The sequence below is a fragment of the Hirundo rustica genome, chromosome 3 (genome assembly GCF_015227805.2).
Source record: "Hirundo rustica isolate bHirRus1 chromosome 3, bHirRus1.pri.v3, whole genome shotgun sequence".
Taxonomy (NCBI): Eukaryota; Metazoa; Chordata; class Aves; order Passeriformes; family Hirundinidae; genus Hirundo; species Hirundo rustica.
In genome coordinates this window covers 83,153,336-83,225,424 of record NC_053452.1, presented here as the reverse complement: position 1 = coordinate 83,225,424, position 72,089 = coordinate 83,153,336, and the positions used below count along the sequence as shown (strand labels likewise).

The following is a 72,089-nucleotide window of genomic DNA, read 5'->3' as shown; positions in this document are numbered from 1 at the left end:
TCTGGGAATTAATTTTTCTGTAGTATGTACAATGTCCCTCACGAATCTGGCGTCTCTAAACACTAAGGTACCTGCATTGTCATGAAGAAAATACCTATGCATAAGCAGCCAGGCTATGACAGATTTTTGAAGAGGCTACTGGAGGTTTCAAATATTTCTTTATAACAAATTTTTGGGATTTAAGTAGAAATCTAGTACTTTATTTAAATTCATTAATTTTAATTCTATTGCCAACCTCCAAATTTGTCATTAAAGCGGTACATCATAGTGGCACATCTGTCCAAACATTTCAGCTGTGGTATTGTTACCCATTTTATCACTGCCCAGCATGTACAGCAAATTTTAGAAGCTTAAAAATTAACATTCTTAAGGATAGATAATACTAGTTCTTGTCATAAGACCCAATCCACTGGTTTGAAATAGTGCCATTCCTTGACACTAATTCCAGATTGCTCCTGGATGAGCTCCTTTCTGCAGCCTGCAGTGAAGATGTGGAGGTGTTCAAAAGAAATGAACAGGCAAAATGCAGCACCAGAGTATTAAAAAAAAGATCTCCCAGTCTCCCTCCCTTAGCTTTGAAGCTGATGTGAGCTTGCTGTTACTGTGGACGAGCAGGTGGTGTAAGTGAGCAGGTGTGTATGCTCCCACACCACTCTTGTGGGAAACTGGGAGCATTTTCCAGCAACTCCCAGATCCAGGGGCTCTTGTCTGTCAGCCCATCTTATCATTGGCTCTGTGGGATGAAGACTACAGGGTCCCAGCCGGGACCCATGGTACTTCCACTTCATTACTGGAGGGTGTCCTGGTTTTGGTGAGAAGAAAATGTCCCAAATCTGCTCCTTTCCATAAGCACATCCCAAAGTGCCTCTTTCAAGTTCCTCTAAATTGAGCTGGAAATTACAGCTGAGAAAACCTCCAACATGAACTCCTGTGGGCTGTAACCAAAGTCCAGGATCGCTCAGGCAACATGAGGGAGGATGAAGTGGTGAGGGCCAGCCCGAATCTTACAGCGAGTGGGAAAATCACAGCAGTGCTTCTGCATCTGGGGCCATACAGTGAGCCACACTGAGGAATCGATCTGCCTAAGAGAATCCACTAAAGAAGGTTCACTTAAGGCCAATATCAGCATCATTTTGTGGTCCCACAAAAGCTGTGGAGGCAACACTGAGGAGGTAACATGGGGCTGGGTTCGCTGAGAGACAAGGCAGATCAGGAGCCATCATAGGGAACTTTTGTCAAATCATAACCTGGCATGCAACATAGCTGATGCCATTAGAAAATGAATCAGCTGATAAATTGTGATAATCACCGACCTCAAATGTGCTTTCAGTAACCCTACACATCTATTTAGTATGTGCTGAAGGGATTTGACTGCAGCCCCACATCAGCATCTGTCTGGTGCAACCAACCCTGCCAGGGTGCATTGTACTGGGAAAGGATTTGGGATTACAGGTGTCCTAGGGTGACTTTACCAAGGTAAGAGGCAACACATGAAAGGGAAGATAACATTTATTCAGAGCCAACTTTAATTTGACAAAAAAAGGACAGGTTTTAAGATTTTAATGCTCCTGAGTGTTTAATTTATTTAATACATTTTAAATGTTTAATGGTGAATTAAACATTCAAAGATTTTCCCTTTCTCATAGTGATGAGGGTCTGAGAGGGGATTAAGAGTTGGATTTGAGGCCATTATGTAATTATACTTGTTTGGTCTTTCCTTAGCCAGTGCAATTTCTCCCTTGCACCTGCCCATGCAGCATGATTTATAACTCAGCACAGAATACACAGGTTTTCTTGTCTCCACATAATTGCTCAAATTTTTATTTGTCAAGGCTTGTAGATCACAAGCATTTTCAGTTCTGCACAGGCAGGCAAATGCTGCTTAAAATAAACCTCATCCTGCAATTCTTCCCTCAGGAGTTTATCCATGAACATTTTCAGTGTACCAGTTAATGAGACCAAGCTTCCCCCTCACACTCATCTGATTAAAATATTTAAAGGAATACTCAACCAATTCTAATTGTCTGGTAAGTACTGGGCATGCTCTGCTCTGTATTAGCTAACTCCTGTTCATCTTGATAAAAGATGTTGATGAAATCTCAATAAATTAGGAGTCTGCTACTGTCTGAATCAGGAATGCTCTTCTTCAGTGAAGGGGACAAGCTTTACCAGGTAACAGATAGGTGCCAGGTCAGGCCAAATATTATGAAACAAACAATGAAATGGGCAGCAAAGCTATTATATAGTGCAAGCCAAAGAAGTATCAGTTGCAACAGGATTACAAAAAAAAAAAAAAAAAAAAATCATAATTGTGTCTGTCAAAATGGTCTAAAGGTCTGTAATTCAAATGGAGAATGAGAAGACCCAGTAAGAGAATTCCAGGGTTTGCTATGAAACCCTGTTAACCCCACCTTGTTCTGTGTGATAAGCGTGGCAGACACTTGGTAATGGGATGTCACAGCAGGCATCAGGAGCTCCCCATTTCAGCTGGTCATACGTGTATCACACAGATTCTTCTTGACAAAGTCAATGGCCTCCCTTCACCTGCTCATCATTTTTGATACCAGCTGCACTCTTAAACCCAGGACTAATCTATTTATTCCTAGGAGTGTTATAAAATTCATGAGGGTGCAGAGTGAGCTGCATCCAAATGGGCCACTCAGGCTAATAGCTAATAAAGAAAAACTCTTCCTCTACAACCGTGATTTAGGAACCCTAATATATATATATATATATATATATATATATATATATATACACGAGTTTGACGTCAGTAGGCAGATATGTCTGCTATGCTCAGGACGTTTAAGCAGGGAAGGGATGAATACAGTGACTTCTGTTGAAACTACAGCGCCCACAAATACATATCAATATACTAACTTTAAAATAAATGGATGTGCCCCTTCATCCTCTACAACCCTTATCCTCTTGAAACTCTGAGTCACTATCCCTTTGTGAAGCTGTGAAATGCTGTCAGTGATCTTTTGGAAATGGGTAAGAGGAAGGCTGGTTTCTGAGTTTACAGAAGGAAGCTGGAGCTGAAACGCAACTGCTGATCCTGCCAGCAGCACCCATGTCATGCCCCAGGTTACAGAACCAATCAGGAGCTTCCTGAAGCCAGAAGCACCTCCTTGGCAGAAAGCAAACTGCTTAGCAAGTGTTCCTCTGCTGCATTTGCAAGCAGATTGTACAGCTTTGCCCTAGTCCTTGAAACCTTTCTGCAAGGATGGGCTGAGTCTGAGGGTGGGTTCCAGCTGCTTTGCACCAGGCAAGCCAAAAGAAGCGAGAGTGGAGAAGCAAGTGGTACAAAGAGCAAGAAGTAGACTTTCTTATTGGAAAGTGCTTCCTTTATTTTTAATATGTATGTATATATTCAGCACCTCTTTCTAGTAAGAAAAAGTACCATGAGGTCTAAGAAGAGCTTTCAATACCACAACTTCCCCCTGATTTTCCTGCTAAGAGAGAAAAGCTGCATATGAGAAGAAATGCTGATGAGAGGTGTTTCTGATGGAGTCAGTGGTGATTGGAAGTAGGATGCAGTTGCTCAATCACAATGTAAGTGCTTAATCTCTCTATCAAGAGAAAACACTGGTACAAGACAATACTGGCCTAGGAGGGAAAGTTTAGAGCTCTACTGATGAATGCTGAGTGGGAGTGAGAAAAGCTGCTTGGAGATCCCTATGGAAGGGGCCACATGAGATGACAGTGACATCCAGGTCTTACTACACACCTCTGTGGGCTTCTTATCTCCCTGTAGAGATGTCCTCTCTGCAGTGGGTCCTGGCATCTGTGGGGCAGGAGGAGGTGGCAGGAGGACCATTGAAAATGTGGGGTTTGATCACAGCTATTTGAATATGAAAGTGAAGGTATGAATGGTCCTACCAGGTTTGGGAGCTTGAGGTGTGAACCTCTACCTTGTTACGGTGGCTAATGGGACACTGAGCCTTTGCCACCTGCTGGCTGGCTGAGCTCCCCTGCAGCACATCAGGCTGCCCTGCGTGGGCATGTGGGCTTTCCACACTGCCCTTCCAATTGAATTGGGTGGGAGGAAGAGAAGTGAAAGGAGAAGGAAAATGAGAAGGCCAGGAGAGATTCCTGGGGGAGGAAGTGCAGGGCAGGCAGTGGAGCAATACAGTCACAAATGAGCAGGCAACTGAGCCACAAAGTGCCCGGAATGGGTCCTGTCCTTCCAGGTCAGGAGAGGCTGCTCTGAGTAATGATTTCACCGGCATGTGGAAGACATGCTAAATAAGTTTCTCTTTAATCCACAAACAAGGCACAAATAGTTTCTGATGGAAAACAATATTAAAATTGTTGATTTTTACAGAAAAACAAAATAGCATCCATTGATCAAACAAATGGCACTCTCAGGAAGGGAACAGTGTGGGGCTGCAGATTAATTTGCAGGAGTTGTCTGTTCTCCCTATATCTTTTAACATTTCAAAATGAACATAATACCCAGTTTTATTATTTACCAGCCCTTTAGGTTGGACTTGAAATGCAATTAAAATAGCACTTGAGAGAGCTATACATTTTAATTATTTGGCCTGTACTGCTGAGAAGTTGGAAAACAAAGAGAGCATTGCCCACTAGGAATGAGTAAATCAAGACAGATGCATTCCTGGGTGTTCATACATCAATATGATTACATAATCTAGTAGAGCAAGAAACCCATCTCTGCTGTAATATTACTCATTTTGCTTCAAAAATGTAGTGCAATGGGTGCATATGATGAGTGCCAGTTTAACAGCCTCAGGTTTTAAAATCAGGACAAAATATATCGAAGGGAATGCTGTTCTGCTGCTGGGTTCCAAAACCAAGAGGAGTCCCCATGAGATTCAGCCTGCCCAACTCCCCTCCTCACTGTGCTGCTTCTCCTTTTTGTTTCCAGATCCTGGAGCTCTGGCCCTGAACTGCCAAATTGGTGGCTAATCCCAGGTGTGGGTGACACTTAAGAGTGGTGTGAAAAAGGTGTGAGCACCATGGTATAAAGTCTGGGGTTTGCTCCAGCTCAGCACACTTGTTCTCTCCCCAGAACAAAGACATTGCCAGGAAATATCCTGGCTAATCTCTACTGCTCCCAATGGAATTGCTCCTGTGGACAGCTTGGATGCAGTGGTTCTCTTTCTGTATATATACAGTGTGTATGTGTAAATGTGTATGGGTATATTTATGCCAAAGGCTGGTGCCAGAGATGTTTTAAGCATAGATCTGGACTTTCTTAAGTATTTTACATGATGATCATCTTGTACATAACATTTACTGAGAAACATATTGAAACACTGAAAAACAAGCAATATTATTAAATTTTGTTAAATAAAGAGTAAAATGGGAAGTGGTTCACATGACATAAATTACAGAGACTGTCAAGAGTTTGTATATCCAACCACACATCACATACCAGTCATGATTTTGGCTAAGAATCAGGGGCTAGGTAGAAGACATTTCTTCAGCTTTTTACAGGGGGAAAACGAAAACTGAAGCAAACAAAAAAATGGTGACACACATATTAGTAAAAGCAGAAATGGAAATAAGAGACAGGAAAAATGCAAACCCGTTGACCATTTTAAAACACATTTAGAGACCTCAAAAGTACAGAGTGCAGAGTTAAAAATTGGAAGAAATCAGCATTTTTTTTTAGGTAAATCTGTCTTTCCTGAACCAGGAAAACTCCAGGAAAAACTAGCAAAAGAAAGGCATTTATGAAACAAGATGGTCTTGACACCAGCTCACGTCTGCATGCCCACTTCTCTGTCCCCAGTCTTGGGGTCCAGGTCTGCTTGCATCTGGACTCAGTAGGGTTTCATGTGCTTTGCCACCCATTTTGGTCCTCCTCCTGTGGAGACACAAGCATGACCCTTGCCCCAAGTTATTAATTTGAATGGTCCTTCAATCTGTCCCGTTTCTGGGTTCCTGATCAAAACCAAAGGATTCTCCTTTAGTTTCGCTTTTGTGCTGTTTGAAAAGTGTCTGACAATTGGCAGAGTGGGCTCTGCAAAAGAGCCATGTAGAAAATTCAACACATACAAGGCTTTGTTCAAATGCATGTGAGGTGTTGCGTCCGCCTTTCTGTTTATCCAAAAGGGATTTTAATGAATGATGTGGCCTTTCAATGTTTGCTTGACCTGTTGGAGAGTGTGCAATACCAAAAGAATGATGGACAACTTACCGCTTTAAAAATTTGTCAAGCATTTTTCCCATGTAAGTTGGACCGTTACATGTTTTGACTTCCTGTGGCACACCCAGTGATGCAAACATTTGCAAAAAATGCTGACAAGCGTGTTGTGCTGTCTCACCTGTGTGCAATGATGCAAAAATCACACCTGAAAATGTGTCAACTGAAACATGACCATTTTTGAGTTTCCCAAAAGATGGTTATTTTGTGACGTCAGTCTGCCATAATTGCAGACTGTGCAATCCTCTTGGGTTGACTGCTCCCGTGGATGCAGGAGGCTGAACAAGCTGACAATCTGGGCAAGCACTAATGATTTCCTTCGCTTGACTTTTGGAAATGTGAAAAGCTTCCATTAGTGCTTTAGCATTCTGACGAAAGAATGCATGACTCAATTTTGCTTGCTCAAAAATGTTTGGTAAAGTCTTTGAAATTGGCATGGTCAATTTGCATGCGCATTGCCTTCCGCTAAAAGTCCTAGAAGAGATGAATGTGTCCTGATATGGGAAATAAAATATTTATGTTTTCTGTCTTGCAACAACGTTCTCATGCAAAGCAAGTATGAATAAAAATTTCATTGTCAACCTCCCTCAAAAGTGATCCTTCAAGCCTCCTGACCACATTTGCTACATAAGCTCAATCTGTGATCAGAATGAAAGGTTGTTGAAACAGTTCAAAAGCTCTGACCACTGCTGCTATCTCCACTATTTGTGGTGAACCTTGCAACTGTTATTATGTCTGATTCCCACTCTCCTGTGGGAGAATTCTGCCATTCGCTTACTGATTTGTGAGTTTTCCCTGAGCCGTCGGTAAATACCGTTATTGCATCCAACGGCACCTCACTTATTTTTGGTTTCTCACTAAAACTTATTTTTGCTTTCAGTAATCTGTGGCTTGGAAAGTGAATCGTGCAAACACCAGAATAATCTAACAACGCAATTTGCAAATCCTCTGATTTCTGCAATGCCCAATCAAAATATTCTTTTTTCAAAGGCAGGTAAATTGTTGTAAAATCTTTGCCTGCCATTGTCAGCAGCCCGGTCCTAGCTTTGACGATGATCTGAGCTGTCATCTCCAAACTTGTGAGGATCGTCCTTGGAGATCTGTAAGATAAAAAAATCCACTCTAAAATCAACAATAGGACCTTTTGTGATGGGTCCCACTGAAAAATCAGACCATATAACTGTATTTTTTCTCCCAACACCGCAAGAAAGAATGGCAGTGATACCACAAAGCGATGTGCCCATCTCTCTTGGAGAGCTTCAGCAATTCTCCTGAGGGCTTCCTGAGCTTCTGGTGTGAGAGTTCTGGGAGATTTATGTTGCAGTCCCCTCTCAAAAGATTGAACAACGATGCAAGTTCATAGTTCGAGACCCAAGATTGGTCTCACCCTGTTGATTTCTCCCAAAAGCTGTTGCAAGTCTTGAAAATTGCTGATTTCCGCCCTAAATTGAATTTTTTGTAGTCTTACTGTTTTGTTCTCCATCCCAGATATTTCCATGGTGCAACCTCCTGAATTTTTGAAGTGGAAATTTCCAATCCTGCACGTTGCACTTCTGCAACCATGCAGTCACGAGGTCTCTGCAATTCTTCTTGTGTTGGCGCTGTGATGAGCAGATCATCCATGTAATGAACGATCCTTGCTTCTGGGTATTTTTTCCATGCTGGAGACAAAGCTCGTGCCACAAACCATTGGCAGATTGTTGGAGAGTTCTTGAGACCTTGTGGAAGAACAACCCGATGGTATCTGCAGAGGTTCTTGTCTGTTGATGCTTGGGACAGAGAATCCAAATTGATGAGCATCATCTGGATGAAGCAGAATGTTGAAAAAACAGTCCTTGAGATCAATGATCACAAGTGGCCAATCTCTCGGAACCACTGAGAGAGATAGAAGTCCCAACTGAAGTGGTCCATTTCTTTGATGACCTCGTTGATCTTTCTGAGATCATGAAGTAATCTCCATGAACCAAAGACCTTCTTGCGGATGACAAATACTGGAGAATTCCAGGGACTGTTTGTTGATTTAATGTGTCCCTTTTCCAACTGTTCTTTGACCAGATTTTTGAGTGCACTCAATTTCTTCTGCTCAAGGGGCCACTGATCCACCCAGACAGGATTATCTGTTTTCCAGCTCAGTTTCAAAGTGGTGAGTGCTACAGTGATCCCCATTAAAAATCCACTTCCAGTCTCACGCCCCATTGTGCCAAAATGTCTCTTCCCCATACTGTGATGGGTCTCTGCACAACGAAGGGATGGATGATTGCCATTTTTCCTCCAGGTCCTGAGACAACAATTGCATTTTCACTTTGCAGACATAAGGAATTTCCCCCTATGCCTGAAAGAGAACTCAAGGGTGCAATCAAGTTCCACTCTCTGGGCCAAAAAAGTACAAAATCACCGTGACATCTGTCCCCGTGTCAAGCATCCCCATAATTGTGATCATCTTCTTGCCACAGGTCAATTCACAGGCAAAGATGAGTCGATCTCGGTCAGTGTGTTTCATCCATGAGGCATGAACTTCCACATGCTCACTCGAAGGAAAATCTTGTTGATGGAGCACTGGCATGGCCTGTTCCACAGCATGACATGACAATGCAATGGCTTTGGCAATTGAGGTGTTCTCAGGAATGATCAACGGTGGTCGAAGAGATTTTGCTAACACTGTCAACTCTTCATTGCAATCTGCTAAAATTATTGAAGGATAAATGATGAATCCTAGGATGGTGCTCCTGTCCTTGCCGATGAGCAAAAAGACTTGTCTTTTCCAAGAAGTTCCAGTGAACCCTGTGGGTATCACAGTGTGATTCTTGTCCATAAAGCATGTCATTTTGAAAGCTGCCAGGTCGCATTGTGCCCCTGGTGGCAACAACTCTAGATCACTGGGGATCCTGCAGATTGTCCTACTGAGGGTGTCAGATTGCTGTTTCCCGACAACTGTCCCATTTGTGGAGTCTGGTCCAGAGTAATCGCCATCACTTGTGTCACCACACATCAATGATTCACGCTCTTTTTGGAGTTTCCCAGAAGAGGTAGAGCTCTTCCGTCCACATCAGTTTTGGCATGGCAGTGGCTTGCCTGATGCTTTCCCCTTCTGCACCTTGGACAAACATGCGGTGAGCTTGCAATGTCTGCAAGTTCTGGACAATTTTTCTTGAAGTGCCCTTGTTTGCCGCACTTGTAGCATTGTCCTCCCACAAGTCTCACTGCCATTGCTGTTGTGGAGTTATTCTGTTGAAGAGTTGCAAGAGCCTCTTTGAAGTTCTCATTCTGGGCTTTGATGATTTTTTCTATTTGTTCTCCCCAAATGCTTGCCTGAATTGATGCGATGTGCTGTGGTGTTCCCACCTTGCTGCATGCTTCCACTATTTCCACCATAGAGGGCTGACCAGGCATTGCACTGATGATACGTTTACATTCTGTTGGTGTTTGCAAATGCAAGATTTCAAAGCAAATGTGTCTTCAACCCCCCATCACTGACGTGTCTGTCTATCACTTGTGTAAGATGATGAATGAAGGAGGTGAAAGATTCTGAAGGGCCTTGTTTTATCTCTGTATAAATGCTCCCTGGAATTCCTGCTAGTGGAATCTGCACGATTGCTTTTTGCGCTGCATCCTTGATGTCTGTTAATACATCTCGTGCTAAAAGTCTGGCTTGATGAGCTGGATCGCCATCTGGTGGATCGCCCGCCATTTGCACTACAGTGAAGGCTGCATTTGGTCCTCCTTGATATTTGTTGAGCTTCCCAAGAGCTCTTCTCCATTTCGCATCCCAGATGAGGATCTGCAAATCTGTGAAAATCATTCAAGTAATGGATCTGAGGTCAAATGATGTTGTGTATGCTAAATGTTCCCTTCAAAAGCTGTTTGAAGTACGGAGACACCAATCTGTTATCACGAATGGCTTTCATCAGATCTTTGATAACATCATGATCCAATCACTCCCATCTTGGGTTTCCATCTTGTGTATTAAAAGTCGCCACCATTGCTATGCTTCTTGTGCCTGTCAAATTAAAGTTTCTTTCTTTCAATACTTTCTTTTTTATTTCAGTCCAATCTGTTGCACTGGATATCTGTGCACCAGATACCTGTGACTCGTTAGACATTGGAGTCAATTGCTGTGCTTGCAGCTCTGATGCTGCCTCTCCCATTTCAGGATCTGCCTGTATTTGTGGCTTCTCCACACCTTGCCAAGATGTGATCCCTTCATTCCCAAAAGCCACTTTCTTTCTTGGTGTTTCTCCCCCTCCTGGATGAGGAATGGGGACCTGGGACTCTGGTGCAGCACGTAATTCCTGTGCAGCACATTCAAAGGAAAAAGAAGATCCAGCAGGTAGCCGTAAAACAAATGAAGAACGAGTATGTGCAGTGGGTTCAAAGGAACCTTTCGCTATCTTTCACTGAAAGAAGTTGAGGGAAATGGGCTGACAAGTCTTGGCAGAATTCCAAAGCTGTTTCTTTAAATTGTAGAAGAAACTGTCTCATAAAATCCTTGGACAACAAAAGTGATTGTCCATGACTCCGGGGACTAGTTGCTGTTGTCCAAACAGGAATGCCTCGTGAAGTAGTGGTATGAATCACGCTGTCATCAGTAATTCATGCTTCTTGTTGTGCTTGTTGTTGTGCTTGAGCTGCTACATGGTCCTCCAAAGTCGACAAAGGCTCCTTTTTTTTTTTTTTTTTTTTTTTCTGGAATTGCTGTTCTGAAGGATGTCTGCCTTTGGCATGAAACTGGAAAAAAGCGGTGCAATGTAAGGATTCCGTCACTGAGTGGCGCTGTCGCTTCACTTGCTGTGTGGAGCACTCACTGTGACTGCTGTAATTTTGCAGTCCCGCCACTAGGTGGCGCAGACACCCTGGCAAGTGGCCGTTGCTGGACCTCTTTACTGTGTGGGTCTGGTACTTGTTCCAGCACCTCTAACAACATACGCTGGGCTTACAAAAGGTTTTCAGTTCCTGGGTACAATTTGCAGAACTGTGTGAGATTTCGGACGTGCTCCCAAGCGTAAAAGTGCAGCAGCCGATTCCGATTCGCTGCGAGCAGGCTGTGCCGTCACCAGAACGCCGCTAGTGGCCGGGGTCGGGCTCAGTGACGTTTGCCGTGTGGGGGTGGCACCTTGGAGAAGCTCTCGGCCACGCCCCGTCGCCCCGTCCCTGCCTGTCCCGCCTCTGCCTGCCCCGGCCCGGCGACACGCGAGGTGTCCCCTCCCCGCTCACGCCCAGGGGCCGCCCTATCTCGCTCGCTGTCGGGGTTTGCCCCGCCCAAGGCGAGGCCACGGTTTGGGCTCCGTCCCGCCCGTTCCGCGCCTGCGTCGGCACCCGCCGCGAGTGTTTCTGGGGTTTGCAGTGCCCTGCTTGGCGCCGCCCATCCCGGCCCCTCGCCGGCGCTCTGCGATGCAGATATAGTTTGGTCTGTATCGTTTCCCGTAACCTGCATCATCGCCGCGCGCCGAGCTGCCGGTACGGGCCCCGCTTCCCCCAGCGCCTCGGTCCCGCGGCCCGCGAACTGTTCTCCCCTGCGATCCGCCCCCTCCCTCACGGTGCGCCTCCCGCCCGCTCGGCCGCGTTCCGCGCCCCGGCGGGGTCGGTCAGGATCGTCCCCGCGCACGCGCGCCGCAGTCCCGCCCTCCACTGCCGGCACGGTGGGGAACGGCGCTCCCGGCGCCCCCCCAGCTCCCTCCTCTCTCTTCCCGCCCGATCCGTGACTGCGGAAGGGGGAAGGAGCGGCGGAAAACTGTCGCGCGGTGATTGTGGGGGTGTGAAGGGGCTCCGGGGTGGACTCTGTGTCAGACCTGCTTCCCACCACTCCTGGGGCAGATGTACTGTGTCCGCGGGACGTGCTTCGAAATAAAGCATGTCCATCTCCTCTTGGTCACTGGGGTGGATTAGAAGTTTCAACTTTCCTGGGACTGGCGTTTGTTTGGCTTCTGGGGCTTGTGGCAAACCCGCTTGTGGCGAACCCGGGGAGAGCTGGTGGCTCTCCCCTTCTCCTTCACCAGGAAGAAGCATCAAACCTCGGGAAAGCTGCTGTCTCTCCCCTCCCGCTGTCTGATAAATAAAATGCTGCTTTCCCATCCCCACTACTCCACGACCGCACGGAGTGGGGATTTCCCTTGCCATTTCTCGAAATGGCTTCTAATGTGGTTCTGGCTGCAGGCAAGAGCTTTAAAGCTGTCTTGTCCCTCTTTGTAGCTCTATGATACAACTCTCTATTTGCTTCCTGCTAAAATCCTGGCTCAAATAGGACATGGGTCTCACCATAAGGATAATTACAATGGACCCAGAATAACAACGCTTGGATCTCTTTTTCAGAGAGGGTTGCAGGGTGTGCAGAAGTCACTCCCCATAGGATAGACAGGATATTAAGTTGTTCCTGGGAAATGGTTCCCCCCATGTTCTAGATCCAACTGTTCTTACCAAAGCTCAGAGGCTTGGGTGCAGTTGTTGTCGAATTTGCTTCAGAGGTGTTCTGATTGCTGACCTGCAGGTTTCGGGGTGACGGATCCCAGGGCCCCTTGGAGATCTGTCGGTCCGAGACACATTTGAGATCAGCTCCTTTGGCCAGAAGTGTTCCTTTTATCTTCTCAAAAGCTGACCGTCTGGGTTCTTGCCTTCAGAGGGCTTGCTGTGCCCCTTTTGGTGCCCCTTTTCTGGTGCCCACCCAGGGACGCCAGTTCTCAAGTGTTTCTCTCGAGATTTGGGTGGTTTTAAAGTCCTTCACCTTCTGAAAAGCCCTGAGCCAGATGCAAGAATGAAGTGGAGTCTTCAAGTTCTGATTTCTCAAGGTTTCATGCTTTGTGTATTATTTCTTATCTTACAATTCTTTCTGTGCCCAGCCAAGGTCTGTGCAGCTGCTCGGGCACCAGGTGACTCCCCCTGCACTGGGAGGTGGCTGTCTTTTATGCTAATTATTATGTGTTCTTTATTTACAGTTACTTGCCAATACCCACTACCTATACTAAACAGGCCATCTCTACTCTGACCCAATCTTAAATTACTTTGTGCAACCATCACTGCAGAAAATTGAGTGAATGAAGAAGAAAGAAGCAGCATGGGACAATGCTCAAAGTCCTCCATCTTGCTCCCATCCACTTCCATACAAAAGAACCCAAAACTATGATTTTTCACCCTGTGATAAGCTAAACTACTATCTTTCACACTCTTGTGGCCTGTAATTAATCTTTCAGTGTTGGAAGACTTTCCCATGGACTGGGATCAAAGCCAGTGTCTTCCTGGGCTCTGTGCCAGGGTCTCAGACGCTCCTGTCCAGGTCTCAGACTTCTCTGCCAGGGTCCCTGGCCCTCCAGGGCAACCAAAGGGATGCCCTGGACTCCAACACAAGAGTGTTGTCCAATGCTTCTTGGGCTCTGTCAGGCTTGGTGCTGTGACCACTTCCCTGGAGATCCTTTTCCAGTGCCCAACCACCCTCTGTGGGAAGAACCTTATGCAACCTAAACCTCCCCTGACACAATTTTGGAACATTCCCTTGGGTCCTGTCACTGGTCACCACAGAGAAGAGATCAGTGTCTGCCCTTATGTTATATCCATTGTTTGAGAGGTAAGGGTTTTATGGTGGGCAAATATTGACTATCTGTTTCTCTCCTTAACCATGAAGCTAAAAAATCAGGTTTTTGTGTTTTGTTTGTTGTCTTCATTTATTCCCCTCTTGGAAGTACCCAGACAGCAAGTTGCCAGTGTTGGCTGATGGGACAATTGACTCTTCCTGTACCCATTGCATCTCCAGTTTTCTCACACATTACTGAGCAATCTAGCGCTGTCAGCCCATATAAAACAAATGTCTACAATGAAGTGCCAGTGAATCATGGTTTTAAAGAGTGAAGATTTTAGCTAAGGGTTAAAAGCAATTTATATTGATCAAGATCTAAGTTAGATTAGTAAATGGTACGTTAATGATTATTAGATGCCAAGGCTAGAGCTAATTGTTATATTTTGAGAACGTTCATAGAAGAAAGTAGAGAAAGCGAACCATTATAAGAACAGATTGAAACCAGTAAGAACAATGGCCAGCACCTGGACCAATCAGTCAATCATACCAATCAATCACGAAGCAGGGGACCTTGGATCGTACCAGAGGGTCACCTGACTTCATCCTTTGAGGCCACTGACCCAATTCGAGACCACCGACCCAATTCAAGAGAAGGACTGCACACACATGAAGGACTGATAGCCTCATTTTAATAGAGAGCGGGGATGGGAGGCGCTGGGGTTATGCATATGTACTGTATGTAAGGTCTTGGAAAATAAATAGAGAGCAAAGAGCCTTGTTCGGGGCGGCCAGATGACCCCTGTGCTGCCTGCCAGTGAATAAACGTACCACTTTCTAAATTTAAAGAGTTAGAGGGTCTTTGTCTGTGCTTATATTGGCTTTTAATGACTAACCAGAGGGGCTGTGGGCAAGCATAAACATCCCTCTGCCTGATCTACAGGTTTCAACTAATCAGGAGATAGAGACCTGTCCCAAGGAAGTTGTTGGCACATATATTTGTAGGAGAGGAGTTACGTGTGCATTTTCTGGGGGCACTGGGGACAAAGTAAAAAGAGATTTTTGTAGCCCACCTTCCATTCCCTCTGCTTTTTCATTAAACATGGCTGGAAAACATTCTCAAGTGGAAAATACTTGTTTGTATATTTTTTTTTCCCCTCAGCATTTAATAGCTCTTTAAAATTTCAACACTAAGGCTTTTTAGCAACTGGCAATAAGATGCATCCACTTCATGAGCTATGATTTATGCCTGAGATCAGAAAAGGGTGGGTGTCAATCTGCACCTGTGTATTCACCGGGGAAGCAGCAAAGATTAAGTACTTTATCTTCTGAGAAGTCGTCTTGATTGTGCAGATTTCCTCCTGCCAGAATCTTAGCAGAAACCAAAATATTGTATTGTCACTCGGCCTTGTGCAACAAAGCCAAACAGGCCCCTTACCAGCCCCGTTTAATTTTCTGAGGCATCAAAAAGCTGGGAGGGGGGAGATACACATGAAAGGCAACTAATGCTGAAGCAAAGGCATGTAATTAGAGTGAAGGCAGGGAATCTGCATGAAACAAAAAGACACTGTGTAATTACTAAAATAACTAACATGTTGCTTTATAAAGCATGATGAGCCACTCATTTATGGTTATTCTGTATTCTGAACTTTGACTGACTCACATAGTTGTGTCTATTGCCAATTTCTATAGCAAGACAAAGAAAATTCAGTCAATCTGAGCCTCCACATGTATGTACAATCATTGATGCCAAGGAGAGAATCCTCTTCTCTATTGATCAAAGACTGAAGGTGAACTTGAATTTCCAAGAACTTGAGACAGAGTCTGAATGAGAATTTCCAATGAAAATGGCATAAGCCTTTCGATCAAGTATCCAAGGTGACATAGAGAAAATAAGGATACTTCCTTATTACAGAGCTTCTTTTGTTATCTGTCCATATTACTGTGGGCATCAGACCTGAAGGTGTCCCACCTTAGAGCACCAACCCACTGACTACCTTCTGGATGTTCACTGGTTTTGCCCTGCCTGTTCATCAGGTGAAAATCATCCCGAGGCATAACTGGTAAAGAAATAGCAAGTACACACAGCCACTTGTACTAGAGAAATTTGGGGAATTGCATTATCCTGAACTAAACGTAGATAAAATCTGTTCACCCACAGTTACCCTTGACCATAACTTTGCTTTATCCTTGAGCTTGGAATCTGATCTGAGGGTGTATTTCAATTGAGTATTTGCACTGGGACATAATGGGACAGAAGCTAAATACTGGGCAGGAAAGGATTTCCTGTTTGCTTATTGCTAAGAAGGATTTCAGGGGTGCAGGCATGCCTCCCACATCCCACCAGGACCTTTGGGCTTAATCCCCTTGACCCATGGCAGTGAATCAGCGCTTCTTTAGCATTCTGCAGGCTAATGATAAAGCAGCCAAGGCTTGAGCTATGCCCAGGAAATTTTGACTTTGGGGAAAAGATGAAAAAAAGGAAGCCAGGATGATTTAAGCAATGCCTGGAGAACTGACCCGTTGCTAGGGCAGAGGAACCCTTGGCAGGAGCATGAACTGTGTCAGTAAGACCTGAGGTTTTCCTGTGGGGAGTTCAGGGCCTGAACAGGTTAACTCAGAAAAAACATACTTGATCTTTCGAAATAGCATTAGTGGGCAGCTCTGCTCTGTGCAACAGAAAGAATACCCAGCACATGGCTGGATAATCCTGCGATATTTTGGAGAAATTGTGCCCCCGGCTGATTATAATTAGATTTTTGTCTCAGCTCTAAATGTGGTGAGAACATTCAAACACACTGATTAGCGTTCAAAGTCAGTAACTCAGGTGTCCTGCTGGATTGTAAAAATCTTTTCTTTCAACACTGAAATAAGATGCTTATTATTGATTTGTTAGAAGTAGAAGGTAAAAAATGAATGGCATATCCTTGCAGGGCCAGCATTCTGAGGCCATGCCTAGCATTTTACATGTCCTTTGTAGCATTTAATGGGGAAATAAACACCTGGAATGAGACAAGCATAAATTTGTGACCATGGGATTTGGTCGGTTTATAAAGGCTCTATTTGTGTCTTACTTGCATAGTAAAATTATCTCATTTTCTAGCAAAAAAGAACAGTCATTGGCTACACAGTTAAACTGATCATGACTGATTAACAAAAATATAGATCACTGTGGAATAATAATCACTGCTGTTTTATGAGATGGGTGGTTATACCACAGTATCCTACATCAACTCTCTCAATGGCCAGGAGCAGGAAAAAATGCTTTTTTTTTTTTTTTTTTTTCCTTTTTTTTTTTTCCCCCAGGAAACCTCATCTATACCAACTATACCAAACCTACTTGCACAGATGTCACCCCAAATGCAGGTCAGACAGCAAAAGAAGGAAAGAAAGGAAGAAATCCCAGCAATGTGCTGTCACGGGTACGTGAATTGGGCTGCGGCCAGCCCCACATCCAGCACAGTGGGGCTGGATACGGGCTCCCACTTCCCAGGAAAGGCAACAAACCCCCATTTCCCATTGCCACATTTCCATCTGGCAGATTGGTGCCACTGGGGCTGAGGTACAGATAGGGTCCTGAATGGATTTAAGCTCGTCCCACATTTCTTTCCTCTAAAATCCTACTTAGTGTGCTCTGCGGTGCTGCCCTACGCTCTGCTGTTGTTAATGCAGCCATCAGGGACATTATCTTTTGGATTCCCTCTCCCAGTCGCTAGACCGCAAAGCTGTCTCCGCTAGGAGGTCATTGAGTACCCTCTAGTGGGTATTTTGGAAAACATAGCTCAGCTCTTTATTGGCCCCTGGGGCCTTGGCAGCAGCTCTCTGGAAAGTCTATAGTTAAGGTGCACTGGGGATGGATTACAGTAAGCACAGCACATGCAAACAGTTGCAAACCCTTACAAGAGCTCCTTCTCTTCAGCTAAATCAAACATGAAGGGCAAACAAGATTAAAAATCAATACTTTGAGACAAACTGCTTGGGTGGTGGTTTTTTTTTTTTTTTTTTTTTTTTTTAAATCTAGTAGATTTGTACAAGGCCAAAAATACCTGCAAAGAAAATCAATCTGCCAATAGCATTCAGCTTCCGTTTGTGGAATAGCCTGAGATGGCAATGGGCCCCTGGCCTATGGCATCCAAGGACAGGCTCCTGGGAGAAGCGAGAATATATCCCTACGATTGGCCTCCTTACCCATTACTCATTAGCTTTAATAATCATCTGGATTTTTTTTTTTTCTAAATTAGTTAATGCATTTTCTTTTTGCTTCCCATGATCTGTATGTGATGGGCTCACCTTCCCAAAGAGCCTAAATTCCCCCTGGCTCCTCACTCACTCACTCACTCACTCACTCACTCACTCACTCACTCACTCACTCACTCCCCCATCCTCAGAAATATGTGGGAAAGGTCTTGTGTCACAGGAAGGACAGGGAGCTTGGTAACTTGCCAGTTAGCATCACAGGCTAGAGTAGGCTTCGAGACTAGACTCAATGGAGTTGGGAGGAAATATTTCAAGTTGTTGCAAATTAAAATAGATTCAGGTAGTGAGAAACAAAGACAAATATTAAAATAATATCTTCCTTCTTGCATTTCTCACAAGCTCAGCTTCATCCCCAACTCTTTTACTTCCCTTTACTCCCAGGTTGCATGGGGAGATGTGGGAATGGAAGTTGAGGTCAGTCCGTAACTGCTGCTCTTTCCTTCTCATGCTCCAGCATGAGGTCCTCCCTGGGCTGCAGTTCCTCAGGATAAACATTCTCTAGTGTGGATCCTCACAGTGCAGTGGATATGTGCTTCAGCTCCTGGAGTACCTCCTCTCCCACCCCCTTCCTTCTCCTCCTCTGCCCCTGGTGTCTCCTCTGCTGTTTCTCACTTTTCCCTCCTGCCTGTCTATCCAGAGTTATCTGCTTTCTGATAACTTTCTAATAACATTTTCACTGAAGAGTTGAGCAGCATTAGTTTCTGTTCCCATCATGTGTCAGTCCACTCTTGTCAGTCAGCAGTCTTGTCAGTTTGTCTTGAGTTGATGTCAGACTAAATGTTGTGCCATTAGCATGCTCACCTTCATGCCTTTTATCAGTGGCTTAATGGTAAAGCTCTGTAAGACTTCAGGAATTTCCCTGGTACACCAGGATGTTCTGAAAATGAAGATGAGTAGGTCAATTATATCATTGGCAGATTTTCAAGGCTTTCTGAGAATGTAGCAAGACATAAACCTGTTTATGTCTAATACAGGTTCTTAATGTCCTCACTTAGAACTTAGCAGCTAAAAAAATATCACTTCATTATGCTTGAAAATACCATCCTGCTTCTTTCTAAATGTGTAAGAGAAATTTCTGTTTATCTGTCTACCTTTTCTTACCCTTCTCCTTAGTAGGATGTCATTGCTGCTTTTCAGGTTTTCCACAGGCTTTCCCCTTTGTATGTCCTATTTCCCTTCTGGAGCACAAGTTCTGTGCTGGTCTGTGGGTATTTCATAAAAAATAGAGATCTCAGTATGCACACCTTAAAAGGCCTCAGGGCCTCTCCTGGTGGTATGTTGTAAGTTCACTTCCTTTTTTACCATTTTTTCTTGTGGAGCTTTTGGCCATGGCTCCTGGGGTTGGGCCTCCTATGCCCTGTTCTTATGCCAAATTCTGAATATTCAGTTTCTGAGCCATTCTGGTGGGTGAGTTTTTGTGCTTTTTTTGCTGGGAATCACATTATTTCCAGAAAGTAGCTGGCTCTCAGTTTGTCATGTTTTAAAAGAAAACCAGACAGTCTCTATGTGCAAGTAGGTAACAGATGGGCCAGCTGAGCCTCAAACCATTTCCCTAACCTCATATTTCAGATCCTCCATGGGTCACCCTCTCCACTAACAGCTGAGACACCTCCAACCCCCTTCTGCTTAATCCCTGGATTAGTCAAGGTGTCCAAAGAGTGAATGTTTGGAAAGGCACATTTTCAGTAATGGGAAGGGGTTATCTAAAGGGGCTTCTTGGTCATTAGAAATTGGTCCTGATCTGAGCTGGAAATTGGGTCAGAAGGTTGCCAGAGAGACCTCATAGGCTAAATTGTTCTATAATTCTATGCAAAAATATGGTATATCACTTAGTAAACTGTCTGAAAGTATCAAAGAGGCAAAGATAGGGTACAGGATGAGATACATGACATAATTACATTGTTGAAAAACTTTATTATTTTACATTTTATTTCCTGTAGTAAAAAGTCTACAAGAAGTGTGTAACCATTCCTTAAAAATTTAATATTCCCTAATTCAATGATATTTTTAATTGCTTTGAAGGCTTTCAATTGATGACAGTCTGCAGTGCTAGTGCCCAGGGATGCACCCAGCACATGATGATGTGCATTTCTTTGTGGGCTCCTCTGTTTCACAGAACCTGTCCTCTCTGTAAGGGAGACAGTGATAACACTGCTGTTTTGAAAACAGTGAGTCACTTCCATTTGCTAATAATATATTCAAAATCTGTGCCATTTCTGGCTATGTTTTAGCTGGGCTCTGAGACACCTACCAGACAATGTGGGGCCGCAGGAGGAAGTTATCAAGCACCAGCAATTGATAAAGGTGGTTTTCTAAGGAACTGGCCCCAAGGTGCACATAGCCTTGGCTTACCAGAGAGCTCTGCAAGTTCACAGCTACCACACAGGAGGCTTGTGCTGCCTCTGCAGAGTTAGTGAGTCCACGTGTTTGACTTTGAGAGTGTAGTGGTAAATAAGGGGGGATTTTTTTTCCCCCTTTCACTTACTCCACTTTCCCATGGCATTGGAAAGCAGGGTGTGTCATGTTTGCACAGCAAGGTTTATGTAGCAGGAGTCTACAGCAGTGGCTCTGTGAGAAGTTGCTAGAAACTTTCCCTGTGCCCAACAGAGCCAATGGCAGCCAGTACCAAGATGGACCTGCTGCTGGCCAAACCGAGACCCTCAGTGATGGCGGTAGCTGTGCTAACACATTTAAGGACGTGGAAAATTTACTGCCCAGGAGCAGATTTTGGCCAGAGAGGAGTGAGAATATGAGAGAGGAACAATTCTGCAGACACCAAGGTCAGCGAAGAAGGGGAGGAGGAGGTACTCCAGATGCCAGAGCACAGATTCCCCTGCAGCCTATAGTGCAGATTGTGGTGAGGTGGCTGTGCCCATGCTGCTCATGGAAGTCCGTGGCTGGAGCAAAGATCTACCTGCGGCCCCTGGAAGATCCCACACTGGAGCAGGGGAAGAGTGTAAGGAGCCCCCTTTTGAGGAAGAGGGAGAAGCAAAAACCATGTGATAAATTGACAGCAGCCCTCATTCCCTGTGCCTCTGTGCCACTGAAGGAAGGAGGTAGAGAAATCAGGGGTGAAGTTTAGCCTGGGAGGAAAGGAGGGGTGGGGAGAGGTATTTTCAAATTTGTTTTTATTTTGCATTACTGTACTCTGGTGTTAATTGGCAATAAACTAAACTAATTTCCCCAAGTTGAGTCTGTTTTGCCCATGACAGCAATTAATGAATGATCTCTCCCTGCCCGTATCTTGACCCATGAACTGTTTGTTGTGTTTTCTCTCCCCTGCCCCAGCAAAGGTGGGGAGTGATGGAGTGACTTTGGTGGGCACGGTGCCTCCAGCCAGGGTGAACCCACCAGCCAGGGTTGTGCAGCTCAAGCACTAAGCAGACAGGCTATTTTACTGAGCAAGCAGAAGTGGGTTTTTTCCTGTGTGATTTCAAGCATGAGCAACAAATATGTATAGCAAAAAATAAATTGGCTTAGCCAGCACTTCAAAGGGTGTGAGCTGCCACCCATGGTAATTTTAGTGTGATACCTGCCGACTTCCCCTTTCAAAAGGTCTCTTGAGTGATTCATGCTCTCATCTACTGATGTTCCTGGTTTCTTAAACTGCACCACTGACCCCTTGCCTTGGACCCAAAATTTCCAATTTGTTTTTAAAGGGTGCTTTTAAAGGTGTATATGTGTGTGTGTGTGAGCCTTCTTTTGGAAGACAGGCAATCCCAGCCTGTGCCCCAAGACACAGATCTGGCAGTGGAAAGTCACCATACTCCCTCACCTTACTCATCTTCCTCATGCTTGCTTTTCCCCTTGAAGTGATGGAGTGTGTCCTCCCTACCCACAGGCGCCAGCTGAGACACAGAGCTGCCAGGAACTCTCCATCTCTTCCTGGGAGGAGATGCCTTGCCCTTTCCTGATGAGACTGCATATTTATGATGCTGACCCAAACAGGAAAGCAGGATGAGTGGGCATTTCCTCCTCCTGCTTCACTAGTGGGCAGAGGGAAGCACCGTGTTTCCAAACTCTCCTTCTTCTGGATCCCCCCATACTAGCTCAGATGCTCCCCATTGAAAGCGAAATCTTTTCTAAAATGCATCACCATTTTTTGTTTTAATTAGCGCTGCTGGCAATGACTTTTGAAAAGGCACAAGGTGCTCCCCATCCCTGCAGGCCTGCAAGTGAAGCTGCAAGGCACTGGCATGGTAGGTGGCAGTGCTTCCCGTGGCAGCAGCCCTGTGATGCCATGCTTTCCCAATTCCTCCAGTGACTGATCCACTTAGGGAAGCAGCTCTTCTCGTTATGTGTAGCTCTTTAATCCTTTCCTCTCCCTTTCTAGAAGTGACAACTTTTCTGTTTGCACCTCCATTGCATCACCACTCCCCTCTACAGCTGCCCTGCTTTTTTTTTTTTTTTTTTTTTTTTTTTTTTTTTTTTTTTTTTTGCCTAACAGCATGTAATTAATCAGCTCAGGTTTGTAATAAAATATGACGCCCATTTAATAGACTGAGTCACTGGTAGAGCCAAGCAGAATGAGCTGATGGGAAGGATGGCAGGGGAGATAATGCAGGGCTGTCAGCAGGCGAGGGGCAGGCCTGCCTTGCACAGCCAGTGCTCTTCAGAGGCAGCCTGGGCAACACCAAGACCAAACCTGCTCGCGTTTCCCTGTTGCTTGGTGAGGTTTTGGCATGTTTTCCTGCCTGAGCCAGCGCTGCTGCAGCAGGACCCAGACTGGTTGGTCCTTTCTGTAAGCAATGGGCATGAGCTGAGGGTTAGGTTGGGAATGAGGAAACACAGAGAATGGGTGAAGTGGAGAGGTGACTGCCAGCCCTGTGGGGACACTCATCCCCTGGACAAGATGAAGAGGTTGCACCACACATGCTGATGAGCCTTTTGGGGGAAGCCACCAGTCTCATCCCTGAGCTGTTGCTGGCTTTTCAAACACTTCCCTATGTAGTATATTTTGTTGCTGTCTGTGGTACTGTCACATCATTAATCTTCATTAGAGGGTGGTAAAATACTTATATAAAAACACCTCAAAACCAGCTGATCATTGGCACTGTACGACTCTGGAGTTTCAGGACAGAGGAGTTCTGTGACATTAAAAAAAAAATCTCCCTCCTGTGACTCAGAGACAAAGCTAAGTCAAAGAGCTGTTGTGCAGCTGACAAAGGCTTTAGGGCTTGCACACAGGCAGGTAACTGGTGTATCTGGGAATGCTCATGAATAACCCCAGAAAGGTGCTGGGCATTTTACCATTTACTTTGCAAGAGCTGCAGAAAAAGTTAAAAGTGCAGCACCGTGATTGGGAAGATGGGTGTCCATGTGGGTATATCTAGACATACGTAGCAAAAACAAACACTTTTTGATTTTCTGGCTAACACAACTGCTGTTATGCTAGAACCTTTTTAAGCAAAATGGTTTTACTTTTATATCAAGCAATTATGAATATTTCCATGTCACTGCTTTTCATCTGTTTGTTAGAAAATGCTTATCTAGAGTTTTTTATGATGTAAGATAATTACACCCCAAATTAAAAAAGACCTTATTAATGAATAAGATACTGGGATTTGGCATTTGATTTCAGCATTCAGCACAATTCCTGTTTAATGCTGTGCAAACTAATTCAGCCTCTTCTCCCAGACCAGAAACTACAAAAGCCGTGACAGTACAAATCACGCGCTGCGGCACATTCACTGCACGAGAAGATTCAGGGTGCTCTGGGGATGGGCAGGAGAGCAAAAGCTCTGCCAGTTCTCGGTGCTTCTCCACACCACCATGTCCCAGGAGGCAGCAGAGGCTGCAGGAACTCATTTACAGCCCCACAGAGAGACAGGTCCTGCACTGAGCTTGCAGACGCAGCACCAGCCCTGTATTAGCCTGCCATGCTGCAGAAGGAACAGGATCAAAGGAGAGAGTCATCCTTACCCATGTCCTTGCAAGTCTTGTTTCTGGTTGTTTATGTGGTATTCCAACCAGGAATTTTTTTTCCCAAAGGGGAAAAAAAAAATATTAACAAAGACCTAGGACTAACACAAATTACCTACTCTGCTTTCTACTATTAAATTAAAATCTCCTTACTTTATAGCCCTGCCAGGATGGATAACACTATTGTTAAGGCATGACACCACATTGCAGAAAGGGTGTCTGCTCAAAACTTGTTTAGTCTTCTTGTCCTTGACTGTAAACCACTGGAAAACATACAAACCTCTCACAGTTCGCACGGTAGCCATTCAAAGTAAACTGTAAGTCTTCTTTTGGTCTCCTTCCCTTGTTAAGGTAAGGAATACCCCAGAGCTAAACAACTGAGAGTGGTCTTTTACCAATGTTGAGGAGCTCTGGAAAGAGCAGCTTTTGCTTTTGTGGTAGGTACATGCCAGAAAAGCCATTTTAAGATTGCCCATCAGTTAAAGCTCTAAAGCTGTGGAGGTGGAGCTGCAGAAACGCCCTTCCTGTTGATGCCAGAACACTATTTAGCTCTTCCTTAAAAAACATCAGCAGTTAGGAAGGGCTCCAAGTTTTCCCAAGGAAACACTGTAATGAAATGCATCATCCAGCTGTCTGTGCCTTTACCACCACTCACCTGTATCCATCCCTTCATCCTGCAATCTGGTGACAGCTCACAGGTTGTGCAAACCTGCTATATTCAAGTGCCACCCAAAAAATGTTTTGCAAGTGGAAGCAGTTTCTGACTGTGGGAATTTTCACTTTCCCCACTAAATCTCTTGGAACAGATATTCTACATCTGTTATTTTTATTTATTTACATATTTAAAATTGCTGCTCAGTCAATCCCATAAGTCCTCAGAGGTAAACCAGTCCCAAGAAATAGGACTGACCAGTGATGAGAATGCTGTAATTTTAGAAGTGTGTCAGGGCCAAATATTGCTATGCTTTCTTATTCTTTCAACTTTCATCGGGCAGCAGGGCCATCCCACTGGGCGTGGATGAATTCCTGCTTGTTAACATAAAATGCTCCCTTGGCTCTGGAAATTACAGTTTCAAGACCTGAAATTATGGCATAAACATTCAGATTGCATTATAATAGCCGAAAAAATTAAGAAATATAGTTAATTAGCCCACCCCCCACCTCTGATTGAGTGTATCATCAACCTCTTCTCTAAAGCATTCTTCTCAACTGTAATGGCAATTTTATCTAAGCATCAAAGAGAAACAGGCACCAGAGGGGAATTTAAAGCCTGATACTGATTTTCTAAAAGTAAATAGCATTAATAAGCAAAAATGAGGGCATTTCTTGATTTGGTTGCTTTAGCTACTGGAACAGATGAGGGCACAAAAAGAACAGTAAGTAATAACCTCAATGAGCACAGTTCAGGGATTTTTCTTTTCTTTACCTTATTCCTCCATGCTGAAAGTTGTATGGTATGCAATGACTTTTAAAACTTATTTAAATCAAGGAAATAAAATGCAAACAATCTGTTGAGTTTTTAAATTTCTTTTTCCGAATCCCTAGTTCCTAAACATTGCTTTTGCAGCTAATAATCTTCATATCCTGGCCTAGTCACAGTGCTAAAAAAAAAAAAAAGCTGTTGACTATATTGATTTTGTGGCAGATTATGGAATTCTTTAAAATTTGTAATTTAGATCCAGAATACTCTGCTCACCAGGGCACAATGATGTTGAGAACTAATCTTGGTGTCTGGTGTATGCTTATAATGGGAAATTTGCTCAGTGAAGGAAGCACTGCACTGCATTCTGCTGCTGTTTTAACAAAGCATTACATAGCCTCAAGATGTCATGCTGCCAGAATTGTTGCACCAAAAATTAAATTGAGAACAGAGTCTCAAATCCTTTGTCTCGCTAAAACACCATGTTACTTTCAGCATCTTTGAATGCAAAAGCAAGCAAACCACTTATGCTTTGTGCATCTCTCTGTTCCTACAGCACATGTTCCTACTCCCCATGAAAACATGCATCAAGATAATGTGAAGAAAATGTCAAGAATATTTTGGTCAGATTAAAATATCCACTTATTCCCCAGTTAGTTAAAATTCCTAACAAAACACAACACTAAGTAAATGGATCCTTTCTACTCAGTACATCTCCTAGTGAGCTGAGCAGCCATCTTCTAATTCTTGCCATGAATAGCAGAGAGCCCAGTGCAGCTCCCTGGTAGCCAGTGGCTGGACCAGAGGCTGGCAAAGTCAGACTCAAGCTGTTGAAAGAATGAAAAATTGTCTCACTGCCAAAAATATGCTGAAATGTATTTTGAAAGGCACCCTGTGAGTCTGAGTACGAAAAGAAAAAAATCACAGGCTTGATTAATTCGGAATTGAAATTGTTGTTTTAATGGTTAAGCTCAAGGATTTTAGTAAATCAATCCCTCTGTAGCTTCCAACAGGCTTCAGACAACACTTTCAGTACCCAAGAGGTTTTACAGACCAGTGAGACAGGCAACTTATGCCAACTGCTTATCAAGACAGTACTACAGGTGTATTCCATAGTGCTAGCACAACTAGAGGCATTAAGGAGAGCTTGAGTTACAAGCATTGCACATAAACGTCTCATATCTCATCCCTTGTCAAAAGCGGATTTAATAAAGTGCCATAAAGCAAGAAAAAAAAATCACCCATGCACTGGTCTGCAGCTCAAAGAATTCTGCCACAGCCAACACTGTGCAAGCTCAAAGTACATTGCCATTTCTAGAATTTTACTAAAGTAATTATCCCTTAATTGTCAAGTCTTCAAATCAAACAAACAAACAACCAAAACAAACAAACCCCAAAACAAACAAACCAACCCCACAAACCACAAACACACAAAAAAACCCCAACCAAATGACCACAAATACGAAAAACCAGAAAAACCCCAAACCAAATGACCACAAATACCAAAGTGGGAAAAAAAAAAATTAAAAGTTTTGGTCATTTTTTTTCTATTACACTCCAAATTTCCTCGTGTGCAATGTGAGGTCTACACGGTAAATAATTTTTTATAAATTCTGTTAGCATCATGGACTGTCCTTAGTGAAAATTCTCACTGAAATAAGTGAAACTTCACCTAGAGAATACCAAAAAGCATGAAAAGTCACAATGAGGGATTTTACCTGTGCAAGAAAACTTACCTGACTTTAAAATAAAAATACCCCAAAGTCAAATTTATACAAATATCTGGTATTTATTAAATTGTCATCACAGAAGAGCTCAGTATAAAATCTCTAACAAGGCGATTTTGTAGCACAGTCAACTCTCTGTTTCTCACAGCCAAATGCTCTCGTTATGAATGTAGAGTGTGCCTTCATATCATAGAATACAAAACTGGACTTTGTCCTTGTAGCCCCATATTTGTTAAGCAGGAAGACAAAATTTAATAAAAGCTATTCCTTCTATTAGTTTACAGTATCCAGAATACCTGGTTTTGAGATCATTAAATGAAAAATATCGTTACTACTCAACCTGCTCAGATTGTGTGGCCATTATTTGGCATTTCAGACTGCAAGAAAAGTCACTTCACATGCCCCAGTGACAAATCACAGCGGTAAACTATTCCCTGAACACACACCACAGTCTTCATCCAAGCAGCCACTCTAGCAGAGCAGAAAGCCATGCACAATACTTGAAAAGAGCAAAGAGAAAAGGGAATTTTTCAGTAAAGAACTAGCCATTAGCTAAAATCTTATTTTCTGAGTAAATCCTAACAATGTGGTGGGTTTTTTCCTACTTAATTGGAGCATTTCCAGCATATTTGGTTTATGTCAAGTAACTAAAAACTGAAAAGCATGCTATGCTCTCTACAAGTACTGAATCCAGGGACACATTTTCTTCAAACGCCATACCTCATGCTGTCAGCAGAAAACATTCCAACACCCCCTGCCAAGTTTGATGTTTTGAGAATAGGTAGAACTACAAAAAAACCCCATTCCTCTTTGGCCCAGGGACGACTTCTGTGCCACCTGCCAAATGTGCTGAAACGAGGTCAGACACCGATTTCCAGGTGAGAATCTGTTGTTCAGTAAGAAAAATTCCTATCAGGCTGGACCCAGACTGCTGTACCCTGTGCCCAAGAGTGGCCCTTGAGGTGAAGCCAGAGTACCAAATGATGCCATGGACTTGAAACCCTTGACTGTAAAACATCCCAAAGTTTATTGTAACATTTTACTCACTTGCAGCTACTACAAGATCTTTCTGTGACATACATCCCGCTCTGGAATTATTTAGCAAGCAAGCACCTGACCTGAAGATACATGTACAAAAAAGAAACAAAGCAGTAAGAAATGCTTTGCAAAGATAGGTTTTTAGCAGTTATACAGCAATTTTCAGCTTTGGAAGGCTTGGTGCTTCTGCAAGAAGCTACTCAGAAGCTCTGAAGATTATTAATGAGAAAATACAGAGTGAGTCCTGCCAATGCAGGAGCATGATGTTTGTCGTTACTTTCATTCCAAGCATTTGTAGTTTGATAAATCACTCTCTTGATTGTCATTTAAGACAAAGCAAACTTTTATGTACTTCAGAATGTACTTACACACTATTTGTATACCGTTACAGCATCTGTAATGAATACAAAGCTGCAACAGTTATAGAGAAGTCATTTAACTCCTGCAATATCTAGGGGGAACAGCAAAAAATCTAGAGGAGCAATCACCTCATGTTTTCTAGCTTTTGGCCCAAGTTGTTTCTTGTATTTCCCTAGTTTTCTCATTAATACACTCCAAAAAATACTACCATAATAGTGGTTTCCTCGTCAAACAAATTAAGGTTATACCACTGCAAGAACAATAGCTCTCTAGCTAAAGACAGGGACAGAAAACACTTTGTATTATTTCAAAAATCCAATATTTCTTTTTGTTTAGCAGACTAAAACCTACCTGATATTGATTTGACAGATAGCAGTGATGCCATATGAGCTTGTATCAATTCCCACCTACTGAATCAAAATGCAAATAGCTTTTTCACCTCAAAGCAGCACTGACTGTGTGGAGCTCCGGCAGGAGCTGCCAGCACTGTTTTATAGTGTGCACTAATCAGGGCCTGGATAATCAAGAGACATAAGCTTAGCCATCAATAAGTATCTGTGTCACGAAGCCAAATGCGATGTCACTGACATGTCAGGCAGTCAAAGCAAAGTGTGCCTGCATTCATGAGGTGACCTAGAAGTCCCAAGCATAAAAAGACGCTGAAAGCCATCAGTCCATAAAAGGCACTGCCTTCAAAGCTGTCTTCGAGTACATTCTTGACGTGTGTGTCTGAGAGTAGCCCATAATCACCCAGTGCTTTGAGCTGAGCAAAACAGGTAATAAAACCCTTCCCCCACTGCACCCCAATCTCCCAGATGTTAAGAAGCAAGTGATACAAAAAAGAAAATTGAACATCAGAGGATCCAGTCTATTCTATCCAATCAACCAATGAATCTGATTCGATCACATTCTTATTTTCAGTTACTGGTGGGGAATAGGCACGAGAAAGATGCCTGCAGAGAGAGCCCACCCCAGCACATGTTAATCATCTAAGGGACAAATCTTGTTCTGAACACTTGCTGTATTTTCTGATTCCAGGGAGGATGTAAGCAGTGGATTGAAGCAATAGCTGAGAATTGTGCAAGACATAATTGACCACACCATATTTTGCTATGATGGCAGACTTGATTCTCTACTACTTGACATCTGGAGTAGCTATGTGCACTGAGGTTCTAGGAATGCAACATGGGTGGAACTAGATATTATAAGGTTGATTACAGAGATCATACTTGCCAGACAATGGAGGAACTTACTGTACCCAGCACGTTGTAACCATGAATTGCACCTAATGCCAAAAGTGCCCCAGATTCTCTGGGATGAGATCTTATTAACATCACAGTGTCCAGCAAAAGCTAAACTTCATGGCTAATTGTATTCCTAATTGCTAACATTTCCAAGACCAAATAAGGAAACTTAGGGGATTTTTTTTGTTTAAGTGGGCATCCTATTTTCAGTCAGTTCCTCAAGGGCAATTTCAAAGCCACTCCACTATTATCCTGGGATAATCTTCAAAATTAGGAAGTTCCTGTTACCTTAAAATGGGAGGATGTGTCACAAAAATGCTTTTTTCAAACTTTGGGCAACAAAACAGACTACATCACACGATCTGCACAACACTAAAATTAGCAGGCATCTTGGGGCAAGATGGGACACAGAAGAGCATGCTATGGAATGTATAAAACCAAACTCAAACAGCATGAAAAAAGTAATGTTTATTTTTAATGTTTACAAAAGCATGAACACCTTATGCAAAAGCAGCACCCTGAACCATACATTTCCCTCAGTCCTCCTGGGATATTGGCAGAAAGCAAGTATTTTCTCTGCTCTTTAGTGCTCAGCATTCTCTGCTGAGGTAAATGGGAACCAACCCAGTCATTTCCATGGAGTTCCCTCTGCTTACATTAGCAAAGGGGCTGGTGCATCAAACTGCAGTGCAAGGAGATGTCATATGGGTGTCTTGCTTTAGGTATCAAATTCAGTAAGTCTGTGTTTCTAACCAAGATAAATACACTATCCAGATAGTTAGTTAGCTCTCCATTCTTTTCAACTTTAACTGAAATAGATCTCATTTTAAATATGACTCTCAGCCCATACTAGCTTCATGCAAGGTTTAACTTTATGCACCATGAACAGTTTTATTCAAGTTTTTCAGAGACAGCTAGTGCTTGTAAGCTATTTTAGGACTGAGAGCTTGCATCACAAAAGCTGTTAGTCCTTTCTCATCTCCCTTCCCAGCACATGCAGTTCAAGTGTTTACTCTGAAGAAATGTGCCCTTAGGTTAACCTGAAAAAAATGTGCAGTATTTTCATTTTGCCTTCACCTTTTTCTCTTGACCTGGAGCTGGAAGTAATTGATGGTCCTGTAATCAAATAGGCCATGCTTTTGAACTTACAGAGAAACATTTGTTCAATGGTTGGACTCAGTCATCTTAATGGTCTTCTCCAGCCTAAATGGTTTTATGACTCTATGATTTATTTTTAGAAGTTTTCTGTTAAACAGAGAATATGATTGCAATGACTTCAAAGACTCACCTGGAGCAAGTTACTCAGACTAAAATGATCCCTACTATAATACAGCATAATTCTCCAGCTACCCTGAGCTGAGATCCCTACCCTCAGAATCTACAACTGGTGGCTCAAAGTATTTATTACACTGGTAGAAATGGCTCTGTCTTTTTTGCCATCCTATGTCTAAAATGACTGACAAATACTATTTATGTTTGCAAGACTGATATTGGATCTGTGGAACGAAAACTGCTTCATTTTACTGCTGGAGATGCAGGAATCATTATATTAGCTCCTATCAAATTCACATTCAAGAAATATAATTTACTTCACATGTATTGAAAGAATCTGCTAAGAATCCATACATATATACACACACATACACTATGTATGTGTACACATATATACACACATGTATATATACTTTGTATTTAATTTTACACTGAAAAAGTGCTAAAATAATCCAACAACTGTTAGTGCTAGAGATGAGGCTAAATGAAATCATATTACTTATATGGCATCAAATATTTAGAGAGTCTGGTCCAAGAGCTTCATAACTCTTAGCAAAAATATTACAATTTGTTGGCAAAAAAAGAAAATATTCAAATGGTTTGAATTTAATTTTTCAATAAATTGAAAGGATTTAGAAGAACAAAACCCCAATAACCCTGTAAAGAATAATATTACTGCAAAAGATTGTGTAATTTGAATTTCAGTACTGTGTATAGAAAACACACATATTTATACATACTTTCATGGCAAATTTTTAAGGTTCCTTAGACTCAAAGATGATTCTAATGAATCTGTCAGTATTTCACATGTGCATTATTGCCTCATATTTTGAAAAATGAAAAGCTGTACAAGTTCAGCCCTGTATTCTGTGAGTCTGGCTGCATAGTCAGAAACAGAAATATTGCACTCAAGACCATGCCTACAAAAAAATGCACATTTAATAAGGCCATTATATTCAAGATTGTAGTGGGACTTGAGTTACATGAACCATCAAATATATCATAAATAGACCTAGGAAAGTCATGCTGCAAAAGATGTACTCAAAACAGCAGTGTTCCAGTAATTTAATAACTGTCACCTTTTTTCCATGAAATGGCAATCTCTCATACTGGTTTTATGCACAGGGTCTGACAACATGATATGTATGTATACATGCACTCTCACAATGAGTTTTTTCACGTTTTTTGCAGAATTTAACAATTACCCCAGAATTTGACAGTAGGCTTCTACTCAAGTTCTGTCAACAAGGTTCAAGCTGCAATCAACTTTAATCCACTTCCATGCATGATGAGGGGGAAAAAACTTTGACTTTCAGTTATTTAAATATTTACCATCATGCAAGACATAATTCTTAACTCAGAAAGTGGAGCAAAGACACAATTGAACCTGTACTGGAACACTCCCCTGTATGCTGTTTCAGAGCTAGATCACATTAAGAGTATCAGTTTAGCTAATCTGGCTTACCGAATGAATGACAGAGCAAACGCCCAATTTAACACAATTCAAGGAATTATACAGATTTAGAAGATGGCTGCCCACATCCCGTGGCAAATAGAATGAAGCCACCCTTCAATCAAAGTGGGGTGAACGACCTTGAAATTACAGCAGGGTAACTCTATTCACACCACTCACTACCTTGGGGTAGCAGGTGTGCTGTAAATCTGCTTTGTAGTTATTTACTCCTTCAGCCATTCCAAATTTACTGAGTCAGCCAGCATTTTGGCTTGGTTAAAGGTAGTGGCATTTGTCCAAGAAGGAAGGGTAGATCACCATCCCTCTTCTCCATGCCACACTACATAAATACGCAGTTATGCAAATGCAAAAAGCATCATTACAAAGGCTGGAAGAATCAGAAGACACAGCAGATAAGAAACTTAATGGTCACATGCATTTGAGTTCAGCAGAAACAGTTTTTCACGATTCTATATTCTGCCCAAAAATCCACAATGGTGGTGATTCGGGATGAACCACCTTCCAGCTGAACCAACTCCAGCATTAGGAACTATTTTTTAATGACAGACTATATCCAAAACTCTTTTTTCTAGGACCTGTTTTCTGGGTTTATATATATATATGTATTTTTTTTTTAATAGAGACAAGACTCTGAGACACAGAATTTGTGACCTGCTTGAATATTATAAACAGTCAATGGGTGATTGAGATGCAAAAAATCTATTAAACATGTCACTCACAGTTCCGTGTAGTCTTTCTCCATCAATGGTGCCACTTGATGAATATATAATGCAACTCTTGCAGTGATGGCCAAGGAACAAAGTAATTCAGGATATAGTTTCTAATTCCACCCATCTTCTACTCATTGCATGCTAAGCAGCTCAAAATGTATCTCTTAATAATCACATTATTCAGAAGGAGTATAAATCTTTCCATACTTTCTTTACAAAAGGAATGGTAAAAAGGCCTTTATGTAACATGTAAATGAAAATCCATCTAAAAGTTTCTGCTTACTTTAGCAGTTTTAAGATATAATGGTGGCCTGTCTATCAGCAATACTTTGTCTGCAAATGTCTAACAAATAAAGTTTTGACAAGTATCAAGCAATAGCAACATTTCCAACGTTTTATGTCTGCTGTACTCTCCCAATAAAGTCATGGCTGGTCTTGTAGTTAGCATGACTACCCATGCACGCATTTCTAAATGGAATTACATGCTGTTTTCTCTCCACCATAGCATTATCTTACCATTTTGAGTATCAGTCAGCACCACAGATTCAATGCAGGTCATGGATAACAAGCCTGTTTTTACTGCTTGCTTCAACCAATATATTCGTTCATATTTATACATTCTTAAAACATATTCTTGACTTGGCTCTACTAAAAGTACCACTCCAAAATTTCAGTTTCCATTAAAATGATGATTTGATCAAAGGATACCACCAAAAATCCCTTTTGCTCTCACAGGGAAATACACGTTCTCCTGAATTAGTATTAACAGATATTTAGATTAGAGGACTCCATATTTCAGAAACCAGTTATTTAATGCTCAATATTCTTTTCAGCAGATGAAGAGGTAGGTATATTTCCACACAAGAAAAAAAAAATAAAACAAAAACCAAACTGTAACAGATACTCAATTAAATCAAGTAATGTCTGAAAAGTCAAACACTGTTCCGACAGCACATATTTTGTCTGAAGGTATTCTCCAAGGAGGACAAGAAAAGTTGCGCATTCTGGTTAGCTAATACGTCATAATTTGAAATTTAATAATTTTCTGGAAAGAAAGCACAAGTATTCAAATGCTACTTCCTTCCCCTCCCTCCCGCCTACCCCTCCACCCCGCCCCAAGAAATGTGGGTGCCTGTATCAATGGTAGTATTAACTGCCTGTATCAATGGTAGTATTAACTTCTGGACTGCTAAACATGGAATCGACTGCAATTCTTCCTTACATTCACCAACACCAGCAGTCTACAAGTTTACACAGAGACCATATGCATGATAATTACATAATTACAATAGAAATTCAACTTTAGTGTTGTTCTTAAAACAATCTTCATAAATAATGAAAATATCTGTGTTCTAGCTCTTCAGTAACCTAAGGTTAATTGGTACAGATAGTGTTTTTTTCTTCCTTTTATAAACCAAACTGGAGGTTCCTCACTGCCAACAATGGTTAAGGCCTGGATCAAGTTACTCTCCTTTTGCTTTTCCCTTTTTCTGCTTTTTTCCATTTTCCACCACCGCATTATTTTCTGGTTTGCTTACTCCATTTGCAACAGCACCATTTGCTATTTTGCCATTCTTTACAGGTTCCTTGGGCAGCTTATATGTCCGATAGTAGAAGTTACCAAACAGGAAAATGAAGGTGACAGCATAGAAAATGACACCCCAGTGCATCCATTTAGGGAAAGGACAATCAATATAAATAGACAAGGCTGTGTGGCCAATAGTCACATGGAACTGCACCTGAAAGACAGAAAATGTAGAATGAAAAACACGTGGATATATTCTGTAGGTCTGAGTGCATCCATTTATACCAATTCATTAAGTAAGGAAAACTGCTGATTTGGGAGGTGCTAGGGAAGCTGTATTTGGCTGTCACATTCATGCAGGCACATCTGTGCTTGACCAGGAACATCAAATTTATTGTAGTATCTGGCATCAGTTTTCAGAAACAGGAAAATGAGAAGATAATAAGCGATCTGGATTTTCTCTATATTTTGAACATGTTTATTTTATTCAGTTGAAACAACCAGCAAGGAAGCATTAGACTTTAACTTACACAACTCTTATCTATGCTGCATTTTTTTTTTTTTCAAAGTTGAATAAATGCTTCCATCTCCAGGAAGTATTCTAATTGAGAAGCATCAGGCAGAGAAGAACTTTTGGAAGGAGCAGCATCTGATCCAAAGCTCTGCAAATGCAAATCCATGCAGTGGCAACACCTTTTATCCCAAAAGGAGGAATTTTACTTACCAATTGCAATATGGTCAAATATCGTTTCCACCAAAGGTATTTCTGAAATTTAGGGCCGCAAGCTGCTAATCCATAATACATGTACATAATGACATGAATAAATGCATTCATTTGAGCTCCAAAAAAAGCTGTCCGGGAACAGAAGGGAAGAGCATAATGTAATTTTGGAAAAAGAGAATTCTTTTCTAGTATTATTTGTATCATTATTTTTAGTAGTAAAAATTACAAAGCACAGAACACGTCAGGATTCCATCTCCAAAATACTGAATAGTATAATACAGACCAGGCTGTCAACGTGTGCTGACAAAAACAGATGTTAATGCAAGTAGTATGTCACATCTTCCATGTAACTAGTTATGCCAAAGCTTTTTATATTTGTTGAACAGACATAAATGACATCTATTCCACATTAGTTATTGTAGTGCAACTGCAACTGTTTTTCTAAAGAATTATTAAAAGATTGATTTGACAATAAAGTACGAAGTATAAGGCTCTGAAATTAAATCTTTTAAACTGTATTTAAAGGCAAAAGGTTCACTACTCAGCAAGAAGTCAAGAAACTCACATCAAGTCTGATTAAACAGGTCAAAAAAAAAGCCTGTACAAAGCAAAACTTGACTCGTGTTTATAAGAACTTTAAGGCATTGCCGGGTGAGTTTGTCTAAATTAATAATCTTTAGTTCCTTTATTTATGTTTTAAAATATCCAGCGTTCTTAAATATGTCAGTGTATAGTACAACATTTTCCAGAATGACACACGTTAGATCCATGTTGACAGTCACATTTGCATTAAGATCTCTTTTGCTTTGTCAAGATTAGCAGCCATTTAACAGAAACACGTTATATCTTGTTAAGGTATTCTTACACTGACAGAGAGGCTTAAAAATGCTCTAATGTATAAGATTAGGGCTATACAGACAATAGCTGCTGACATCAAACAGCTCAGATGCCCGTGTGGCCTGGACTCAGCTGTTAAAATAGGGTGTAGCTTATAATAGACCTGTCTATGTAAGCAATGTGCTATCAACTAGAAAATAGAAGAACACAGATCTATCCACATTTATGCAGTGGTGCTACATAAATGCAGAAAAGCAACTGCTGCTTTTCCTTTTACAAGCTCTAGGCACTAAGAGTGCTAGAACACCAAAACTTGAAAGAAATTTGGAAACAGTTGCAACCGTTGTATTAAAAACTGCTTATATTTAGCATGAAAATTCTAAAAAGGCAACAAGGGAGTGGGCCTTTTGAGATATCCAGGGAAATTCTAAGCAAGACTACAAGTAATCATCCAGTCTCCAATAATCTTATTTTATAGGTGCAGTTGCAAATAAAAATAATGAATCATCTGGTTGAGTACCTGCTTCCTGCATATTATGTGTGAGAAATGAAAAGGTAGTCACAGACACTAAATTTACATATTTCTTCTTTGCAATGTAAGTGAACACTCAGTACAAATTATCTATAGTAAATGGGAGCATAAACCCCCCAAGCATTAAGTATTAGTGTGGTTCAAAAAAATCAAAAACAAAACACCAACCCCAAAATATTAGTTTGGTGTTCATAATATGGTATTTTGTGTTTACTATATGGTATTTTCAGTGTTGCCAGCCTACAAAGCACACACCAAATGAAACAGGGCATTTTCCCTCTACCTTCAGCTCTGCAGAGCTTACAAGTTGAGAGACAAGGCTAAACAACAGGAACAAGAGTACAATGTAGGCAGTGAAGGATGTGGAACTGCAATAAACAGTAATAAAATTATTTGATGGTGGCTTTAGAAAGGAAGCAAGGGGGAAAAAAGGCTGATAATGAATTCAGACTTGTGCCATTATGAATAGGTTTTAAAAGTGAATTGACAGATTTATTGGCTCACCTCCAAGGGAAGGTTTCAGAATTTTATACATGCCTCTTTATAAAAATAAAAGCAAACCTCAAACACATATACAATGCCAAAATAACATCTCCATTGACTTCATTAAATTGGCACACAGAATGTGGCCCACAATTGGATTTTGCAGCTCTCTCTATCTGCAAAAATTAAAGTTAAGCAAGACATACATCTTTCTGTTTCACACAGATACAGATATTTCGAAGGCAGAACTTCAGGCTGCAATTGATGCCCATGAGGAAAAGAAAAGAAGTTTTGCAATTCATTAGATTACTGCCCTGCTATCTTTTCCTCCCCCATGTTTCCCACAGAGGAAGACTGTATGCATTAATAAACGGTTTTGTATATTGTAAAGTCAAACTATAACATTTTCCTCTATTGCTCCCAAATAATAATAATTCTCCCTTCTGCCCAGTCAAAAGCATATGAGAGGAAGGGAACTCACCTTGTCCACCTGCAACCCACTTAATACCAATCCACCACAAGGTGAACATGGTGAAATGGTGATAAACATGAAGGAAACTAATTTGGTTAAATTTCTTCCTCAGGATGAAGAATACTGTATCCAAATATTCAATTCCTTTAGAGACATAATACCACCATAAAGCAGCAGCTATCTGCAATGAAAAACAGAGAATACGTACGTTTTAGTGACTCCAAGATGAATGGAATAAAGTTCTCACCATCTATCTGCTGTAAGAGAAGGATACCTCTTCCTTCCCTAAATCCTGGTTAAATGTTGAGGTGGAGTCAAACATTTGACAGTATGAGAACAACAAAAAAATACTCATCTATTCTGGACATGCAGGAAGATTATTCTGAGCCTATTGTTCACAAATCATGTCTGTAAAAAAGAGCTGAGATAGTTAAAAGCTTTGCCATATCTGAACAGTTTACCAGTTAAACATGGGAAGCTCGTGTCCTCGTTCTCATCCAAGCTTTGCAGAAGTCGCCCACAGGGCTTCCCCTTCCAATGAGGCAACACTTTGATGTGGTCAGAACAATAAGGCAGAAACATTATGATAAAATGAAGTTGCAAAGGTGAAACCTTCAGTACCACAGGCATATGGGTGGAAAGATGCCAAAAAACGTTAGATGCAGTACAGATTTACATTCCATGTAGCAATATTCCCTCAGCTTCTTCTGACCCGCTCAGTAACTCCCTGCGTAAAGCAGCATTCTCCCAGTGGCTCTCTGCTGTTCAGGGAGTAGAAAAAAAGAGACCACAGGAGCCATAAAAACCGAACAGATATACTCCATCTACTCAACAGGGAAGTGCTACACACCCAAAATTCTTTTCCTAATCCATCCATCACGGCGCATCTTGCCCAGGATGCAACATAAACAGGGCTTCCTGCTGAAATTAGGATATTGTCAAAGCAAGTAAAGCCCAGAAGCTCTGTGTAGCAATATGCTAATGCTATGATATGGGAGTATGGTGATGGTAGGGACTCCCTCCCAGATCCCAAAACATAGCAACAAGTCTAGCTTTGGCATTGTAAGTCATCTAGCTTGTTATGCAAGGGTGGGACCAGAGGGTGACTCACACAGAGAGTGGAAAAAAAAAAAAAAGAGTTGGAATTGGTACCACCGGCAAGGAGAGTAGGCAATGTCACAACACACCTACTTGTAAGAAGCTGGCCTTGTCTTTCAGGACTCAGTTGACGGTAAACCAGACTTTCTTAACTTAACATGGTGTGAAATAACCCCACCACCCCCTCAGTCCCCAGGGAAGACAGAAGAAAAAGGAGATAATACAGGGTAGCTTCTCTTCCCAGCTACACACATACTTTTAGGTGAGCTAAAGGGGGATCATAAAGAGCTGTAGAGAGTGATACTGTAGCCCTGCATGGTGTTTTCCTTCACCTCTCCAAACCAGTGGGAAAGGACAACATCTCTCCACAGACTAAGTTTGTCATAGTCATAATTAGTCTGGTGAAGAGTTTAGGAGAAATTACATCAGAAGCAAAAATGCAGCATAGGAGAAGAGTGCTGCATATCTGCATTGCAGGCTCTGCAGTTTCCCAGAGGGAACTGCACATCTTACTGATGCCAAACTGCAGCCTTCTATGTATCCATTAATGAACACCCTTCTCACTCTCTGGATGTGATTTAGCTCACTTCAGGTCTTGGGAAGAGCAGGCAGACTTTTCCACTTTTATACAAAGAGGTATTAATATCTAAAGCTGAAGAGAGGCTTAATGACAGAAAAGTGACTCCCACAGATCTTTGAGTTCCCAGGCACACAGGCAAGCTGCAAGAATCATACATATTTATATATATATATGCATATATTGCTCAATATCCAGTACTGCTTCTGGGACAGGTAGTCAGGTATTTAATAACACCCACATCAAGGTTTGTCTCACACCCAGTAGGTTAGCATAACAGTCCAGCATCTTTTACAAGTCATGGCTAAAGTTGCATCTCTTAAATAAATTAAGATAAACATCTTTTCATTTCATAAGTTAACAATAAACCCTTTGGACTGTATATTCATAAAATGACAATCCAGCACTGCAATACTTTAGCTTTTTGGAGGTCCTCCCGTCAAAGAAACTTTTAGAGAAGCAGTAGGCCAGTTACAAGCAAACTGCCACAAAATCTTCTATAAAGTAAATGGACATTTTTGTTAATGAAATAGGGGAACAATAAGTCAAATAGCCAATAAGCAAATAGCCAATTCACTGTGACACAGAGCAAAATACAAAAATCCTACAAAAATACTTCTGTCTTATATACAAAGTGCCACAAGTTCAGTATGTGTTCTTGGACAAGTCACATAACACATCTCATTGCTCTTCTTTTGAATTCCACCTAGCAAAGAAAGCAATTACAGTCCATGGGTAAAAATAATCTGAACTTTTCATCAAAATGTTTACCATTACTTAAGAATAACAACAGGATTCTTTGAAGGATTATACCTGCTGATTTTGTGTTCCTGTAGATTTTTTTTGCCTGTCAGCTTCTTTGCCCTCTCGCTATCATCAATGTTTCTACCAATTACTCTCAAACATGATAGGTTTTGTCTACTTATGATTTATTTCAGTACTTCCAGTGACTTCTGCAGATGTTTTCATCATTAGCTTATAAAAAAAAAAATTAAACAGATGTCAAGGCGTTTGCCTGAGGCCATGCATAAAATCCGTGAAAAAGGGCAGAAATAGAGAACAATACACTGATACATAAGCTATGTCAGGAGCAGGTGGCTACTATCAAACTTCTTTTGCAAAGCATCAGAAATCATGACCTAACCTGTAGCCTTTGGATACTGCATGCAAGAAAGATTTAGTTGAAAAGAAAAGGAAACATGCATTAAAAAAAAGGCACATTCTTGTAACGAACAATACTAGTCACAACTATGTATTTTCTGGTAATTTTCATAGGTACCAATCTAAATCTGTGAAAACACCAGATGGCACTGAAAGATTACACTACAGCCTAGGATTAAGGGGGTCAACAAGAGGTCCAGTCCTGTGTTCTCTGCCTGCTTCAGGGTTTTTGACTGAAGGGCTGTTTTATTACAGGACTCTCTTTCTGCACCATTCTTCCTCATTTCGGGTTGGAGGCATTTATCCATTAAGGGGTATGAAGGGGCAGGTACTTCTTGGAAGGCCACAGCAACATAAAAAATTAAAATGGCTTTTATAGTGAACTCTTCCCTCTTTCAGTTATAGAATTTTGCTTACAGAACTTGTGAAGTCAAGTTTACTGAAGTTTAAAGTGTATTATGCCTTTTTCATAAGAGGAAACCACTCAAGCTCTAGACATAAATACTAACAAGGCAGATTACAATTACAAAGCAGAAAACAACAATTTCTTGGCTTCATGATTACTATCAGCACATATAAAGAACTAATTCACACAGCCCCATATTCCCAATTCTTCAGAAATGCTAATAAAACAGTTGAACTTTGACCTGGGAAACAAGGACACACAAATGTAAGCAGAAGGGGGAAATGACTACTCACAGACACCAGCACACATTAAGTTAGACAGTGTAACAAAATTGCTCACTTCAAACACTGAAACTCCCAAAGGATTACTACAAAGCATGGATTTAACATCTCAGCCCTTTGCATTTATTATTTTGACTCTTAAGCTATAACCAAAAAAGTTTTTGCAAGATATATCTGTAGATCCCTCTAAATACTTTCTTAGAGGTTTGTTCCCCCTTTTCTTTCTTGTCTACTATGAACATCTTTTTTTTTTTTTTTTTTTCATAACAAAACCACTCAACTTCCTGCCAGCAGTCAGTACAGTGGCCACCTACTGCATTCATCAGATAAGTCCTTCACAAAGGAGTTTATTTCAGCAAAAGTTTCTGCAACTGCAGAATTTAATTTTTATTCCTGCTTGCTCCAGTTGTCCATTTTTTCTTGTAGAACAGCCAGAGGAGACTGAATGAGAATAACATGTGTAGGTAGGTTCAAAACAGTAAGCAGGAGGACTAGCTTCTTTCAAATTATATGTAAACTACCTACACAATTAACCATCAGTGAAAACCAGAAGATCAATAAAGTTGAAGAAAATATACAGACAAATACATGGAAAAATATCCCCCTAGAAACTGGAAGAACCAGAGAGGCTGTGTCTGAGGAGGCCTCTGACAGTCTGACAGATTGCTGTGTTGCTAAGCTGTACAAGGGAAGTGCCACCACATGCCCCTACACTGTTCCCTTAAAATCACTGGCTTACTGTCTTGATACATGATGTTGGAGAGGCAGAGAAAGACATTCTCTGGTATCCAGGACAGCCACTTTTTTTTTTTTTGGAACCATTTTCTGGGAGCTCTCTGTACTCTCTTGAAGGACAAAAGATGGTTTCTTGACCCCTTATGTTGAGCAAGAGCTTTACACAAAAGAGGCCACTCAATGTCATGGCATTATCAGAGCAGCACATTCCCAAAAAGCCAGAGAGACCCTGCCAAGGCTCCTATATTGCCATTTAGACCACTACATACAATTAGTTTCACATTTCTCAATATCTGTTCCAAATTTCAAAGCCTCAAATTGAAGTCATATATGAAGCTCTGCTTTTCAGAGCATGTTCCATAATGTCTTCTGGGATCTGCGCTGTTTCCACGTCAGTTAGTCTCAGTCTTCTTTGTCTGAGAAACACAGGATTGATTTACTCATTCCCCTGCAAATATGACCATTGCAATTGTAATTGATTCTACTGTTGCAATGTAGCATTTCTCTGCAGAGCAAACATATAAATGCTAGACCTTTAGTATCTGGATCTATTAAAAGGGTGTGAGAGATGTGCTAAAATGCTCATCAATTCTATACTCAAAACTGCAAAAACATTTAAAAACTGGGTTTGCAGGTTTATATCATGAAAAATGATGGTGAAAGAGATCTTGAGGAGGTTTGCATTGGGGGCTTTTTGGGCTTTGTTTTTGTGGGTTTTTTGTTTGTTTGTTGTTTGTTGGTTTTGGTCTGACAGTGTCAAAAACCAGCATACCTTCCAAATCCAGAGCATGATATACTGTAAAGCAGGACAGAAATGTGTCCCAGAATCCTCAGTTAGACAAAGCACACTCGTATATATACTCAAAGTATAATTTTCTACTTGCAACTTATTTACCTAAACTGAGAATTAATTCAAAAGAACTACCAGAAAATGATCAAGATAAGGATCTTGACTGATAACATACTATACAGTTGCTGCGGCAACTTGAGAGGAACTCCCTTTTCCCTCCTTCCTCAACTCCCTCGGTTGCAAACTGAACATAGTATGACTTTAAACTTCAGGGATAAGTTTTATGCAAACCCACAAATCTGGGAAATAATTTTGAAAAATTTAAAAAATGATAAAAAGTCAGGAAATCAAAAGAGTATATATTGCTAGAGCAACGCTTCCTTTCTGGACATATTATATAGTATAAATACATTCTTCAGGTAATTTTGCCCTTATTTCATTGCATGATAATGCTGTGCTTGTCATAATAAGCAAAATGAATGCTAATTCTTTTGAGCAGGTGCGACCTTCTCCACTGCCTCCCACAAACAAGTGCACTGGAAAGTGAGGCTATGAAACAGAGTACTGCTTGTATTTAGCTAATATAAAAATTCTTTCAATAAATACCACACCAGTCCTCAATGTCACTCAGCTAAGTACAAGGGCATTCTATTTCGCTTATCTATTAAAAACCCCAAACGTGTCAAGCGCTTGCTATACTTTGCTAAATCTTGTTTTCCAACAAGATTTTTAACAGAATCATTCTAGTGACTGACATAGTGAGAGCACTCTAATGGCAAAGGTGAAAGATTGGCAGCTACAAAAAGGCCAACGAGGATCCACACACAGAGCTCTGCACTATCAGCCATTATAAATGAGGTGTAAGACTCAAACCTTGCGTTCTCAATTCCTCCCCTGCCACACGCACAAGCTTTTGACTAACACTATCCATGAACAGCCACCTCACAGACATTTTTCAAACTACTATAAACATAGCACATACTTTCACTGCATTTTCAGGAACGTGTCCTAATCGGCACATGAAACTTGCAAGAACAGCTGAGAGATTCTCAAGTGTCAGCTCTGCTGGAAGATAAGGTTTAGTACATGAGCTATCAACAGCATTATGAAAATGAACAAGGATCTGCACTCGGCTTTTAATTTGGATGTTTTCCAAAACCCAGATATTTGAAATCTAAGATTATACAACGAAATGTACTGATAATACGTTTGCCAAATGCCAGCAAGACCTCATAAAGCCAAACACGGGTAAAGGAGACAAAGAGTTGCCTCACCAGTATGGGTGAAGTGGAACCACAAGATAAGGTGACAGATCTCACTTGCTTTGATCTAGCTACAACACACCCCCTTTCCTGTGGTTACCCTGGTATCCCAAACTTCAGCAAATCCAGGAATCAAAGCGTGTACACAAAGTTTACCCTGGATTGTACAACTGTGGGTGAAGCCAAGGATGGTATCTTTAAGACTCCCCTTACTTGTAGCGGTCAGATGAAAGTTAGCACAAATATGCTGATGCGCTTCGATTAAACCTGCTACCTATGATGTAGTCAAAGCTGAAGTGGCCTGTGAGGATGTAACGGGATACAGTCATGGCTGACAGCAGCTGTGGAAACACTGTTTTCAGAAAAGGCTTAAACCATCATGTAGTGCTGTATATTACACACTTTCATATACAAATAAAAAAAAAAAAGGAAGTACTCACCCTAACTTCATAAACATTATCTGAATAATCCACAGTCTGGCAGACATAGCTGTACCCTCGAGCTCTTGATGACAAGAACAACTGAAAATATTAAAGCCATACGTGAGGGGAAATATAATACACAAAGCACATTTATAACAATTATCAGCAAATTTCTTGCTACATCAAACTTACCTGAACAGAAATGCTTAAAATATGCTTATTAGTCCTGAGAATACTATTGAAGAAAGCCAATATTTAGTACTAACAGCCTATTTTTACAGACTTCTTTTTTTCTTATAAATTAAAAAGAAAGTACTCATTTTTTCCCTACATGTATCTGCCCAGCTAATTAGAGCCTTGTACAACAAATTCCAGTATGACCTCAAGCTATTCAGACACAAATACTCTTTCTGATGGCTCTAGCTTCAGAAACAGAAAATACCTAATTGCTTTCACTACAATTGACAGAAATGTTTTTCTCAGTATGGATTCAAGAGAACAATATTCAAGAGACAGGGATTAGATAATTTGGATCTACAATTCTTAACACAGTATAACAATCAAAATCCAGAACATCCCTCCCCTCACTCTGAACGGCCAAAGCTGAAACCCACTAAACACAGTGAGGGAAAAAGGATGGAGGAAAGTTCCCCATTTTGTGCCAACAAAAATGGCCTAAAGCAACTGAAGTGCTTCTGTAGGGCCTATTCAAACTAAGCACATTGCAAAAACCTGGACAGGAGAAATTAAAATTGATATTTGTGCAAGTTCCCATTGGAAAGAAGTACACTTGTCTAGAGCTGTACTAAGTTCAAGTAATACTTCTAATCTTGACATTCATAAATGTTATGATCCAAGAATTCTTAAAGCCAAGTAATCCCACTCTATTAAGGATCAAAGAGAGACAGCAGTGGAGCAGCCACAAATTGGGGTGGTAGAAAAAGATCTCAAAAAATCCTGTCATGGATAGGTACTGACTGCTCTTACCACTAACCTGACTTCCATCTTTTTTAGACTAAACTTGAGTATACTTAGGTGTCTCATCTTGCACACAGCACTAGGAGTGCAGTCAAATGCAAAAACAAGTGTTATGCAGGGAAAAAAACCCCAACATACCAAACCTTGTGAACCTCTGGACTTATTTGCTGCACCTGTGTTAAAGGAGGTAGATGAAAGAACTGACCACAGAAATCATCCTAGAAAAAAAACTGAACTACTTCTGCATCATCTATGTCCATTTACAAACTACTGTAACTAACTGGAACTGCAGTGTGGTCCCACACAGGCACAAGCACATCCAGTACTAATAGAGAAGAACAGGGAAAGTTTACTTTGCACTGTTACAGAAACCAAGCAATCTCTACTGTGACCTACTGCATATCTCAGCTGAGGTTCCCTTGGTAAAAAGGCAGTAAATTGACTTCACGGGACTGCCCTGAAGTAGAATAAGAAATTCATGACGTTGTAGCAAAATATTCTATTCCATTGTGCCTTCTGCATGTTCTAAGCAAAATCTGCTCCAAAATTGGACCTGAATTTGAATTCAGCATGAGTCCTGCACTAGACTCGCAGTGCTTCATGTCTTACTGTTTCATATATGCTACCACAGATGAACAAAAGAGCTTGCCATGAGGATGGTTATTTTAAATAACTCCTAATGGTGTTTTAGATTCAAACCGTGTTTTTAGCAGTGTCTGGAAACTTTACAATTGCTCACAAAATACAAACACTATCATTTTACTCAAAACAATTACATTAAAATTCGTGTGAATTACAATAGTGGCACAGTGGTATTGTAAACATCGGAAGCAGAAATTGCCTTGTTGCAGGGAACAACTGAAACTTGAACACCTTCCTCCTATCAGTCTCTACAATCAAGAAAAGACACTTGCTGCAAGTGCTGTATCCATTGCCTTAACATCCACTAAATAACAACCTACCATTAGGAGAGAGCAGGAAAGTAGAACCTCTGTGTATACAGTTATGAGTTTTCAGCATATCAACAACAAATACGTATTTGCAGTCCCACTCATTTTTATGTTAATTCAGTGACTTGGAAATGCTACAAACACATATCCTATAAGGAACATAGGTATGAAAATTATTTGACTGCAAGTTTGGTATAATCCAGTTTATGGATAAACCAAACAAGTTTAAAAGAATATGTGAAAAAGACAGACATGGCAGTAACACTGCAGAATTAATTTCAGCAGTTTCAGTTTTAGCCTGCCAAGATGATTGGATTTAATCTCCTCCTTCAACTATGCTTTCATGTCAACATTAAATTCTTTTGTACCTGTTGCACTTTAGTATTTAGTTGAATAGTCCAAGAAAATGATTTAGACAAAATGATGACTAAGGTGTGATGGCTAAAATTTTACTAAACCATGTCTTAGAGAGGCTGAAATAATTTTATGATTAATGATTTTATACTAGGAGCTCTGGGAAAAGGTCAAAATGCAGATCATCATCAGATATGCCATTTTTTCTTGGCAAAAGTACAGAACAGACCAGACAGTTCGGCAATGCTGTAATTTTAACTGCTGTGTTCATTTGCTTACTTCTGGAAACAGATTTTGCAAATCTATTATCAGAGGTCTTTCAGGAAGAAAACTCCTGATCCACACGAGCAGTCACAGCAGCATAAATTTAGCATCAGCCATATAGAGCTTAGCATCGTTCTGTGCAGCTATCCTTGAATAAGAATTACCAAACTGTTAAGTACTCCCAGTTAGCTACTGCTACACAGCTGATCCACTGCAGTGTTACTACTCATTTCCTCTGTACAAAAAATCCAACAAAGGAAAAATGCAGCAACACTGAAATTTATTACAAGTAACACACTCAGAACATTGAAAACCAAATATTACAAGTCTGTATCCTTTTGTTTTTATTTAAAGATATAGTTCACTTCACTTTTATTCTTAAAGGTAACTTACTGACAAGATAGTTTTCCTCACTACAGACAACAGACATCTGAATTTCTAAATAATATAAACACACTGAAAGCATAAACAAACAGCTCAATTTCTAACAAGATACATTCTGATACCCTTTAGAATGATTAAGATTTAAAAAAAAAAAAATACAGCTTCAGGGGTTAAATCTACAGATTTTATTCTCTCCAGTATTTAGATTAACGTAAATCTAAGAAGAACGTGGAATACCTCAAACACAAATGCTCTCTATAGACTCATTCAGTGCAATTATTCTCAAACAGAACCTACCTATTTATGGAAATACTCACCTCAAAGGCAAACTCATCTTTAAAAGTCTGTGCAAAACATTCACTCTCAAAAGACATCAAGAACATGCAACATAATTTTCATCTCGACATCCTCAAACCTCAGGAAGAATCCCCCCTTGCAAAAGGGCATACACACCTCTTTGAAAATGAAGAAGTTGAGCAGAACCATTCCAAAGTTGTAAACAACCAACAGGAAGCGTAACTGGAAGGGCTCTCTCGTCTTCATCCATTTGGGGCCCAGCCAGACAGTGAGGAGATAAATAGTGCTTATAGTCAGTGTTGGAAATGGAGACTGCATCAAGGGCCAGTCATCAACACGTTTGTCTGGGGGAGTGAAGCAAACAGAAGAAATCAACAAGCTCTGAATAAAATATATTCCATCCCCACTTTAAGCATTGGATTTGTTAAGCATTATTTTCTCCTGGAATAGCTGCATCAGATAGGAGAAACACAATGCACTCATTCTTTCTAGGAAGGTTAAAGAAAACAGTTTTTAGAAATCCCCCACTATATCACTTTACCTCCCAGAGAGATTCATCATGTCACTCAAGCTCTATTGTCCAGTTCTACAATCCAAAACAATAAAGCAAACAATCACATGAGCCCAAACACAAATCAACCCGTTAATCACCCCCAAAAAATTTTGCTTATGATGAATAAGGACACAGTATAACTGCTGGGGAGGATGAAGCTAGAAAGCCCTATAAATATGACTGCTTAGATTCTGAGAATATGAAACCTGTAAGTGAGATAGAATCGAAAGCAAGTTTCAATGTCTGAGATGTCCTAGCTACTGAATGTCTGGAAAACAATTATATGGCCAGCTGAAGGTTACCTGCAGATAGGTCCAAAGGTCAAAAGGAATGTTCTGTCTCACCCCCCAAAGTACAGTTCATCCCACACCTGTAACCCTCCCCTGGAGTATCAGGTATCTGTAACCCCATTGGCCCAAGGCTTGTTCCAGCCCACCTTGAAGTCCCCTGATAAGGGGTCCCCAGGGGGCTGGACACTCTCTTTGCCTGGCACCCTTCCCTGAGGAATTTCCTCTCCCTACCTCTCCCTTCCCCCACTCCCTAGGCCCTGCCATGAGCTGCAGCCTGGCAACTCCAAGCAAGGCCCCACATCCCTTACAATAAACCTCATCTTCTAAAACCCAACTTCAGAGATCTCCACATTCCATCCAAACCGGCAGAGCGATATCTACATATAACCAAATACTCAACACCACTGCAAATGAAAGATACACAAATTTGGCAAAATACTGATAAAACCCGTAGCTTTTGTCTAAAATTAGGCACTAGAAAGTCTCCTATCAATTTATATAGGTTGGATGATGATAACCTTTGCAATTTGATGTAGGTCAGTCTCGTGTTTCAGAGAGAATACTAATGGTGTTACCAGAAAACAACCAAATAAAAGAGTTCTAAAGGGATGCCTCTAGTCAATCTGTGCTGCCATATGAGAAACAAAGGTTTTATTTACAGCCTCCTAAAGGCACTCAGAGAATCCAGTTACATTGCACATATTTCAGAGCTGAGAATATGCCATGTTAAATTCTGGATCAGTATGAAAAAAGGAGTCTGAGATGAACCAGTGACATGTAGGATTAGAAGATAGCTCTGCTAGAGGAGGGAAGCGAGACTGCAGTGACACCTCCTTATTTTGTGCCTGTGTTGTCCCATGTGTCACATGTCCCCCCAGCCCTGAAGGCTAATATCAAGTTGTAGCAAGAGATAAAAGGTAACTGAAGAGAACTTCAGATACTGCACAGCTCTAGGATACTAACTGGATTATTTTCCAGATGCTTAGGCCAGTTACAGTTCATATGGAAATCACATCACAGGGCTCCTTGGGAAGCTCAAACATCTAAAACGCCTGCCTTCAGTCAAGTGTGGGCAAACTCACAAATGCAGCTGCCCAGAGATTTACCTAGAGGACAAGTTTCTTTTAGAGAACTGTAAGTTACAGACCATGAAAAATCCCTATTCCATAAATTAATGCCTGATCCCAGGCATACAGCCAGCAAATTAGAAAACCCTTCTTATCAAGAAAATGAGGAAAGTACAGAACAGTGCTGTCATTACTTCTCCTAAACTTCTTTCTTGTTTCCTTTGTTGTACTTCAGGTCATAAATTAGAACCTAATTTTAGGAACAAATTTCATGAGGCCCTCTATTTCTAATAAACAACAAGTACTGTGATCTAGGGAAAGAGAGCATGCAGGACACACATTCTTCCTACTTCCAGATGATTTAACAATACTTGAGCTGCACATTCCAAGATGGTAAGAGGTCTAAAAAGAAATGGGGAAAAAAAGAAAGTGAAGCCTAACTGCTTCCATTATGGTTGTTAATACCAGAAGAGAAAATTCATCCCAGTGCATGGAAACTTCAAGAAAGGACACTGACGCTGCCAGAATGATGGGATTCAGCCCTGTGGCCACAGCCACCAAAAGAAGCCAAGAGCAAGATAGGGCAAGGACTACAGGAAGGAGTGTCAAAAAATCAGATAGATCAGCTGTAGAAATAAATGCAATAAAAGAGGACCTGAACAGAGTGAGAGAAGACAGTTACCACTTAACTTTTCGACAAGCTCCTGAAACCACACAGAATACCACCTACCGAAGTTGAAATCACTACTGCATTGCAATTATTACACTCTTATATCCTTTACATGTTAGTTCCTTCTTCCCTTTAGCAATTGCTCTACCAATCTAAATTTAAAAACAAACCTGGTACCAAGTAATAGGCAAGGACTCATCATGAAACAAGAAGAAAGGTGTCAGTTAAGAGACAGTTCTGGGAATAGTCAATGAGTGACATGTTTTAATCAAATCCAGATCTCCCTTCACTGTAGTGTACAAAGTTAAGAGCAGGTGAGACAAGAGACACAGTTGCTTTCCCAGGTTTCTTGCAATAAGCAGTAAAGAGGGAAAGACCCATTAGAGAATCTGTCTTCTATTTTCTAAGTGTTTCATGGTATCTTACACACCAAAGTGACAATACAAAGAAATGTGAAAGAGGAAGGTTGGAATTTTAGCCAGGAGGTGAACATTACCACCCACTGCCGAGAACAGGAAACATGACCTATTATAGATTTCTTTTCATGTCAGGAGACAAAGATTTCTAGACTTCTAGACAGAAGAATGAAGATTCTCTAGAGGGTGAAAGGAAAGACAAAGGGACAACTTATATTAAAGCACAGCTGCAATTGGCTTTGCCTCACACCTCATCAGCACTGTAAACAATTCTTCCACCTACTTTCCACAAATACTACAAATTGAAGAACTTCACTGGAGAAAACCAAGAGATATTTCATTAACTTTGCCAACTACATAAGAGCACCTGAGAAGCTGCTGTTCTTTTCCATACCATGGTTTCAGCCTGGTACTTTCCCTCTGCAAAGGGTTTTTGGACAGTGAACCACCACATCTCAGAGAAGTCTTGAAGTATTTACAGGAAAAGCATATATTACTGATACAAATCTTGTAACACACTGCCCAGGGAATCTAACATTGCCATTTTGGGGGCCTGACCTCTCCTAGGACAAGTAATTACACTTCAAACACATGCTTCTATGAGAGGGAACACGGTAGGCAGTTCAATTCTGGAGTACATCCTGGCCAAAACAGCAGAAGAGTCTCTTCCACTGTGCTAACTATGAACACCACTTTACATTTATTTTAAAGGCACCTAGGAGCCTCTGCATATGATTATTTTTAACTAGTGCTGTGGCACCAGAAATCATAATACTATTAATCCCAGAACTTTTTCATCACAGGATCTCTCCTGGATAATGCAAAGGAACTTCTTGCATCATAAGTCAATGCCATGTATCATTCTTATTGCTCAGAAGGTATTACAAAACCAATTTCATTTCAGTTTACCTGGGAAGCCTGCTTGTCCATGTTCTACACAGAAAACCCAGTAAAATGCAGACCCTTGCTCCAAACTTCTTTTCAGATGCTCTCTTTCAAACCAAGACAAATTCACTATCTTAAGTCACCTGCTCAAGAGACAAACATTCCAAGCTATTCCAACACCTTCCTTCCTCCCATCCCCCAGCCTGTTTTAGCAAAACCAGCATAATTTTGTGTCCTACTTACTAGCTGGTGCTGATGACCACAAAAGATATCTGCAAATTACAGAGAACTGTGATAGCTTAAGGGCACATATGAGTGCATTAAATTCTGCAGTACTTCACATGGAATAGGGACATTTTCACCTCAAAGATGAAATAAGCTTGAAATAAAAAGGCCAGCTCCCTGAATTAAAAAAAAAAAAAAAAAATCCCTCCAACTGCTGTGAAGCAAAAAGACCAATGCCTTTACCTGATTAGAATTGACAGAGATTGACTGAATCTTTCAGGGGATTAATGCGTTTGTCTTTCAAATCCCAAGACCCAGATTCTAATTCGATCACAAATAAAATGTCTCCTGTGATGGCACAGCCTGTAGTACAGTGCTCTTCTGGAAAGGTGGGAAAAGTTTCAGAACAAACACTTAGGGTTGCACTTTATAGCAAAAATGAAACCAGCCTAGACTGAGGTGTCTGCTAACATGTTCCTGATAGAAAAGTACCGTTATGTAAGGAAATAGTAGGAAATACGCACACACACAAGGCTTTCCTGTAATTTTGTGTATATACCTGCTAACGTTTCACTTTGCAAAGACAAAACTCAGAAGAACTTACATCCATATATTTGTATGTATATATATATTATATGTAAGTATATATATATATATATAGAATAATTGAAATTGCCCTAAGGTACCTGGGTTTGCAGGAAATTCTTTTTGTGGGGAAATTAACAAGAAATACACGCATAAATCCCTTTGATTTCTTCCTTCAAAGCAAGAAGAAGAGCAGGACCAGTGAAAAGGACTGAATATCCTGCCTGGCAATGTCCAAAGAGGACATAATTAACCTATACTGAAATATGGATGGAAAGTGAAGATGAATAAGTAGGGCTGCAGTGTTGGTGTTCTAGCATTAAAAATCACAAGAAACCTGTAAGAAACATATTGTAATCGTTTTAATATGCAAGCATTTCTGTTAATCATGGTTCAGCATTTCCTTTCTGATATAGAAAATTTTAGATGGTTCAGTTTCCTGCATTTTACTTAGCCTATGATCAATTTTTTTCTTTCCCCAAGAAGTACAAGCCTTAAAGATAAGAAAACAAATGCACAGCACAGAGACTTTTATATTCACCTAAAGAAATCCTGAAACAGTACAACGGTGATTATCTCTGCTTTTAAAATCAGTTTTAGAGAAAATATGACATTACTAAAATATGTGATTATTGCAAATCCCTGTGTTCATGCTAGGTTCAAAACAAATACTTAAAAAATCTTTTTTGTTTTTTTTTTTGTTTAACAACATATTATTCCTTAGCTATAAGGTCACTACTAGGTAATTTATCTGGAGAGACTTTCAAAGTTATTAATAGCTATTGATACTATTCTCAGCGCAAAGACACTTACAGTGCCAATCCAGCACATCCATCTGTCTGATTACATTTCTAAAGACACTGCAGAAATGACAGCGAGTGTTTAAAAGTGGTTCTGTGAGAGCTCTCTGCAGATCACCTTTATTTTAACAAAAGTACTTTCCAAGCCAACCTCAAGTTTAAGAAAGATTTCCTTAAACAAGTCAAATTTTAACTCCACTATATAACGAAGGTAAGGCAGTATTACCTAATTGGAGTACTGTTCCCTCAACCACAGTGTTTTAGTTATTTAAGAATCCCACATCTTGTTAGTTCCACCACCACTATAGCTGAAATAATTAAAAAATGAAAGCACATATCATATAGAAAAACAGGTGAGGAACATAACTTCAGACACCTTAAAATGTTTACCAAGTTTTCACACTAGATCCCTCCCACGATTTTAGTGATTTAATGCTCCCCTCCCTCCCCCTTTTCTTTCTGGCTACAGATAAATAATATAGTATACTTCTCTCCAACATTTTTATCAGAAATACATTCATGTAAATATTTACAAGTGAATAAAAGATTCAGTCTGGCTACACAACCACTGCAGACTGGATCAGTTGAAAGTAAACTTGAATAAGCAACTACCTGATTAGACCCGATGCTTTTAAACTAAACTGAATAACGCATCAGAGTAATTTAAAAGCAGATTTACTGTTAGCAGTTCATAGAAATTCAAAGAAAAAAGCTCAGTCTTTAACTAACTAACACCTCAGAAGAACAACAGCTAAAGCTATAAACTTAGTCTTTAAAACAGTACATGACTACATGGGCTGCACAGTTTGAGATGATGACTGATGATGAAGCAGCATTGCAGAGTGAAAACTGAAAGGCCATTCATTTTTGGACTGAAAATCTATAGAATTTAAAAAAAAAAAAAAAAAATCACTTACTATTATTTTAATGGAGCTGTTCATATGGCCCCAAATGATTTTTTCTTTTAAGTCATCATTGCTTGAATTAACCTACCTGCTTTGCTATATGATTATTCATTGCACAAATTGCATTCTAATCCTCAATTCGTGGAATTACAGAATCATTAAAGTTTGAAAAAGACCTTCAGGATCATCGAGTCCATCCTATGACTGAACACCACCATGTCAATTAAACCATAGCACCTAAGTGTCATGTCCAGTCATTTCTTGAACACCCCCAGGGCTGGTGAATCCACCGCTTCCTGGGGCAGCCCATTCCATTGTCTAACCACACTTCCAGTGAAGAAATTTTTCTGATGTCCAACCTGAACCTCCCGCCACACAGCTTGAGGCTATTTCCTCTTGTCCTGTTGCTAAATGATCTCAGTTTATAAAGTTTTTTTAATAAGAAATCCTGTAATAGCAGATTGAAGCTACTGCATGAACTAAAATGATATCCCTATAGCCTCATCCATGTTTCAGGCAGAAGAAAAGTCCATGTCTTCTTAGGAGGGATTGTGCAGACAGATTGCTGCAGGAAAGCAAAATGATTGGGACTAAAAGAATGGCCAGTTTACACTTCTTTCCTATCTATCATACTTGGCAATGTCTGCAGTCTTCTGGCACTATGGGTATTTCTAAGGAGTTTGACAGGGTCAAAGATACCTGTACCTAACTCAGAGAGAATCTAGTATCATCTACAAAGCAAAGGCCATGAAGCTTCCATTAACACATGTATAAGCTAAGAGACCTTTCTTAGAAGAATTTCCTATTTTTGTACAGGATATGTCTTTTCAGATTCAGCAAGCCTGGTGAAACATATAGCAGCTTGCTGTAAAATGTTAACTAGACCCACTGCATAAAGTTGTTATCTACAGCCAAAGAAATGATGAATAAACTTTAGCTTGTTCATTATAATTTTCTTTCATTGACCCATCATTTTGTTTCCTTCTTCATTTGGATAGTTTTGAACAGATATCAGGTCACTCACTAGTTGCCTTTTTTTTTTTTTTTTTTTTTCCCCTCTTTTAAAATTTTACTTAAAGAAACATGTCATCTCATTCACCTGAAGGCATGTTTTCCAATCATAGAATCATCTTCATGGCTCATCTCTGAATACTCTACAGATATTTAAATCAGCCTAACACTGGTTTCTCAGGAACCACTCAATCCCTTGCTGCTTTATCACACAAAAAATTTGGTACTATCATAATGTCACAGTATCCATGGTGGTAATGACTGGCAAGAAAACAAAGATGTGAGTATCAGAGAATCTCAGAATGGCTTGGGTTGGAAGGGACCTTAAAGATCATCCACTTCAAACCAACCTGTCATGAGCAGGGATACCTCCCACTCCTGCTCAGAGCCCCATCCCACCTGGTCTTGAACACTCCCAGGGATAGGGCATCCACAGCTTCTCTGGACATCCTGTTCCAGTACCTCACAACCCTCACAGGAAAGAATTTCTTCCCATGTATGGTATTGGTAAACCTAAGGATGACATGCATAGGATGCTATATGGACAAAGGTTCCCAAGCCTGGCAAAAAAAAAGTATTACAGCTGATCTGGTTTAAGTATTTTTTTTTTTTTTTTTTTTTTTTTTTTTTTTTTAATTCAGTAGAACAGCAGAGAGAAAGCGAGTTTTGTTTGATTTTTTAAAAATTATTTTTGATACTAAATCTAACCATCTGAGTTAAGTATTTTGTCTATCCTTAAGCTTTAACTCTCAGGAACAAACTAATTTGTTCAGATCAAGAACAAGAGACATCAAAATTTTACAACAAAGCACTGTCATTTTAATGAGCCATAAAACATAAAACTAAGGTGCAAGAATAAGAGTATTCAGCCTCAAGCATAATGAATAATGAGAGCACATATCCCGACAATCAAAACAATGAAACCCACATATTCTAAGTTTGCTGCACAAAATCCTGTTGTGGCCAGAAATGAGAGATGCCTGCCCCAAACCCAAGAGGATCACAAGGCAAGACAAACAGAGACCACCCATAAGCAGTTGTGGCTTTGTTTTGAATTTTAGGGCCTTGTAATCGACTGCTTAGTCTTCTTGAAAGCTGTATACAGCAACATAAAATCAAAATGCCACACAGCTGAGAGCAACATCTCCTGCAGCTAAAGAACACTTGTGTAATGGGCCTGTGTTTCATAAACTCCCATTAAAGTAACAGGAAGGCCTAATCCCAATTTGCTGTTAAAAGGCCAGATGTATTTTAACTAGCCTTCCTGTTATCCTGACCAGCACTCCTGTCTTCTCAGGACTCTATCACTCAGCCATCAATACCACATTGTCTTTGTGCCCACGTACAGCAACTACATGATACACGTCTTTCAACACAAGGAAAACAGTGGAATTACTATCAAGTTCAGGACACATGACAATTCACCATCAAGTCTCAGGATTTTCAAGTCCAAAGAGATTACCTTGCTCAAATTATATTTATCTTCTCCATTGATTAGGATTACTTGTGGGGACAGTACAAATGCTCTGCTTCAAGGAATAATAAAAATATAATCCTCACTGAAGCTTACACAAGATTTGCAAGATACAAGCCCTCGAGGCACGAAGCATTCTTCTGGTTGCCAAATCTTCTTTTCCAAACATCACAAATGCAAGATGCATTCCCAGTGCAGTGATACCTGCATGCTTTTTCTTAAATATTGTAAGTTATGGAGTAAACAGATGAAAGCAAACAAAACCTCCAACCCTACCACACGATGTAATCTTATAAACTAGCAGCAAACTTTATGATCCAGTCTATGTCTCTGTATTTCTAAAGCAACAAAAGTACTGCACAAAACACACTTCACAAAGCTTTTCTTCTACTGAAACTTTTATTTGGACTTTTGTGTTTTTTGCCAAAACTGTTTCTCAGAGCTCAGACTGGACGTGTCATTACTTCACACAAAAGCGCTGGGGTTTGGCACTATGAGAATAGTTGTTAGGGGTATCAGTAAGCAGTAATACAAACACAGGATTTATGCACTTTCAGTGTTACAATAACAGATTCTATTTGCCCTCCCAGAGTTTTATAATGCTGAAGGGCGTGATCATAGGGTATGATGATCTTCTCCACAGACAGACATTGTTACTGGATTCCCTCAGTTTAAACATAAGTTCATTGGAGAATGTGAAAGATTATTAATGTCAGTTCAATAACAACTCTGCAAGGTCTTACCCACAGTAGAATCAAGTGTTACATGCTCAGCATACACGGGACAGTAAATTCAGCACTGAAACATGTCTAATGTGCTAACACACCGGAAGGATAGTGATGATTAACTACATACCAAATATAAACAACTTACACCGCTGCTCTTGTAACGTAGTTATTTGGGGTCATAGATGAACATTTAGAGAGTTTTAAGTGCAGTGTTTGAGCATGTATGGAAACCAACAATGGCAAGTGAAATTTACATAAGAATAATACCAGAAAACTACTGGAGAAAATTTGCAAGAAGCTGCACAGAAAGCTCTCTGATAAACTACTTGCTTTATCACAAGGATGCTCCTCATCACTTTGGTTTTACAGAAGGATGAATGAGATGAGAATTTTGTTTTGATTAAGAACTACAAAAGGAGTTACTGAAATGCATTAGCTCTTCAAAATTCAGAGGCAGAAGTAAACTTATAGTTGTGAGATACCTTAGGTTTTCTGTTAGATTAACACAAATACATCAGTCACAGCCTCCAAGGAAAAGCAAAACACTAAAACATTTAGAACTTAATTCCTCAACATCCCTTTAACATCAGAAAAAATGACAAATCGGGGTGAGGAACCAAACACACACACACACACACAAAACAAAACAAAACAAACAAACAAAAAACCCAAAACAAACAAACAAAAAAACCCACACAACACACAAAAACCACCACACCAAAAAACCACCCCAAAAACCCCCAACAACAACAACAACAAACCAACCTAATTTGGAAAGGCAGATTTTCAAAATATGAACTAAATGACAAAATGTTCTCAACCTAAAAATTACGAAAAGAATGATCAGCGTCTGAATCTTTTATTCACTAAGTACACAGTAGCAAAATCATCCGTTTGGAAGCTACATAATATCCGTGGCCAAACGACTGCTACATCTAAGACTTTTCACTTCTACAGTTGTGTTACCTCCCACGGTAACACACGACCCCCCAAGCTTCTCTAATGGTTTCTGCAATAAAGTTTCTCAGTCTTGTAAAAAATTCAGGGATCACTAAAATGAAGATGAGACACAGCAGAACCGCCCCCCCTCCCCGTTCTAATTATCAAAGCATTTTGGGATACTCTGTGAGTATTTCTATTGGGCACATCTGTTCCTGGTAAACCACTAAATTTTAAACAGTAGAAAATATGATTATGAAGTCTCCTATTTACAGTCCAGCTAGTCAATTTAACTACTAACTACTTTCTTTTTTTTCTTTATTCTGCCTCAAACCATTTAAAAACAAGGTGTTACAATGGTATTCTAAGAATAGAAGGACACGAAATCATGTCAGAGAGAAGATTTGTTGGCTCAACAGGAAAAGTGAAAAACATGGGTTATAAATTCACTTCTTACCGCAATATCCTACGAACATTTAGAAAGCAATAAAATGATTTTTCTTATTGGTCATAACTGGGAGAAGGAATCGAGATACTGTCTATAAGCAGATAAAAAAAGAAAATAGAAGAACACCACAGTCAAGCATGCAAACTAAGCACAACATGTGCAAGAGCTAGAAGATACTTTTTAGATGTAGCAGAAATAAATAAGAGGAATAGGAAAATATGATGGAAACAAACCAAACAGTTAATATTTCATGATTATGCTGAAACAGAAAGTGAAACTAGGGATGTGGTGGTTTGACCCTGTCTGAAGGCCAGGTACCTGCCAGAGCTGCTCTATGACACCCCGCTCAGCTGATAGGGTAGAGAAAATAGAAGAAAAGGCCCATGAATTAATCAGAATCACAGAATACCTAGGTTGGAAGAGACCTTCAAGATCATCGAGTCCAACCCATCTCTAATACCTCAACTAAACCATGGCACTGAGTGCCACATCCAATTGTTTTTTAAACACATCCAGGGATGGTGACTCCACCACCTCCCCAGGCAGGCCATTCCAGTACTTTAGCACCCTTTCTGTAAAAACTGTTTTCCTGACATCCAGCCTCTATTTCCCTTGGCACAGCTTGAGGCTGTGTTCTCTCTCTCGTTCTGTCAGCTGCTGCCTGGAGGAGGAGACCAACCCCACCTGACTACAGCCATCCTTCAGGAAGCTGTAGAGAGTGAAAAGGACAGGGAGAGGTCACAAACTGATTACTGTCATGGACAAAACAGATGTGACTTGCGGAAATTATTTGAATTTATTACCAATCAAAATCTGAGTTGTACAATGAGAAGTAGAACAAACCTGAAAAGCATCTCTCTCAAAACCCCTCCCTTCTTCCCAGGCTTAACTTCAGTCCTAATTCGCTACCTTCTTCCTGCTAGTGGCAATGAGAGATGGGGAATAGGAATTACAGTCAATTCATCCACATGTTATTTCTGATGCTGCATCTTCCTTAGGAGGAGTCTTTTCCTTGCTCCAGGGTCAGGCTGCTCCTACAGGAGACAGTCCTCCATGAACTTCTCCAGCCTGAGTCCTTCTCACACACTGCAGTTCTTCACAAACTGATTCAGTGGGGGATCCTTCCTGCCAGGAGCCTGCTCCAGCACAGGCTTCCCGCAGGGTGACATCCTTCTTACGGCATTCACCTTCTCTAGTGTGAGGCTCCGTCACAGGCTGCAGATGGATCTCTGCAGCCCTATGGACCTCCACAGGCATCGGGGCACAGGTACCGCACCACGATCTTCCCCATGGGCTGCAGGGAAATCGCTGCTCCAGTGCCTTTTTTTTTTTTTTTTTTCCCTCTTCTTAAATATGTTATTGTAGAATCATAGAATTGCCTGGTTTGGAAAGGGACATTAAATATCAACCACTTCAAATCTTCAAATGACTCTGTAATGAACAGGGACATCTTCCACTAGACTGGATTGTTTAGAGCCCCATCTGACCTGGCTTTAAACATTCCCAGGGACGCTGGGGTATCCACAGCTTCTCTGGGCAACATGTTCCAGCATCTCACTATCCTCAGAGTAAAGAATTTTCTCCTAACATTTCTAATCTAAACTTCCACTCTATCACTTTGAAGCCATTCTGCCCTATCTTCTCACTACATGTCCGTGTAAAAAGTTTCTTTCCATTTTTCTTGTAGGCTCCTTTTAGATACTGGAAGGACACAATTAGGTCACCCCAAAGCCTTCTCTTTTTCTGGGTGAACAACTCCAATTCTCCTAGCCTTTCCTCACAGGAGAGGTGCTCCATCCCTCTACTCAACTTGGTGGCCCTGGTCTAGATTTGCTCAAGAGGTCATTGCCCTTTTTTGAGCTGGGGACCCCAGAGGTGGAAGCTGTATTGAAAGTAAGGTCTCACAAGAGTGGAGTAGAGGGACAGACTCACCTGCCTCAACCATGCTGCTTTTGATGGTGTGATTGTTGTCACAGAGATTTTACTACCATCACTGATGGGCTCAGCCTTGGCCAGCAGCGGGACCACCTTGGAATGGGCTAGCATTGGCTCTGTTGGATATCGGGAAAGCTTCTAGCATAGACCCCTAGTACCAAAACCTTGCCATGCAAACACAATATAAGGGAAGAATCCCACGGTACAAGCAGACACAATGCCAGAGAGAGTGAACACTGCAGGACAGGAGTTAAAGATCAAACCACAGAAATTATTCAAGTACCTAAAGAAAGAAGTTGAGTTGCAGGCACATAAGCAAAACAAAACCAAGAGCAATTGATGCCCACAGGCGTGTCACTATCTTACATCAAATGCAAGCCAAACTGAGGTAGCTTATTCTCCCCTCACCTTCCACGAGAGAAAGGTAATCTAGCTCACGCTTATCTTGAGATCCAAGTACACACAAAGAGAGTTAATACAAACCACGTTGCACTCTATTCATCTCTAGGCTTGCCTTGCAGCTACTTATTACTTTGCCTACAAGCTAAGGTGCAGTACTCAAAACCCCAACAGGGCTAACACCTAAGTATTGCCAAGCCTGAATTTCAGAGCTGCCTTAATTTACATCCCTAAAATTCCGCAAGACTTTGAAGTTCATACACTCAGAAGCGCTTAATTTTGACAACACTGAGCACAGTTGTACCCACTTGTCACCACACAAGATTCAGTAACTGTATTCAGCAACTACATCCTCCTAAATGAGGTGTCAGTCAGACAATCCCACTCAAAGAGCTCCTTACGAAGTGCAGTGGTAGCTCCAACTTGGTTTCCAAATACAGTTTGAGAAAGCGATGCCTTGTCATTCACTAGTCAGAGAAGTCCTATCTTATGTATCAGATCTGTCCTTAAAATCACAGTGTCACAACTTCTGTGCTCCGGGAACAATCCACTCATATTAACACTCTTTAAAAGCTAAAGTTGTCATTCTTTAATGGTCAATTCTTTTTAGATAAATGAACTTTCATTTAGCTCCAGTTTTTCAGGTCATTTAGGCATTCATTCAACCCCACTTGCCTTACCTCAAAAAACTCTTCAGTACACCCAACAGCCTCTTCTCCTCCCCTAGCCTTGCATCCAAGAAGATTCTTCCTCTCAAAGTCCTCTCCATATCTGTTTGGAGTCTTTTCATTCATTCACCTTTTATCTAAATGCTCTCCTAATCCATCTGAATCAAGTAATTCCAAAAACCTATCTGGACTGGCAGAGGAAAAAAGTGGAGTCTTGCCTCACCCACTCCTCATGACTCCTGATCTATAAGACCTTAAAAGGAACGACATTCTAGCATTCTCTACTACTCATCTAAGCTTTCTCTACTACCTGTCCTTATGCAGCCTTTGACACTCTTCCCTGGTTGCACAGGACAGCATCGCACACCTGCCTTGAGTACAACTTCTCCTGGCTGTTCCTAAGTATAACCACAGCCCTGTGGCTACATGCCTCTTCACCCCGGGTGATGCAGGGTGACAGCTGTGAGCACTCCTAGTCAAGATACTCCAACTAGAGACAGCTGGCTATGAACAAGAGTTCAGCCACTATCCTTGATCAATCTACGCAACCATGGAGTCTGCAGGATGACTGCATCTGCTTCATAGCAAGGATATTTCAACTTCCCAAGAATCCTTCAGCTCTGGTTGCAGTATGGGGCTCCAGGACCACATACTGATTTACACCTCACGATGCCTCAGCAGAGGAACATGATTTGCTGAGCACTCCGCAACAGCAATTTATCATGTGCCAAATTTTAAACATCTAGTCGTCTGGCCTTCTGCAGTAGGTACTGAGGTCATGCAATCAGCTTCTTTAATTCCGTATACAGCTGTTTCCTAATCTTTTTCCCATGGATTCTCCTTTAAGAGTATTCACAACAACTTATTTCCTTCAAAGATTCAAGACATGCTACCTACACAGTTTTAGAATGAATTTTCAAACATTCATTTATGTTCTTGTCATTTTGTCTACACATTTCCTTTTCCTTCCAGATTATGCTGATGAGTGTTCAAACAGAAGTTTGTATCACATCCTTACTGGTGCTCTTTGAAGGTTTTTTTGTTTGTTTGTTTAATTTCTTTGCTGGGGCTGAGATTTGCATATCCTCACTACAACTTCTCCTCCTTCATTTTAGGAAAGAGGAGTCTTCCACTCATAACTCAGCTTCTCATCAATAGAGTTCATTTGGCTCGATGCTACTCCCTCATGAACAAGGTCTTGAATTTCGGTGACCCAAGATTTCTAAGTAGACATTTCCCCCTCACTAACGTACTTTTCTGAATGATGTTTCCTTTTCAAAAAATGCTTGGTATCTGTTTAGTTCTGATTATGTCTTTTGAGTTGTACAATCTAATAAAATCTCCTGATGATGAAATGGGGGTAGAATTTCCCTCAAACACCCAGCTAATTGCCTTCAATACCAAGCTTTTTTTTTTTTTTTTTTTTTTTTTCCTTCACTAATAAATTCCCTCCTTTCACTAACTGGCAATTAAACGTCAAGTGAATCAAGTAAACTGGGATGCTCCTATTGCTCAGTTCAGTTGACAGCAGTCTAATATGATTTATACACTAACATTCTTCACTTTCATAATCAATTTCTCCAAGCGCTGCTTCTGCCACAGGTTTTGTCTTTGTGTTTTTGCCACAAGACAGCCAGCCCAGTTAGACAGCCTCTCCATTTCCAATGTGCTTCTTGCTGTTTAATCCTTGTGTTTTACCCAGTCATGGCCACAAAAAACCTGTTCCCTTGAGAAGAAAATTGTATCTGCAAGGTAGGTATTGTGCCAAATCACCAATTCTGATGCTCACCCAGCCCTCCAAAAGTTTAGGAACATGTTTCTGCTTTGTTTCTGTGAAATAGACTTCATGAACTTTAATCTCACCGATCGTTCCCTTTCCCCATCATCACCCTCTGAAGCACTTGCACTGGGATTCTACTTGCCTCCAGCTTTGGCACAAATCCTCAGCTACAAGGGACTACTTGCACTCAGAGCCTTCTGCTAAGCGCCCCAGCGAAATTTTCTCAAGCATAAACACTCAGGATCCTTTGGTCATACTTGGGTTCTCCATGGGGGAAGGAACAAGGGAAGAGGAAACATTGTTCTGGTTCTGTTCCCTGGACTGGAAAGAAAATGAACCTGAACTTCCTGGGCATTTTTAAATTAGTCCCAAGATTTGGCAAAAGCATTTAGGGCAATCAATTTTCTCGAGGAAGCTGCTCCACTGGTTCACTTTTTAGGCAAGTAGCTGTAAGTCTCCCATCTTCTCCATTCTCACTGCCTTACACTTCTGACCCAACTGATAAAAGCTACAGTTGATGTTGCCCCTGAACAAGATGCTACATAGAACACTACCCTACCACTAAAGTGAAAGTTTGCATCTCTCTCCTTTCCTATTGATGGAAAAAGTCTGTAATCTTATTAACTGCAACAGCTGTAAATAGTTGCTGTTCCACGTGGCCTAGGATGGTCCTGCCTCCTTTAAACTCTTGAGCTCCAAAAACAATCATTCTCACATAAAGTCAGTAAAGCCTTCTGTTCCTTAGCTCAGTACATTCAAATTAACTACCTCCTCAAACTAAATCTTTTTGTACAGTGTTTCACAAATCTTTTCAAGCCACAGTCTCCTATTCCCCCACCACAACTGACAATGGTCTCTTCACCCACATTTTGAGATTTCCACACTCTTCTTTCCTGGATCATGTCCTGAGTTATTCATCTTAATAGTTCCCCTGGACTCAGCCTGGAACCTCCCTTTAAGTCACTTGCTCAGTCATCTAATCATACCCTTAATCCTTCCTGGCAAATCCAACCCCAACCAGCTACTCGAGCTGAGAGAAAGAAGGAAGCCCTGCCCTAGCAATTACATGGAACTGGTCCCATGCCCTTACAGAAATAAGGGCATGGAATTCCTAGATCATATTTCCTGATAGTAACTGTTCCTCCGACCCCCTTTTTTAATTTTTTTTTTTTTTTCCTCTTGATGACCGCTAAGAAGGTGCTTTTGACCTTTCTATCTCTTCTTGAAGTTTATGGCTTCCTAAATTATGTTCTTCAGCCTTCTAGGTGAATATGGTTACAATGGATTTTGGGCTTTCATGAAATGGGTCTGAAAAGTAGTCAGGGGAGGAGAGAAAAACAGTAGTTTTTCAACAAATGAACAAGCAAAAGCAATAAGCTAATGCTGAAAATGTATTTGATAATATATATGGGGGAAAAGTCACAGAACACTGCTATTATTCCCAAATGTGAGACTTAAAAAACCAAAACCACAAAAAAAATCAGCTTTAGACAGCATGCTTAATGCTACAAGAAAACTGTCATATCAACTCAAAATCCATTTAGGCTCATCATATACTTGGTTTTTTGGTCTCAGAAAAGGTCAGCTGCTTTTTAAATAGCACAAAGCAGGGAAGGAAAATGAAATCAAATCGTTAATGTGCAAAAATAAAGCAGCACAAGACTCAGTGGGATGTTCTGGCACAGTTCTACACAGGTCTCATCACAGGAGTCCGAGGCAGCAGGAGAAAACACCTGCTGGCAAGACAATCTTGCTGAATACAGAGAACAGGGCTAAAGACGCACAGGTGTTCAATAAAAAATGGAAGTGGGAAATGGAGAGAATAAGTGTAGGAGTAGTAGTGGGAATAAAATTTCTTCACATTTTGTTGTGTAATTTTGCTGTGTAGTAGTGTTTCAGTATGATTTATTGTGTAATGCTATTGCATAGCATCATTTGTTGAGCAACTTTGCTGCGTGGTATAGTTTTTTTATTTAATGATATTGAACATTAGGCAATGGTCTTGCATGCCATAATTTGTGTTTTCTGTTGAGCAACATCACCGTCATAGCTCTTAACACAAAGGTGAATTGCATGAATTCATAACAATGCTGAATTCACAATTTTAACATACCATAGAATGGTTTGGGTTTGAAGGGTCCTTAAAGATCATCTACTTCCAACTACCCTGCCATGGGCAGAGACCACTTCCACCTTCCACTAGAATTTCAGAGCCCCATCCATCCTAGCCGTGAACAATTCCAGGGACACGGCATCCACAAGTAATCTGGGCAACCTGTTCCTGTGCTTCATCAACTTTGCAGGAGAGAATTTTTTTCCTAATATCTAATCTAAACCTACTCTCTTTCAATGTGAGGCCATTACCTTGTCCTATCACTACATGCCCTTGTAAAAGGTCCCTCTCCTGCTCTCTTGTCACACCCCCTTTAGATACTGGGAGGATGCTGTATGTCCATTCAGAGATGGCAAACGGAGACAATTATTCTTGCCTGAACAAAGAAACATGCAGAAAAGCAGCAAACTGAGCAGGTATTTTTGCAGAACTTAGGGCATTAAGAATTATTTAACTGAACAGCCACACAGCATTGCCTCATGAATAACATTCTTATCCTGAGCTACCTTGTAACTACAATGTGACATAGTACATGTTTCACCTATCCTTACCTGACTGTAAAAATTACAGGAGAATCTTGTTTCACATACTACTGGGTATAAATAAGAACGCTAATGTGTTTTTCACGTGATTCAAGTTCTATCCAAAACTAACCCTGCAGGGACCTGCTGAAATCCAGAATCTGAACAAGAAACTCTCCACAAAATAGGACTGATTACTTCATTACAATGGAATCGTGCTTTAACGGTAGCGCTACTGAACTTAAAGAAAAAATTAAAAATTTTCCATTAGTAAATCAGTAATACTTCCACAAATTTTAGGGGCAATAACAATGACATCCTACTATTACTTAACATCCGCCAAAGAAGCAGAAGGAAAAAAAGTTTACTCTTTGTGTAGTATCACTGTCAGTTACTTGTTGTTACATTCTTTACATTTACTTGCTTTTTCTTCTTCCTTCCCCCCACCCCCAGATCATTTTTGCTTACAATAGACACAATCTATTGACAGACTCAAATAAACATTGTTGAAGTTCAGAAAATTGGAACTTGAATTATTTTTTCAAATAAATCAAGTAATCTATAAGGTTATCAACTTTGTACCCACATCTATTTTTATATCCATCTGAAAATGCTATTGATTGATTAGAATAGCATCTCTTTCACGTGTTACCTGGCAGTCTATGAACAACTGTATATTGCAAGAGTCAGAGAAAGAGAGCACACACTGGTAGATTACAATGCACTGCTGCTGCAAGCATTTCTATTTGCTCTCATATTCTATCAGTTTTTAAAAACAGGAGAGAAAAATATGCACGCAGGCTCAATGTTTAAAATATTGCAAAACACAGAAGTTATGGAAAAGCAAATTGTGAAAAAAAAGTGAGCTCCTTCCATCTCTAACATAAGATTAATTTATTATCTGACAGATGGCAGAAGGGAGGGGGGCGGAAAAGCAAAGACTGCTGATGCAGTGAGCTTCCCGTCTGTAATGAAGGCCCCACATTCCCAGCTATCACACTGCCGTGAAATACATCCACAGTTGCGTGCACTCCCGTTTTGCTCTATATATTTCAAAATAGCTAAACCTCATCACTGTGTGGACAACGGAAAAATGAAGAAAACATCCAGAGGAGCGAATGATCCTTCTGTCAGCTGTTCGTGGCTACTCACAATAGCAACTGTGAAAGCTGCGACTGCTTTCATTTGACACACGAGACAGAACCATTCACGCTGACCAATAACACTTCCAGAGCTACCGGTCACTGCGGCAGGATACCGCCTCATTTGCTGTCCAGCACTGAAAGCTGCTTTTGCACATTTCTCCATATTCCAAGACATTTGCTCTTCCTTCAGCATCTGCCACATTGCAGTCGTGGGGTGCCAATACAGGAGCGGAGCACATTGAAAACGGAAAACAGCAGAACCGACCCAAGCACCTTTAATGTAAAATGAAAAGCCGCTGCACTGGCGGTAAAAACCATTTTCTCATTTCTTTTGCCGAACTCCACGCGACGCCGACGCGGGGCTCCCACCTGCCGCAGAAGCCAAAGACCGCCTGAGCTCCGGCACGACTTACCGGAGGGCCTCGCTTACCTCCGACATGAGATCCCCGCGAGGCCACCCCAAGGCACGCCGCGGCGGCAGAGAACCGCAGGAACCGCGGCCCCGGCGAGCGGATTTCGCTACGTCCACCCGCGGGCGCCCGGGGGACGCGCTCACCTTGCCGCGGATCGATGCCCCGCACACCGCGGGCCGCTACACGGGATTACGGCAGATAAACACCGCACCGAGCGCCCCCGGAGGGGCGAGGAGGGCAGGCGGGAGCGGGGGGATCCGGCCCCGCCGCGGCCCCATCCCGGGAGCCGGAGCGCGCTCCGCGTCTCCCGGGAGACGGAGCCATTTTGAGCCGCCGCGCATCAGCGGCAGCGGGCGGGGGGCGCCGGGCACGGCGATGGCGGGGCCGCGGCCGCCCTGGCGCGTTACCTCGGATGCTCCAAGTCCAGCGGTAGAACTCGAGGGTGTCGTTCACCACGCTGGACACCAGGCCCATGGCGCTGGGGGGCTCGGCGGCGGCGGCACCCATGGTGAGCAGCAGCAGCAGCGGCGGAGCCGGCAGACCTGTCTCGGCGCGTGCGTCCGTGCCTCTGCGCCGGGGCTGCTGCTGCTGCTGCCCCTTCTACAGCCGGGGATGTGATTTAAATCTCTATCTCTCCGTATCTTCCCTCCAGACTCCGCCTCGCTCCCGTCACCGGCTCCCGTGCCCCGCGGGCAGGGCGGAGGGCGCGGAGGCGGGGGGCGGCGCGGCGGCGGCCGCGGCTCCGCAGCTCGGTGCTCCCGGCTCGGTGCGCAGCGCCCGGCGCGGTGCGGGGCGGGGGCGTCACGTGTCCGCCGTCCCGCTGCCCGCCGGCGGCGCCCGCGGAGCGGAGCGGAGCGGAGCGGATCGGACCGGCCGCGCAGGCGCCCGGCGGCCCCGGCCCGGGCAGGTGCGGGCGGCGCGGGGACCCCGCTCCTCCTCTCTCGGAGGGCGTGCGGGGTGGCGAGGAGGCGCTTGTTATCGCAGTCTGGCTTTCTATGTTCGAAGAGGATTTTTTGTATATTTATTTATTTATTTTACCAGAATGGGGCGGGGGCGGGAATATTTCAGCCAACTCCTTTTTAATTTCTTTCTTTTTGTAGCAGTTTGGATATTTCTTCTCTCTTCACCTCCTGCTACCCTTTGACAGACACGTCTAGGGTCCGGCGTGAGCGTTACCTCCGGTGTTGGCGTTACCTCCGTTTGTGCATATCGAGGCTCTTCTGCTGCTTCCAGGAGCCTCCGCTAAGAGCCCTTCTCCTCCGGGTAACACCAGCAACCGCAACGGGACCTCGCGACCTCCCTGCCCCACCACCTGTGGCACTTCCCTGGCCAGCCTTCTCCAGGCGCCACACAGCTGCCCTTCGCACACCTCCCCTTATCTCCTGGACAGGGCCTTTGTGGTCGCTTCATGGAGCAGAGAGATTCGGCTGCCCGGAGCGTTGCTGGGTGCTGCAGGAGAAGCATCCATTCTGCAGCCTGGGTTTCAGTCCCAGCAAGCTGGTGTGAGGGCACCAGCTGCTCCTCACACCCTTTGCTTCTTATCTCCTCCTTGCCAGCTTGTCTGTCCCATGATCTTGCATAGTGCAGATGGTTGCATGACACCCTCGGGAGAGAGGGGCAGGAGGGGACCTGCTCCACCCAAGCTGCAAGCTTTCCTTCTAGCAGGCAGCAGATCAGATGGTGTCTGCTTCTCCCTCCTCCAGTGCAGCAGCACCTCTGTCACTTGTTGTCACTTGGTCTTGGTGAGCACAGCTCACTCCTCCTCCTGGGTGAGTCACCCCTGGCTTAGCTCCTGCACTGCCCTGGCTGCTGCGATCCCGGCCCTGTGAACAGGAGAGGCACATTTGCCATCACGAGTCACTCCACTAGACGCAGAGTCACTGCACCAAAACCTGCTGGTTGGCAGTAGGGATCACCTATGCTGGGAAGAGGACTTCTGTCAACACTTGGAGGCCTTGAAGGATGGGGAAGTCCAACTTATCCCAATGCTGTCTGAAAGTTGGAGCAATGCAAGGTTATCGTATGCAGATGTATGGACAGCTGCTACTTCTCTCACATGAGAAAAGTCAATCTAAATTCTTCTTGAATTACAGTGACTTGAGTTATGCCTTATTTTGATGGCAGAAGATCTGGTGAGAGCTCTGAAATGGATCTGTCACTGGGTAGGGCAAGGTGAACTTCTCAAGTTGCAGGCTGGCAGCATAGAGTTAGCTGTGTTTCCTGTGCCTCCAACAGGAGAAACCACTGGAGTGTATTTTTGGACATTTGGTATCTTGATATGTGGTTACCATTGTCTAAAGCACAGCTTCGAACTTTTTGTAACATTATCATTTAAATCAAAAGGAAACCAGGAGATTGAGTCATAATCCTCAAATTGGCCACACGGGCTGCTGTGTGAATCAAGATGACAAAGGTTTGCACTCCCCTGCCCTGTTGGGCAAGATGTGGACTTAGGAGAGTGCCACCAGCACAAGGAGTAAAGATCCACAGTCTACCAAAGAACAAAAAAGGAACAAGACATATTAGCAATAGGAATACATATTTCTGTGATACATATTTACATTATAGCCTACATTTGCTTACTTCTTTATTAAAATGCCTGTTTATTCTGTGGAAGTATTTTTTTCACAACTGACAACAATAATTTTTGTTTATAAAATATTTATATCATCCAATTTACTGTTTCATCTGCTTCCAACTGGATAACTTTTCTTGATGGCAATTAAATCCTTTATATTAGCAATATGATGTACATAGATAATTTTAGAGAGCCATTAAGGCTTGAGAGGTGCCACAGCTGAGTTGCAGAATTTGGACAACAGGGAGAAGATGAATTATCTAACCAGAGTAACATCCTCTGTGCTTTGAGATTGCCTTTAAAAAAACATGCTGAAATTTATAACTATTTTCATTAGTTTCAGACTGCAAATATGTGAATGTGCTTTTAAGATTAGGTCTGTCTCTGGGGCTTCCATACACATCCCAGTCAGTTTTCTGTATTTGTGCACCCAGCGAGATATGCTGCCTTAAGAGTGCTGAGACCATGTCTCCTACTTAAAGAGGGCAGAAGTACGAAGGCATCCAAAGGCACAGTATCAAAATATCCTCCAAGGAAATCTCCAGCATGGTAGTCAGAAAATGATGATTTCTTCAATATCATTAGTTAGCCAGTGTTGTCATCTTCTGCGTGGTAATCTACATGTTCCTAAAGCCTGGACATCTCAGAAGGGCAAATTTCTGCCAGGAAAAGGCAGATCTGTGGCAGCTGATCCCAGAGGAACCCACATGAATTCCCAGCTGTGCTCCGGCCATTTGCCCAGTGCTCCAGGGTGCTTGTGCTGGCAGCAGGCAATTGTGTGCTTTGGGAAGAGTGCAGAAGGTAACAGGAAGTCATGGGACAGGTGGCTCTAGGAAGATCTCCTCCCAGTTTCCATGCCAGATACAAACTGTTTATATTTCTTCCAGATATTTTTGTAAAAAACCCCAATGATGTCTCATTGCAGAACTGTTTCAAGCCATTTTCTGCTTCTTCATGAGAAAAGTAGCGATAGAAAGTTACGAATTCCCAGTGATCAGTACCTTTAGTTGTGCTTGTAAAAATGCATTTATTCATTAATTTCAGTGAAGCATATGCTATCATAATAACTGATGAATCAGCAGATGCTTCTGCACTAGTTGAAAGTATTCCCACTCAGGTTTTGCTTCAGGTTAGCAATGAAATTGCTTTAAGGAGAAAATGTAATGCAGGTATATTTGGTAATATTTATGAAGTGTAGTAGGAAGAAAGCAGTCAGAGATTTGCGTGTTGCCGACAGTGATCCCTCCAGGCAGTTCAAAAAAAGACAAAAACAGCAGTAAAGGAACTCTGCCTTGCTACAAAGAGACTCATCACAACGAGGAACTTACCTGGTGGGAAAGCATAAAATTGCTTGAATCAACACATTTGACAGATCTAAAAGTTACATGATGTGGTAAGGGACAATCTATTCACTTGTCAGTAAAAAAAGCACATAAAGTATTGTATGTGTTGGGCATGAGCAAATTTAAATGTTGAAAACACATTTAACTTTAGAAATGTGTTTTAATTACTTTAATTATCAAAGTCTCTTTTTTTTTTTCATTTGATTTCATCAATGTCTTAGGAGGGAAAATTATTAAATTAGCACATTAATTTGCAGTGCACGGGATTTTCTTGCACAGCCTGTGCAGCTGATATGCTTCTTGCATTAAGACTTTCAAGTTGATATGCCTTATAAAGACTGCTAGCTGAGCCAAAAAAAGCTTATTTAATCTTTGAATCAACAAGTACAGGCTCAGCTGTATTCATACGCAATAGTACAACTGCTGTCTGCTTTAATAGAGAGGCTGATTTAAGGCACTTTTATACTATAAAAGCTTAAAAGAAGCAGCTTTCATACAACCATAATTTTTTAAAAATAATAACATTAAAACCAACCTGTCTTTCAGCACTAGTTAATTTTTTTTGTTTA

The 72,089-nt window shown here is 41.5% G+C and overlaps 1 protein-coding gene across 2 annotated transcripts; it reads right to left on the bottom strand.

The window, feature by feature from the left end:
* Positions 1–28,002: 28,002 nt before the first annotated feature.
* ELOVL4 (ELOVL fatty acid elongase 4) lies at positions 28,003–68,294 on the bottom strand. 2 transcript variants are annotated; one of them, XM_040060070.2, is made up of 6 exons: positions 68,007–68,294; positions 47,786–47,973; positions 44,421–44,501; positions 37,680–37,851; positions 35,347–35,474; positions 28,003–34,836 (listed from the first exon to the last, which is right to left on the bottom strand). In XM_040060070.2, the coding sequence occupies exons 1-6, from the start codon at positions 68,104–68,106 to the stop codon at positions 34,561–34,563; spliced, it is 945 nt and encodes a 314-aa protein (XP_039916004.1). In that variant the 5' UTR covers positions 68,107–68,294; the 3' UTR covers positions 28,003–34,560. The 2 variants fall into 2 exon arrangements, with proteins under 2 accessions (XP_039916004.1, XP_039916005.1); XM_040060071.2 differs by lacking the exon at positions 68,007–68,294 and adding an exon at positions 67,743–67,881.
* Between the last annotated feature and the right edge of the window lie 3,795 nt (positions 68,295–72,089).

Bases quoted from the DNA above. Each gene is read 5' to 3' on its own strand.
- ELOVL4 (XM_040060070.2), bottom strand. From the start codon at position 68,106: ATGGGTGCCGCCGCCGCCGAGCCCCCCAGCGCCATGGGCCTGGTGTCC. The intron at 37,852-44,420 runs GTGAGTACTTCC...TTTTCATTGCAG, and splicing joins ATAATGTTTATGAAGTTAGG to ATAGCTGCTGCTTTATGGTG. The intron at 35,475-37,679 runs GTGAGTTCCCTT...GTTCCCGGACAG, and splicing joins GTGGGTTGCAGGTGGACAAG to CTTTTTTTGGAGCTCAAATG.